Genomic DNA, 72,089 nt, shown 5'->3' on the forward strand with positions numbered 1-72,089 from the left:
TCGATCATGATTACAGATCTATAGCCGAGTTGTCGTCTACTGAGTTGTGGCATTTCCGGCTACGTCATATTAGCCAAAAAGGAATGAGAACTCTGACTTGTTTTGGCTACTTACCTGTCTTGTCTTATGTTGACTTTCCTGTTTGTGAGCATTGTATCTATGGCAAACAGATTAGGTCTGTGCACTTACCACCCGGTCAAAAGCGCGTTGAACCTCTAGATTTAGTACACAGTGATGTTTGTGGTCCTATGTCAACCAAATCTCTAAGGGGGGGGGGGGGGGGGGGGGGGGGGGGGTAGCTATTTTGTGACATTCATAGATGACTCTACTCAAAAGGTGTGGGCATATTGTTAAGGCGGTTACGCCGCTAGCGGAAGCTAAATAGCGAGAACTCAACCAACAACAGAATTTGTCAGACGAGGACGGAGCTTGACCCGCAGGCGCATGGAAACAACTAGGTGGGTGTCAAATCACCTACTCGACCTTCTAATGACAATCACTACTAAGGAAATCAAATCTAAGTTCTAAAATACGCAAGTGACTGAAATCCGTACTACGAACGAATGCTATACGAAACAGGATCTAGAATCATTGAATCGATCTCAAACTCAAGGGGAAGTCTATACACTAGGTAAGAACAACACCCTAAAGACTTAAACTGCAAAATCAACCTATAACCACTCCGTGCGGTAAACGCGTATGAAGACAGGCCGAAAAATACAGGTGACCGAAACTTGACCCCGATGGTACTAATGTGTAGCTCTACTCGTTGTGGTTCTATAGATATGCTGCACGCTCTATTCCGACACACGAGTTGGAAGAAAACTCACACCGAAGCTCGTAGGAACTTACCACACGTAGAAGCCGATAGCGCGCACTCTTGGTATCTGTGCGTAGCTCTCACCATTGCTAACACAATGGCGGTGTCGCTTCTCCAATGACGGCCCCGTAGCTCGCGTAGCAAGAAGATAAGACTCTCTCTCTCTCTCTCTCTCTCTCTCTCTCTCTCTCTCTCTCTCTCTCTCTCTCTCTCTCTCTCTCTCAGACACAGTCACGGCGCTCAAAAACTCACTTTGATTAATTGAATCCTCCTTAGGTTACAAAACTTTGGCTTATATACCTCAGCCTTGGAGATGAGAACATCTCTAATTATTTACATCAACAGGTGAAATTACTTCGGGATTACAAGCTGGAAACTCAATTGAGTCCCGTTACTTAATGAATGGCTCAAATCAAAATTAATGTCAAAAAGACATTTATTACAATCAATGGTTACAAAATGATGGGTGTGAGCAAAAATGTGGGTGTGATCCTCTGCTGGCTCAACACTTCCTCTGCTGGCTCAACACTCCCCCCCTCCGCGTTCATGTCGTCCCTGACATGACTTTTAGGCTTGGTCAATAGAGTCCTGTCGTCTTGAGCATCTGCAAATGTGATTCGTAGCGTAGGTTGCCGATGGTCAAGGTTGGGCCGAATATTTTGCTTTCGTGAGTGAAAAAGCCGGTGTAGAAAGCTTCTTCGAATGTTTGCATGTGGAAGCTAGGCAAAAACATAATTCTTTGGTATAAGAGATGTAACACCTTTGGTGATGGCTGCAATGAAAGATCATACATCATATCCGTCACTGTGTCGGCCGTCGATAGTAGACTCGAGGTCGTGGCTTTATCTGGCGCGAACACTTCAATGCATGCTAAGAGAGTCCTGCAGATTTTCTTTAGCATCTGACACGAAAGGTCAGGAGAGCCAGTAAAGAGTTTGATGGTGCCCGTTAGGGTTTTCACCATGTAGGCTTTACCTATTCTCTCTCCTGCCTTTGGTCCTGGCATCCTTGGGTAATTAAGCCAATTTGGCTTCTTTTCTGCAATCCTGCCATGCTCTTTCCAGCTTCTGACTCTTGGCACCGGGCAGAAGGTTGCATCCTCCCGAATCTCCTTTGGAGCCTCTACCAAGTAGATGAGGTAGGCTGGGTATTTGTTCAGCCAACCTTTCCTCCATCTAGGTTGAGAATCTACAATCTTCTTTGATTGTTCATCTTTTGTGATGTCGCCTTCGTAAAGAGCGACATACTGCTCCTCCTCTATTCTCTTTTTCGTCTTTATCACTTCAAATTTCATCAGAGGGAAAGGCAGGCTGGGTTGCATCCACTCTTCATGGAGCACTTTTGTGTCTAAACCTTGAAGTCTAATGGAGATGAGGAGTCTCCTTTCCCATTCCATTTCCGCCTTGGCACTTTCCTCTGTTGACTTTTCTATTTGGTCCTGGAGCCTTTGTTCTTCTTCTTCAGAGATTCCTGAAGTTGAGGCCACTTCTTGAACTGGGGCTGGATCTTCAATTGTGGTTGCCTCTCCAGTTTCTGGTAGCTCTATGGCTGCTCCCCCTGCTTCTTCTTGTGGTGTCTCTGTTTCTCTTCTTTGTTGCTCTTGGAGGTCTTGGAGCTGTTTGCGGAGGGCCTCATTTTCTGTCCTTAGTGTTTGGTTTTCTGTTGTGAGCCTCTCCTCTGCAGCCAATGATCCCTCCGCCATGTGCAATCTTTGCACTTGCTCTAACCTTAGCTCTCTTTGCAAACTTCTGACCTGATCTTCCAGAGCTGGTACGAGGGCTCCCTCTTGTTCTGTTCCTGCTCTGCTAGCTCTAGGGGTGGTCCTGAGTCTCGTGATTGTCCTTTCTTGAAGTTCGACTCTTTCCCTTAGCTCAATGAGCTCATCCTTGGCTGCCTCCAGCTCATCTTCTATTCACTCCTTTGCTTCCTGTGAACTTGTTACCTCTCTTGAAGCTTCGGCTAGTTGGAGTATCAAGCCGTCTCTCTCGTTTTCTGCGTCGTAGAGTGATGCTTTATGACTTTCAGATTCAGTCATAGCATTCTCTAACTTCTTCTGCAACTCTGCTTCCTTTTGTTTTGCTGTCTCAATTGCTACTTCCTTTGCTCTGGATCTTTCTTTAATCTTGCTGAGCAGTTCATGCACCATGTGCATGTCTTTTTCATCTTCATCTGTCAACTTGACAGCTCTTTCTGCCACCACCTCCAATGGCTTCGGCTCTTCTAGTATGTTCTGTTCGTCCATTTTCTCTTCACTCTCCATTGTACCCTTTGTCTTTTCCTTCGTCCCTTCCCGATCATCTTGTTTTCGTAGGGATATCCCATAAACTGCCTCCAGGTCCTCTTCTTCACTGTATCCGATCGCTACCAGATCCTCATAATCATCTTTCTTTTGCTGAACTGGATCTATCTCCTTTTCCTTGGTCCCGGCCTCCGGCTTTTCCATAACTTCTGTTTCTATTTCTATTGTGGTCTCCTCCACAATAATTTCCGTCTTCTTCGGGCTTGGTACATCAGTAAAGGGGGGCTGATTGTCCTCAGTCATCTTGGCTTTCCCTTTGTTTGCTTGCCCGTCTTTCTCTCGAAGTTCAGTAGACTCATCTACTTCCTTCTTCTCCTTGTCGTCCTTTTTCAGCTCACCTTTTAAAAGCTGTACTTCCTCTTCAGTATAAGGCTCGACAGGTTGCTGCTCCAGTATGGCCTCCGACTCCTCATAAGCTCTAATATATTGATCATATTGATCAACATGTGGCCTGGCTGAGCTGGTTCCGACTTTAGTGGGGTCTGGCACCCACATTTCTTCAAAGTCCCCCTTTAGAGCTCTTTCCGCTCTAAACTGCTCCACCAGCCTTTCCATTCTTGCGGCTTTTTGACTTTTGGTTTGCTTGGGATCAGCCTTCTTCTTCGCTTTCTTCTTGAGCGGCTCGTCCACAGCCTCTTCAAGTTCTGAAACTATTTCTAGTTTTCGGCGTGCTCTTGTGGACGCCCTCTTGGATACTTCTTGTTGTTCTTTCTCTTCATCGGCTTCTCTAAGCCACTCATTCTGCGAGGGAACCCGTGGCCCTTGATCCCTCGCTCCAATAGCTTCATAAGCTATTCTTGTTAGGATTTCTCCTCCTCCTATGTACTTTGGCTTTTGGTTGTGCATGGCGATTACTTGCTCGTGGATGTATTGAGCATAATTGACCTCTTTTGGCATGTTGCTCTTTAGTGCCCATGTGATGGTTGTCGCAATGGCATGGGGTGGTGTAGTATACTTCTGCGGTCTTTTACTGCACACATGGAGAAACTGGTTGTATAATCGGCAAAGGGTTGCCGCTCGTTGATCTGCCATATCTCCGTAGGTTGTATTTTGTTTCTTTGATCCATAGACCTCTATGGCCTCCCTTCTTTCTCTGACAAAACTCCCTTTGTTGTGCAGCTTCAATGCATCTGCAATGAGCTGTGGAGTGATCTGTACTTCAACTGTTTCTCCAGCCATGGCTGTCAACGTGGCTTTCCCATCCTTCTGAATGGATGTTGCCAACTCATACACTCTTCTTGTGTCTACACCTGATGGTATCGAGGTGAAGAACCTGTGTAAGTCAGCCTTTTCCAGGTATCTGCTGATGTTCTCTGATCTGCTATAATCCACTAATTCTCGTGGGATCATAGGTACATCGACCGATTGCCCTTGAGGATCTCTAAAAGTCCCCTGGTAGATCTTTATTCCCTCTTTTTCTAGTACTGCTTCCTCCACCCAAGTCTTGGTTGGCTTGAGGGTTTCTGTTGGAATATCAAAAGGTTCTGCTTCTGCAAGAGCATCCTTGATGGTTGGTCTTTTTCTCTTAGTTGCCGATGACTTAGCGGAATCCATGGATCCTGTAACTCCAATTACAGAAGTTAGCATCTTTTTAGTACTGAAAGCCGAAATGAAGCTTTTAACTATTCAAATGACTTGAAAATTGAAACATGAGCTATTCAGGGCCTAAGGATGCAATGTAGGTGAAAAAATATGCAAACTGGGCTCAAAAACATGCTTGAGACATCATACGCGTATGATGTCTTTTGTGTCAGAATGACTTCATATTGGTTGTGCTTGTAGCTGATAGTGTATACATGAGTATCATATGCTTGGATTTGAGTTTGGATCCCATTTGGTCAAGTTTTGGCCAGTTCAGTCCAGTTCAGGCTCTTGGCAAAATTTTGAAAGGGAAATGGATTTTATGATCCAAATTGGATAAAACTTGGTGGTTCACCTTCAAATGGCATGTAGATCACTTCTGTTTGGTGGTTGAAGCCCTGAGGTGCCAAAATCACATAGTGAGACATCATACGCGTATGATGTCTTTTAGTGCATTTTTGGACCAATTTTCTCTATAAGCTTGGTTTTGGCTTTAGATAGGCTTATTCAGTGGATTTATCAAGTTTGGATAGAATTTGGACTAAAAATGGCTCTGGAGACATCATACGCGTATGATGTCTTTTTCATCAATTTTTCATGGGATTGGTTCTGTGGACTCTCCATGTGCTAGTGAAGGACTGTTTATACTCAAATCTTGGTTTGGACTTGAATATGTTGGATTTGGGACAAAAATAGGCTTTGTATGAAGGATTTTCTCTTAATTGGGCTAATGGGGTGATCCACCTGACCAAATGGTTCCAAACTTCATATGTAGCATGTATTAGATATATATAGTGGATGTATGATGACAAATGAGCATTTTTTGCTCTGTAAGTGCAAATAGACATCATACGCGTACGATGTCTTTTGTGTCAAAATGGTGCTTTTTGGTTCCAGATAGCTTGTAGATGTGTTAATCAACAATCCTACAAAGTTTCAATGAGTTTGGAGTTATTTTGACAAAATTAGGACCAAAAATCAATTTTATGGCCTACTTTGCGTCTTTTTGGTTTTCCTTGGGTTTTCTAACTCCAATTCTCATGATACTTGGTTCATAGGATGTGATTAACATGTGGAATGAGGCTATGCACTCAAATGTTGAAATGGATGTGAAAATCATGCTGTGAGACATCATACGCGTATGATGTCTTTTCTTGAAATGTTGGTTTTTTTGTGCCAAGAATGCTTTGTGCTAGTGCCCTAAGCCCTACTAACTAGTTTTCAACTTAAAAAGTCATCAGTTTAGCTAAAAAGCCCCCTTATAGGCATTTCAGTCTCCGAAGTCGTCTTTTTGCCTTGGAGTTGAATTTCTTCAACTTTTCTTCTCGAGAGTTGCATTTCCAGCTCATTGGATATGTTGTGAAGCCACCTATTTGGTTGAACTTGACTTTGGCTCCCCGTTCTCCATCTTTCTCCATTTGGTTGCCCGAAAGCGTCTTTTTCACCATCGGTAAGTGAATCAGCTTTCTTTTGGGTTTTGCTTGCAAACATAAGTCATCCATGTATATTTGAAGCTGCTTGTGAAGTTTCATGTCATTTGGTCGTCAATTTTAGCCGTTATGCCAAAATGACGCTTTGTGTGTCCGCAGCCGAATCGGTTTTTCCGACCTACTTTTGGTGATCCAAACCCGGAGATACTCCATGGTTGCATTGCCCTCGATGTTGTTAAGCTTCCTGAGAAGTTTTGTGTCGTTCCGACAACTTTTTTCTGTTTGCCTCTTGCAGGCTCTGTTGACCTAGGGTTTTTTCAGTCGTTCTTTCTCGAGCTTTGAGTGTTAGAAACTCATCTCCTATACTAGGGTAACCCACCTCTAAGTTCTTGCAAGGTTTGGTTAGGCGGTTGTGCCCCTACCTAGCGTTCTTCCCCATTCCCCGTCTGCTCTTGTTTCTTGGTTTTGGTGAGTTTTCGCGACAAAAGTTAACGATAAGCATCAAAAGCTTATGGCAACGAGTCTACCTCTCATGTCTGGTGTCCTCTGAGCTCTCGTAGCAGTCGTAGAAGGCGGTAGAAGGTCGGATGCTCCTGTGTGCTCTTTGCTCTCTCCAAGAAGGTAATAGTGGAAATGAGCTTGATAGTGAAGTGAAAAATACTTAACTTCGGGCTTCCCGGATCACTTGTTACCAAATTTGACATGTGCTCCTATCTCGTCGTGAAATGCACTTTAGGATTTGAAATTTCTCAATTTGGACTCCTTTTGACCTGTTTCTGAGAAATCTGTCTACTTTGCCAAAATATTGTCATTTCGGGCTTTCCGCAACTTTTTCAGAATTGTACCCAATTTTTACCATGGGTTGCCCTTGTCATTAGGACCATCACCGTCTATTCTTTTCTTTTTTTCGATCTCATTCCACCTGCTTTTTTATTTTTCTTTTACTTTTATTAAGAAAATCATAAAAAATAAAGGAAAATAGCAAATTGAAGCCAAAAAATTCCAAACATACACGATAAATAGCTGGTAACCCTGTGTATATGAATATACACTTCTTTGTGATTTCTGGACGTGGATTACCACTTTTTTCCACTTTTTAGCTCCAAAAACACTCTTATTCTAGAGACCCAAATTCATCATTTGATCTCTTCTTGTTGCAAAACAAGGTATATAAGGGCATAAATATTATCAATAACCGCAATCAAACATAAAAAATTACAAAATCATGTAAGACACTGCCCTTGTAATATAATTTTTGTTTTTCTTTGTTTTTCCCGCTTGTAGCTGCTTTGTAGCTCCTGTATACCTCCCCCCCTCCTAGTCTGAGTCCTCCCGGACGACTATGAAGTGTCTGTGGGCGAAGCCTTGTAGTTGTTTTGGTCATAAATTCCCAATGTAATTGTAGAGCGACGATACAACATTCTTTCCAATAAAGCTGCTCTTTGTTTGATTGATGGATTGGTGGTCGGGTTTTGGGTTGGTTTTGGCAATTTGGTAGTAGAATCAGTAGATGCATTCTTCGTTACCTTGTTGTCTTTTTTCACAATCCAAATCTGCTTCCGCTTTGCTTGTGCTTGCCACAAACTCTTTGCGACCCAAACCTGCTTTGTTCTGTGTGTTGATTTCCTCGCCTTGAAATACCTAGGAGTTTCCGTGGCTTTACTACTACCGTGAAGTCGAATTCCAGTAAGATAATGAACCATCTCACTATTCTCCCAGTATTGCATGGTTTATTCACTAGGTAGAGCAAGGCTTGGTGATCCGTAAAAAACACAAACTTGTTGGCTAGAAGATAATGCCGAAATTTCTTCACAGCATAGATCATTCCTAATCCTTCTCGCTCTGTTGTGGTGTAATTCTTCTCTGCATGGTTGAGCTGTCGACTGGCGTAACAGATAGGAAAATCCATGTTTCCTTCTTCTGGATGAGCCAGAATACATCCTATTGCATATGCCGAAGCATCTATATGCACATGGAATATCTTCTCCCAATCTGGTGATTTCAAGACTGGAGCAGTAATGAGTGCCTCTTTCAATTTCTTGAACGATTCCTCACACTCCTCTGTCCATTCAAAGTTCACTATTAGCCTGTAAAGTGGTTGGCCTATTATAGCGTACATGTGAATGAATCGTCTATAATATCCACAATGTCCCATAAAGCTCTGTACTTGTTTCGCATTGGTTGGTCTAGGCATATCCACTATAACTTTTATCTTCTCAAAATCCGTGGATATTCCGTTTTGTGAGACAATATGTCCCAGAATTCTGCCCTGTCGGACCATAAACACACATTTCTCAGGATTGAGACAAATGCGATATGTCCTACATTTCTCAAATACTTTTCTTAGGTGTTCTAGATGCTCATCTCTCAGTAGAGAATGTACACATAAGTCATCCATGTATATTTCGAGAAACAACCTTAAGTATTCTTTGAAAGCATGCGTCATCAGCCTCTGGAAGGTTGCGGGAGCATTGGTTAGACCAAAAGGCATAACCCGATAAGCATAAATTCCCCACTCCGTTGCAAAAGCTGTTTTATGTTGATCTTCCAGTGCTATGGCTAGCTGGTTATATCCTGAAAAACCATCAAGAAAGGAGTATGTTGTTTTCCCTGATACACGCTCTAGAACATGATCAGTTATCGGCAGGGGATAATTGTCCCTGATTGTTGCAGCATTCACTTTCTTTAAGTTGACACACACTCGGAGTTTTCCGTTCTTCTTAGGTACTACCACAATCGGAGATACCCAATCAGTGTGTTCAATCTCGTATATGAATTCGGCTTCCATTAGCTTATCTATCTCTTCCTTGATTCGCTTAGCAAAAGTATCATTATATGTGTATGGTCTCTGTCTGCTAGGCTTTGCGTCTTGTTTCAGTGGGATTGAGTGTTGGCATATCGATGGGTCAACTCCCTTTAAGTCCTTATAAGACCATGCAAACACATCCTTGTACTCTCTGAGAAGACTCAAAAGTCTCTCTTCCTCGCTTGGAGACAAATATGTGGCTATGTACACCGGTCTAGGCGTCTCACCTGGAGCTGCTAAATCAACTTTTTTTGCATCCTCCGGTCCGTCATAAGATTCGTTCTTCTTCCTCTTTCTAATAGGTGGGGTTAATATCACCTTCCTATCCTCTATTGTGAATTTCCTATAGTGAGAGGGAACATCCATGTTTTCCTTGATTTTGACGTTTTCGTCCTCTCCACTCTCAATTTCTGTCGTCCAAACTTCCTTCAGAGTTTTCTTGAGCTCTCTGTACTTGTTTCTACGTTCTAACTTGGACTCCGTGTATTCTCTGTTGCGCTTGTTCTTTTCTGATTTTTCTGTTTCAGTTTTCGTTCCATTCTTTTGAACTTGATTTCTTGAGCCTCTTTTGTCTTTTCGTAAGCTCTTTTGATCACTGCCTCTCATTCTTCCAGAAATCTTATCCTTAACACAATCTTCAGCCTTTACTAGCATTAGGAATTGATTTTTTCCTCTTATTCTAGTCATCGGATTGGTTCTAACCCCTTTTGTTTTTTTCTTTGCTCTATAGTGTTTCTGGCGTTGTTTAGTTTGGTTCGGAAAATCATAAAATCGGACATCCGTTATAGTTTCTTCGTTTCCGCTTGAATTGTCCGTTGACTCGTTGTCTGCTTCATTTCCCCACTCTGGATGATTGGGAATGTCGTGAAACACCTCTTCTTCATCTTCCTTTTCCAGTGTATCGTTCTTTTCAGTTTCTTTTTCGAGCACAGTTCTCAACATGAAATACGGAACCACGTCGTACCCGTCCTTGTCGCAAAATTTTGTTGTGGGACCATCCGGAATTGCACAAACATCTAGGGTTGCTAGAATGTGTGTCCATTCTAATGGTTCAAACGTGTCCTCTGGAAAGGGTTCTCCTACATAAGTTTCGTCTTCGATAGCCCTTTCTAAAACACATTCTTCTCGTTTTAGACTTCCACATTTCGAAGCTCCACACATCCATAACTCCTTGGGTTTACCTAACCAAGCTGGAAATTCGGATCCCGCCAAAGTAGCTGAATCAAACTCCTCTACCGGTGTTCGGTTCACATCTTTGTAGCTATGGTCTTTCAGGTTCACACGTGTAGTGGTTTCCATATTTCTCAAGTATATGTGATCGTAGCCCCAATCTTGGACCATTTTCAACTGTCTCATGAATGGTCTTCCCAATATGATATCATAGTTATTCTCCTTGGCAAAATCGACAATAGCAAAAGTATGTTCGTATTCAATGCCGCAAGAAGTCACTACAACTTTCTCTAATAACCCCATAGGTTTCTCCATGTGTCCATCTGCTAATTGGAGTTTCAACCTAGTCTTCCTTATTGCTGGTTTCCCCCATTTTTTCCAGATTTCTTTTGTAGCAATGGCTACCCCAGCTCTGCTGTCTAGTATAGGCATCGTGTTTACTCCTTGGAATTCAACTGGTAAGGTTGTATTCCCCTCTTCACCTTCGCAATACTCTCCGACCTTGTTTAAGGGTACAAGCTTAGCGTTCTTTTGTGGTTTACTCAGATCTTGTATACCCTCTTTCAGTCTCGATGTTGGGTCTGTTATCCCGAATTTCTCCAAGCATTTTCCTACAGTTGTCCACATATGTGGTCTTAGCCTCAAAAGCTCAGCTAGAGTGATAGTGCATGTCACTGGTGTTGACAAGATCTCTATCAATCCTTGCGAGTCCATGACTTTTTCTGATGAAATTCTTCGTGAGGGAAGTGCTCTAATCTCGGATTTTGCTTCATACTCTCCTAAGTATGAAGGTAAGGTTTTCAGTGAATGAGGTTTGCTCTCCATTGTTCTAACAGAGCCCCCATCTCCCCAGTAAGATTGCAGATCCAAGTCCACTTGAGATCTTGCCTCAAATTCCACTATGGGAGGATTCCTGATGTCCTTTTCCCAATTTGTCTGATTAGCTTGGCAACTTAGCTCGTTTGCAAAGTTTGCCTCTCTCACTCGTTTCCAAAATTCATTGTAATCCTCATCTTTTCCGTAAATCCTCTGTATGACTGGATGAAAACTCTCTATCTCCTGATCGGTTGTGTTCAATACTATGCGGTCATCCTTTTGTGTATTTTCAGGCTTTTGTGCACTGGGAGTCTTTTCAGCTACCCTGAAACGATAGTCTCTTGCTGAATTGGGTTTTCCTTTCCACAATTCATTGTTTCTTTTGGTGGTTCTAATAAGGCTTGTGCAGTCTCGATCATTCTCTGGCACATTTCAAGTCTCTGCTTTTCCAATTCCGCGTTTGGGTATGTCATCCACCTATGTTCTTGTGTTTGGTTGTTCTTTAACCTAGCTTCGTAAGCTCTCATCAGTGCGTCCAGTGGTTCGTGTACTTTGTCGACTAGCACTGATCCCCCTGAGCTTAAGCTCGTTGTTTCTTTGATACTCTTTTGTTTCGTTCTTTCTGGGCTCATCTCTCGTTTCCCATTTTGACTCTCAAGTTTTTCTAATCTATCTTTAGTTCGCTTTAGTTCCTCAGCTAGAATACCGTCTTCACGTTCTTTTCTCAACTTCATGCGTGCTTTTCTAGCTTTCCATGTGTTTCTCTGACTCCGCGGTCCTTGACTAACCACTTCAGTCGCTAACTTTCCATTCTCAGGTTCTCTAGTGGTTTTCTTAGCTTGAGCTCTAGTAACAACTTGCGTTGGTATCAAAGTTTCATTTTCGGACCCACTGCTGGTAGGAATAGTTTCTAGCATATTCAATGTCGTCTTTTGCAGTTTGTTTGGATTCTTTGAACAATCCTCAATGAAGTGAGTAACCCCACACTCAGTGCAATAAGCGTTAATTCTAATGATTTCCGTATGTGGACAAACATTCATCAGATGGTCACCTCCACACTTGTAACAGGGTCCTAGTGCTGGTCTTGGTCCCATTTGATTCGTCCTTTGTAGATAGAATTGTCTTTGTCCTGTTAACCCTCCATGAGCTATGAACATCAATGTTCTTGCGTCCAAATTGTATCTCTCTTCATCAGAAGCACTTGTAACTGTTGGTGTTCCAACATTCCCAATCATGCCCCATGGTTATGGTTGTTTGGGTTCTTCTGGTGGGTAATACACAGTTGGAGACATGTGTGCACCAGATTCTTCATAATAGGCTTGAACAGGCACTAAGGCTTGTTCTTCCTGATTCTCTAAGGTTGGTGCATATCTAATGCCCACTGGTCTTGCTCCTGGTAAAGGTGGTTGTTGTCCCAATACCGGTTGCGGTCTTTCTATCCCCATAGGTCCTGGTACATTTCCCGTTGGGTATCGAGGTACTGGATGTATCTGAGGTGGTGCTAATTGAGCAGGAGGTGCATACTGGCGCTCCCTTACATACCCTTTGTTGTAATAACACTCCTCTGTTGGATGATTTGTCCATTTTTGTTCAATAGCACACCATTTCAGTGTTTTTGGCAATGGTTTTTGGTATGGTGCCATCCTTTTTAGAGCATCTTCTATCATTTGCTCTACATTTGGCATGGTTGTTGTTTGAACATTCTTTTTAGTGGTAGTCTCGCTCGCTACGGAGGAGGAGCTACTGGATGCAAAATCTGTATCCGCTGACACTTCTCCATAAACCGTACAGTTATCCACTAAGTACAATGCCTCTCTCATTACTTGCTCGAAACTTGTACAAGCTTTCAAGTGAAAGTCCTTCTTGAGAGTGTCGTTCCTCAGTCCCTCAATAAAGAGAACAGATAGTCTGTCATCTTGTGGTCGTTCACGTACTGGACATCTCTCAATGTATTGTTTGAAGCGAAGTGAAGCTTCCTTCACTTTTTCGTGTTCTCTCTGTTTAAAAGCATATATTTGTGAGACCGTATTGTGCTTAATCCCTCGTTTTGAGAATTCCTCAGCAAACTCTCTTAGCAAATGGTCAATGTCATGGAATCCCCCTATGTTCATTGGTTGAAACCATGTCAATGCAGTACCTTCTAGAGTAAGACCAAATCCCTCGTATTGTGTATGGAAATCTGTTATCTGCTCAGCTCTTAAGACTTGCTTAAAGAGTGACACATGTGCATACGGATCTCCTGAACCACCATACTTCTTTGGCATACACTTGGCTACTTGAGATGGTCTCATACGTCTATGATCTGCTACCAATCTCATTGCTCCTGTGTCTCGGCTAAAGCTTTCTCTAGCATCATGGACTTCATGGGTTACCCTTGTCAGTTCCTCTGCCCTGAATCTACTACTGGGAGGTAAATGTGATGGTTCCGCTTCAAACCTTGGACCTGGAGTGGTATAGGTGGGGATTGGAACTGCACTACCTCGATTCGTCTCCATTGACTCTCTGGAATGTAATGATCCCATTGGTCCGAGCTTCGAGTCCCAAGGTTGACTGAAAGAGTCAGCAACCTGAGTTCTTTGTCCTCCTGTTGTCATTGAGTTTTGCACTCCAGTTGTTGGTGCTGGTCTATGTGAGCTAGAAGTAACATAATACTGATGTAGTGGTCCCCCAAAGTATGTATATCCTTCTAATTCTTTCTTGCCCATTGTTGAGTATTGCCTGCCATACTTATCGTAAGCGGCAATTTTCACTTCCTATCCCTCTGTGTAGGTAAAGACATAGAGTCTTTTTTTGTCTGTCAACTCTCCGGTGTAGGGTTCTTCACATCTATAATAGAGATCTTTCTCCCCATTATTATATTTGTATAGCCCCACATAGATGTTATCAGTGTTGATCCTTGTAGTTTCATTCTCTCTTCTTAACCTCGCATTAGGGAAGTTCATTATTGGTGCTTTCTCCTCGAGTTCTTCATCTATTTTGGCTTTGGTGCCCATCAATCCCCACTTGTCCACAATGTTAGGGTTTAGGACTACCAAGTACATGGTACCCTCGTCATCTAGATATCTATCTCCGCTATAGCTCACAGGCACTAAGTCCTTGAACTCACTAGGTCTATCTTCTATCTTTACACAATAGCGGTCCATTCCATCTTTGTAGATCTTGGCACCTTGCTCATTGTCGTACTGGTATTTTATGAACAATAGCTTCATGGTGGCGGAAGGGTTTGATGATCCTGCTGCCATATTTTCTCTGTTGTTCAGGTTCAAGTGTTCCAAGTTTTCGGTGAAAATCTCGTAAGACCTCTCCGAAGAAGTATCAGAAACACTTCCTTCAAAGATCGGCTCTAATGGTTGCACCCAACTTTGGTTTACACTTCCCTCGGTTGATATGACACTTGCTGGTTCCCCTTGTTTTGGTTGATTATTCCAGAGATTCCTGCCCGATCTCAAATTCATCAATTCCCCTAAAGGACTGTAACTTTTCCGTCTCGGCAATTTGTTTTCCCCAAGTTTTTGTGGTCAGAATTGATCCAAACTGACTGATACTTGGTCAATTGTTTAATCTTGTCAGTTGGACAACTTCTGTTTCATCAAGTGAGAATTTTGTCGCACTTATGCTGAAAAAGACATTATACGCGTATGATGTCTTTTTTCACAGATTTTGACTATTTTGGTTATGCTCACTCTCAGTGGCCCCTTTATGCTCTGTTCACTCACAAAATTCAGTTTGAACTCTGTTTGAGCAAGTTATGGCTAGTTCAGGCTTTTCTTGGCAATTTTCTGCTTTTGACTTGTTTTTGGGTCAATTGTTATCCAAATGGGATGAAACTTGAAATATAACCTCTAGGCAGCTATTACAATGGATCTGTGTTAGCAAAGTATCAAAATATGTCCAAAATTAGGTCAAAGACATCATACGCGTATGATGTCTTTTTCATCAATTTGGGTCCAAACTTGATATTTATGCTTCCTACAGTGCCTGTAACAATCTTGTCAGGTCAGATATCAAAAATAAGCAGTGGATGTGCCAAAAGACATTATACGCGTATGATGTCTTTTGTCCCAGATTTTGACTATTTTTTGTTTTAAGCCTTCTCCAATGTTTATAATTGAGTTTCAAGTGTTTTTGTCAGGTTTGAATGTAAAAACAAGATCTGAATCCAAAATTTTCTATTCTTTGCGTTTCTTGGACTCCGACTTGTCTTTTCGGGTTTCTTTGAGTGTTAATGCTCTTGTTTTAAGTTGAAATTAGGGTATAACCCCCCTTTTGAACACTCTGGTAAAGTCAAAATTTCTGTTTTGGTCTCTGTTTGGTCATTTAGACATCATACGCGTATGATGTCTAAAGTTGCAGATTTCCAGTTTTTTGGCACAGAATCCTTCCTAAAGCTTTCTCAAGTGCTCAGCAACTCCCAGATACACAGAAAATTTCTCTGACTTTTGTTTATTGCAAGTTTCACTACTAACTCGACGGTTTAGTGATCTAACATGCAATCAACCATATCAAGCAAATACTCCAATGATTACTAGCTCTAGATCAGGATCAAATGAAGTCCTACCTAAGCTATTCCTAATCATAAAATGGGTTTGGTAATTGTGACTTTAAAGATATCCACTGTCACTCACGGACTAGCAAATTCTTCTTCTATCAACAACTATTCAACACCAACAAAACAACAAACAAATCTAAGCTAAACTAAAAATACTGGCAACACGGAAGACCCAGGAATACCCCACTTCTTAGTATCTCTCGAGATCTTCGGAGTCCACCACTCCTAGATCTTTTCTAACTAAAGTATACAAAGTAGTTTATACGACTCACCTCGTAGGATTAGTCTAAGGTCACCTACTTAGGGCTCTCGTCCCCGGCAGCGGCGCCAAATGTTAAGGCGGTTACGCCGCTAGCGGAAGCTAAATAGCGAGAACTCAACCAACAACAGAATTTGTCAGACGAGGACGGAGCTTGACCCGCAGGCGCATGGAAACAACTAGGTGGGTGTCAAATCACCTACTCGACCTTCTAATGACAATCACTACTAAGGAAATCAAATCTAAGTTCTAAAATACGCAAGTGACTGAAATCCGTACTACGAACGAATGCTATACGAAACAGGATCTAGAATCATTGAATCGATCTCAAACTCAAGGGGAAGTCTATACACTAGGTAAGAACAACACCCTAAAGACTTGAACTGCAAAATCAACCTATAACCACTCCGTGCGATAAACGCGTATGAAGACAGGCCGAAAAATACAGGTGACCGAAACTTGACCCCGATGGTACTAATGTGTAGCTCTACTCGTTGTGGTTCTATAGATATGCTGCACGCTCTATTCCGACACACGAGTTGGAAGAAAACTCACACCGAAGCTCGTAGGAACTTACCACACGTAGAAGCCGATAGCGCGCACTCTTGGTATCTGTGCGTAGCTCTCACCGTTGCTAACACAATGGCGGTGTCGCTTCTCCAATGGCGGCCCCGTAGCTCGCGTAGCAAGAAGATAAGACTCTCTCTCTCTCTCTCTCTCTCTCTCTCTCTCTCTCTCTCTCTCTCTCTCTCTGACACAGTCACGGCGCTCAAAAATTCACTTTGATTAATTGAATCCTCCTTAGGTTACAAAACTTTGGCTTATATACCTCAGCCTTGGAGGTGAGAACATCTCTAATTATTTACATCAACAGGTGAAATTACTTCGGGATTACAAGCTGGAAACTCAATTGAGTCCCGTTACTTAATGAATGGCTCAAATCAAAATTAATGTCGGAAAGACATTTATTACAATCAATGGTTACAAAATGATGGGTGTGAGCAAAAATGTGGGTGTGATCCTCTGCTGGCTCAACACTTCCTCTGCTGGCTCAACACATATCCTTTAAAACATAAGGATTAAGTTCTTCCTGTGTTCCAAAAATTCTTAGCACTCGTTGAGAATCAGTCTGGCAAGAAACTCAAGAGGTTGCGGACTGACAACGGTGGAGAGTATGTCTCCAAGGAGTTTGACAATTTTTGTGCTAAAAGGGGTATTAAAAGGCAGTTTACTGCACCATACACACCATCTCAGAATGGAGTTGTTGAGTGCATGAATCGTAGGATTTAGGAAGAGTCACAGCCATGCTTTCTAGGGAAAATCTCACACAAGGCTTTTGGGCAGAAGCCGTCTTGATCGCAGTGCACATTATAAATCATTCCCATAGTACGCCGTTGAATTAGATTCCAAAAGAGTTATGGTCTAAACATAAGTCCCACTATGACCATCTACGTGTTTTTGGTTGTGAAGCTTATGCTTACGTGCATAAACAACTTCGACAGAAGTTAGAGCCAAAGTCACACAAATGTATTTTCATTGGATATGGTGCAGATGGAGAGATGGGATATCGTCTCTGGCACCCGGAATCTCGTTGAGTCATCCGTAGTTCAGATGTGATCTTCAATGAGTCAAAGATGCATAAACAACCTATCAAGGAAATAGAGGTTCGGAGAGTCACTTTTGAGGATATTGTCTCAAAGATAGTGAAATCAACTCAATGGGCTAGTGATGTACCTTCCACTAGCAATGCTCCAGAGGGAGCGGATAGCAATGGTCAAGAAGTGAGACGGTCTACTAGAGTCTCTCGTCCACCTGCGGGTTTTGAGCCAAGCTGCTACCAAGAAGCCATGATGACGGATGATGTGGTGAAGTGGGAGCACGTTATGAAATTTGAGTATAACTCAATTCTGGCTAATGACACTTGGGACTTGGTAGAACTGCCAAATGATGCAAAAGCTTTACCTTGCAAATGGGTTTACAAGAAGAAATTTACCTCAGGTGATCCAAATCCAAAGTACAAGGCTAGACTTGTTGCCAAAAGGTTCAAACAACAAAAGGGAGTCGATTTTGATGTAATCTTCTCGCCTGTGGTCAAGGTGACAACCGTTAGAACTGTACTTGGTCTTGTAGCGATTGAGGACATGGAACTTGTCCAAATGGATGTGAAGACAATATTTCTTCACGGGGATCTTGATGAGGATGTTTACATGCAGCAACCTGAAGGGTTTGTTCAGGAGGAAGCAACTTGAAGAAAACACTAAGCAACAATTTTGCAATGAAAGATTTGGGGGGTGCTAGACACTTTCTTGGCATGCGAATCAAAAGAGATTGCAAACGTCGTATTCTTGAGTTATCTCAAGAAACATACATTGAGAAAGTTTTGCAGTGTTTCGATATGCAAGGGGGGAAAGCATTGAGTACCCCAATGCTGGCATTCTTGAAACTCAACAAGGAAGATGCACCCAAATCTGATGCTGAGAGAGCAAAAATGGCTAAGGTACCATATTCTTCGGCAGTGGGCAGCAGTTCATGTATGCTATGGTGGTCACAAGACCAGACATTGCTTTTGCAGTGGGAGTGGTGAGCGATATATGGAAAATCCTGGCAACAAGCATTGGAAAGCAGTGAAGCACATTCTTAGGTACCTCAAAGGTACGGAGGGCAGGTGTTTACGCTTCGCAAACAGTGATGCATCCATCGTGGGTTATGCAGATGCAGACTATGCGGGTTGTGTCGACAATAGGAGATTGACATCTGGCTATGGTTTCATATTTACTGGATAGCAGGTTTCATCTTCCACAACAAAAGCAGAGTACGTTGCATTGTCGGATGCAAGTAAAGAGGCTATATGGTTATCTCACTTGGTCAGAAATCTTGGCATTGATGAGACTCCAATAATATATTGTGATAGTCATAGTGCTCTTGCATTGGCAAGGAATCCCGTGTTTCACTCCAAATCAAAACACATTGAAGTCAGGTATCATCTCGTGAGAGATTTCTTGGCCAAAAAGCTCATTGATTTGGTCAAGGTACACACTGACGACAACCCAGCAGATTCTTTGACGAAAGGCTTAGCTTTGGAGCGGTTTACACATTGCAGTGAGTTGATGAGTATAGGTTGAAGCCACTATATTGCTTCACGGTTGTACATACCAGGTCATTTGGGCTGCGTTGGCCTTCAAGTGGGAGTTTGTTGGGATTCAGGCCAACTGGCTGAACATCCCACTTACTACTAACCCATCTACTAACTTAACCCATGTATACACTTATTCTTTAATACAACAGAATAAGGAGCTTCAACAGGATAATGTTAGTGTGCGCTCCACCCAATAACAGGTCTCTCTCTCTGCTCTCGCACTTTCACTCGCACACGCTTCCCACGGCACCTTCATTCTTCAAGTGTCCTACCTCATGGCCAGCTTGCCACGAAGGTTTGCAAATGGGTACGGAGGACTTGGAAGATCATCTTCTTTACTGATGACCTAATCTTGGGAGGGCGTGACTTCCAAAGCCATACCATTTTGGTGTGCACCCAAATTACTAGAGTTTGCTACCTAAACCAAGTATGGAAGTCTAGGAACCTTTGGGTATTTGAGGCCAAAAAGGTTGTAGCATGTTTTGATGATATTATGTGCATGAGCACTGATCTCATCCATGGTGTTGGAGCAAGAAGAGGGTCATCGGACAAGGATGAAGAATGGATTCATGCTTTGAACTGCTTAGCACACTCAAGAGGGTAGGTTTTTCACCGTTGGTTTTGTATCCTTTGTGTTTGTGTACAAGTCTTTGTTGGAACCCTAGTCTCCCCAAGGCACATGTAGTGCTTGAAGGCAATCGTAGTCTTTTTTAGCTAATATAATTTCTCTCAAGTCACCATGTGAGTATGGCCAAAAAAACAGTTTAGGGACTATGATCTCGCTAATGTGCAAAAAGTGAGTTGAAAAATGTGTGTACAAGACAACTGATGTGTGTACTCATATTGGAAACTAGGGTTTTGTGTTATTGATTTATGAATATGGGTAAGTGTTTCCTAAACCTGCACATATGCAGCATTAGTTTATGTGTGTGTCCATGTGTATGTGTGTGTAAAGCACTAGAGACAAATCATGACCCCAAGATATATGTGTGAAAAGCCATACATTAAAATCAAACTTCATAGTGAAGCAATCACCTATATTCTGTTCAAAAGTTGGGCACAGTAGGCCTCTTATTTAACCTCTAACAAATACATGGGGGGAGTGTGTGTTATAGCGGGCCACTCAAGAAAATGACTACAACTCAATAAGATATTGATGACCAAAACATTACCTCACAAAAAATCAATGCTATAGCCAAACACTTACTTGATCAAAAAATGTCCGTGTGTGTTGTATCACATGATGTCGTCTTCATCAAACCTTGTTGCATCATAAGTAAATGAGGGTGTCGATGTGTGTGTAGGAAAGTTAGTTCAAAAACAAACAACAATTAGTTTAGTTTTTCACTCTCTCTATTTCAAGCCAAGATATTCCACCATTTGTAAGTAGTACATCTAATGCATAAGCAGCATCTCGTATCAAATCTTTTGTGTGTGTGTGTGTGTGTGTGTGTGTGTGTGTGTGTGAGAGAGAGAGAGAGAGAGAGAGAGAGAGAGAGAGAGAGAGTGTGTGTGTGTGTGTGTGTGTGTGTGTGTGAGAGAGAGAGAGAGAGAGAGTGCACTACTGATTTTCGTTCTGAATGATATGAGAACAAGAAAGGAGGGTAGAGACGATATGATTTTGACTCCAATTAGTAATGATCATATTGTGTGTGTGTGTGTGTGTGTGTGTGTGTGTGTGTGTGTGTGTGAGAGAGAGAGAGAGAGAGAGAGAGAAGGTGAGAGGTAAAGTAGATACACATAATGAAATAAATCAGGGGATAAAGGTTGAAATTGAGTTGTTTTTGTTTAAATTTGAGAGTGTGCGCATGCATGTGGCTCATCATTTTTGTACTGGTGTACACCTACCTTCACGTACACCACCTTCACATTCACATGTGTTTCCTTTCTATTTAGACTATTAATTGGTATCCTTGGGCGACACCTCATAGAGATAAAATTCACCCTTCACTCAAAGGGATAATTTTAATTAAGCAGAAATATAAGATTAAGGACATCTCGTGGCCCACAAATATATTTTATCTTTCCCATGCTGCACTATCAACATCCTCCAAAATGTGAAGGTAAGGATATAAAGTAGGTTGGCACCCATGTCTCATTGAGGGGAATCTCACAAGATACCTCGATTTGGGTAAAGAAAAAAGAAAACCTCTCTCTCTTATTAACCTATGGGAAAATTACCAAAATACCCTCTAATTCATGGAAATTCCCAAAACACCCCTTTAATTTCAAAAATTCCCAAAATACTCTTGTATCTATTTTGGCTGGATTTGTTCAAGACTTTCTAATCTTAATTCCTTTTTGGCAATTGAGATCCTAATTCCTTTTTGGCAATTGAGATCCGCTTTTGCTTGCTTGGCATGTAATTTGTGACAGATTACCTCGCACTAAAGGCGATTATGTCCTTGTAGTAATTTGGTCTACCCTACTCGGTCGCCCTTTATTAAGGCGGATCTCTTCATATTCGCTATCCCCCCTTTTCAAAAAGGCAAAAACACCCCCTTGCGAATCACTCCGGCCTCCATTTTGGGTTGTTACAGTGCCAAGCACGAATAGAGAGATCCTCCTACGCCCTCCTTGTTCGGCCGATTTCCATCTCTTGCCAAAGGCTCCATGGATTGCAATTCTACATATCTTGGCCCTATACCCTTCGTGCTTGCAAGGAGGAGAGGGAGAGAGAGAGAGAGAGAGAGAGAGAGATTGAGAGATTCTAATGCCCTCCTGCATTCGCTTTATACCCTATGTGCTCGCAAGGGTAAAAACACACACACACACACACACACACACACACAGAGAGACAACGTTGTCTCTGAGCATGATGATCCTCCCCCTGATCATCGTAGCTGATTAGCCTGCACCTCAGCTCGCACGTACTGCTAATTTCGCATGTGGCCTTGATGAAGGAGATCCCCTCCTGGCCCTTGCAGTTCACGCACGGACACAGACTGGTCCATCACATTCACTGGCGCGTCTCCAACAGGCATTCGAAGTTCAGCATTAGCTTTTGGCGCACGAGAGAGAGAGAGAGAGAGAGAGAGAGAGAGGACATTCCTTCATCTGCACCAAACACTTGTCTATGACACGATTACGGAAGAGGAGGGATGTCCACACACATACAAATGGAAATATATCCTCCCAAGGCTCAAAATCCCAGCATAAATTCTCAAAATGCCCTTCATATTTTCCAAATTTTGCTTTAAGAGAAAAATCTATAATAGATCAACCATTGAATCTTACTTTTATTAGCATATGAAGGGTGAGTTCCCCCATTTCATGTTGTTGATTTTTTCAAACTAAGGAAGTAAAGATCACCCAATTTTAGGGTCCATGATAACATATCTTTTTTGGATGTGTGGCTCAGTTCTTCACTAGGATAATTATAATCTATTTGTGTGTTGCGGGTGGGATTTTGGGGTGGGGGGGAGAAGTCTGTGTTCGACCTTACACAAATTTTATGAGTTAGAAGAGAGTAAAATCCACATGAAGTGTGTGTGTGTGTGTGTGTGTGTGTGTGTGTGTGTGTTTAAATTCACCATTGAAGACGCTATCAGATTCCGAATCTTCACTTGTTGTTTGTGCTTCTACTTGCCAAATGGATTACTAGCCTCATGAAGCACTGATTGGAGTGGCAACCAAAGAATGAATTTTGAACGCTACTAAGCATTCAATTTTCTCTACGTTGATGATACAGTTGCTTCAATTCTTATAAGTCAGAGATTTGCACTTCAATTGTGAGCAAAATTAGTCAAAAAAATGGTTGTTCTTTGTTGCGCTCCTCTACCGACAATTGATTGTCGACGACCCAAAAGGATTAGACCCAAAAATCAAATTTTATGAGTTAGAAGAGAGTAAAATCCACATGAAATGTGTGTGTGTGTGTGTGTGTGTGTGTGTGTGTGTAGTTGTTTAAATCTTAACTAATAAGACATAATTGAATTTTTACATTCAAAAGACAGCTGGCCAAGGAACAATGAACAGATAAGTACAAAAATAACTCAGTATCAGAATTATTTAGGTACAATGATTGTAGGAAAGAGATCCTCTTTTAGTTAGACAAATAGTAAAAGAAATTCCCTGTTCTTCAGTGAGTGCTTCATTAAGTAAGGTTGCTTGCCAAAGAAAAGAAAACCCTCCAAGATACGATAGAGTCCTTACCTGCATCCATCCAAACAAGACAATAATTCAGTTAGCCTTGGATGTGTTTTACAGGTATCAATGGACCATATCAATTGTTATCCATGTCCATCTTATAGGTTTTAATTACTTTAGACAAGCTAGTGTTATTCATTAGAACTTGTATGTTTAGCAGTCTTTTCTTATTACTTCACAAATGAGTGGTACAATCTACTTTCTAATCTGAGTGGTGAAGTCCACCAAGAGTCCAACCATTTCAAGAGCCATAGCTCGGTAGCTATGCTTAAGCCCAAAAAAGCAACCATATACTTACCTTCAGAATTAGGAATCCCATGGTATCATTGGTATCCCTTTAGACAAAGAGAGGTCATGTCCGACCTTTTCTGTACAAGATGCCTAATCATTTAATGACTACTTTTTGACAACCAACTGTATCAGATGAGGGTGATGATTACCTCGTTTTCTAACCAATAAGACACTAGTATAACCAGTCAGCAGAGTAGCAAGACTCCCTCTTTTTAATGTGGAACCTCATTTTACGAGCCATAGCTTGGAAGCTATACCAAAGCCAAAAATACCAGCCATATACTTACCTTCATAATCCCAAGATATCCACAAGTCATTAGCAACCTTTAAAGAACGGTAGTGTCCGGCCCTGCTTGAGTAAGATACCTTACTTATCCCACAACCAAAGGTACTAGATGAATGCAATAACACCCCAACCAGTTGCTTCATATGAAATCTCAAGGGCGAAACTGGACTTAAGCCCAGTTGTGATAGCAGTTTTATCAAGTTAAACTAACAAAGATCATTTTTTTTTTTAACAAATAACTTCCAACCCTACAAATCATGCAACATGTCATACTAATAAAAAGAGAGTAAATTAACATGCTACAGCGTCTAAGAACAGAGCCGATGTAACAACCAGTATGCGCACAGGCAACGTGTTTTAAAAAATCGATAGATTAACGTTCTGTAGCAGTTACAACAGAGCCAATATGTCAACCATTAGTGCAAAAACCTGCAAGCGGCAAAAACCAGAGCCCATAAAACAACCCTTAGCGGCTGAACCAAAGCCCATCCCGCAACTCATAGCGGCTAGAGCCAACCCAACATCCTGTAGCGAAAAAAAACCAGTCCATGCATGTGCTTGACAGAGACACCACTGCATTTTGTGCAAACGAGGTCTCAAGACCCAAAAAACCCCAGCGCAGCATTTTGTGATCAAGACTGTATAACAACCAGTATAGTATCATAATCATGCATAGTACCACAACGAAAACAAACTGGAACTGATAGTAAGGTAGAACAAACACAGCACCTGTGATGTTTGAGCAGCCAGCTCCATTGCTCAGCAAGTTTAGACAGTAACGACACACAACAGAGAGAAAAAATCCCAATCCAAGGCTAAGTGAGGGCCAAGGTGTGCCCTCACCTCTATTTTAATAGGTTGGCCTACACGCTTCCAGAGTGGGTGAGGTGAATGCGCCCGACCGCCCTCTACTGTGAGAGCCCCGTTCTCGGCCTGCGAGTGTCATCGCCTAGGGAGGTCTATAGCCAGTGAGTAGCAAGGGCCGCCTTCCCCGTATAATGATGGCATGGTCTTATTTTCACGCTTCGGTTAAGCAAGGGCATTGCCCCATTATAGTGTAAGTGGTATAGCAATAAAGCTCTATAATGCCTATTTGGGGGGGGGGGGGGGGGGGGGGGGGGGGGACAACCTGAAGGGGGTGAGAGATACGGTTGCAACAAGCAATCACCAGTAGTTTAGTGTGTGTGTGTGTGTGTGTGTGTGTGTGTGTGTGTTTAAATTCACCATTGACGACGCTACCAGATTCCGAATCTTCACTTGTTGTTCGTGCTTCTACTTGCCAAATGGCTTACTAGCCTCGTGAAGCACTGACTGGAGTGGCAACTAAAGACTGAATTTTAAATGCTACTAAGCATTCAATTTTCTCTATGTTGATGATACAGTTACCTCAATTCTTATAACTCAAAGATTTGCACTTCAACTGTGAGCAAAATTAGTCAAAAAAATGGTTGTTCTTTGTTGCGCTCCTCTACTGACGATTGATTGTCGACGACCCAAAAGGATTAGACCCAAAAATCAATATAAGTGTCAATCAACTAGAGATGGATTGATTAAAAGTTTCTCTTATTAGCTTTGCACACAAACTACACCTGAGATTTGCAAGTATGACTTGTAACTATGGAAAGTAGAGAGATTAACTTGGCCAAACTAAGGGCTACTTAAATGCAAATAACATGAGCACAAACAGAATAGGAAACTATTATTGATGTTATTGCAATTTGATAATGCTCAACCAAAGAGCTTATTGAATGATTCTTGAGTGCAAAATGAGTGGCTCTAGTACCACTTGTAAGGAGCTTAAGGAGGCTTGAAGGAGAAGACATCCATAGCTACATAGTTAGAGAGAGAGGAGGGGGGGGATTACACAGCTTTAATAAAGTAGACTCAATGTACAAAGTGCAATAAATACATTGGCTTAGGATATGTATAGCATCGACTTTATTTATAAGGCTTGGAATAGATATCCAGATGGGGTCCTTGACTTACACATAGAAATATAACAAATATAGGATAATATCTAGGATAGCCTGCCATGAAAATCCAAGATGTAAAGAGATACTCAAGTAGAGAAAGATCCTTTTAACAGCCTGTCAATGCTTAGACCTTAGGCTATGCATAAATCTGCTAACTTGTGAGACTGTAAAATAAGCATTCATCCTCATATTGCGTACATAAATAAGGTATCCAATAGCAGCCTCTTAAAGAGTGACATCATCAAGATCTCTAGCATCATCATCAAGACTCAATTTCAAACATAAGAATAGGTTTTTAGTCCTCAAGTCCAAACTTACATAGTAATGTCTCTATTTATCTTGCTTGACACAAAGCAATACCTCCATCACCTTGATTTAATTATATGCCCAAGTGATGATAATAAAAAACCCGTCTTTCATCTTGAAAGTAGCATTCAATTCAACCTTGAATTAGCCAATGCACGTCTCATTCAAGCAGGTAATCAACAAATCGTCTATATATAAAACAACAATAAGATATACATCGCCCTCACATTTGACATACAAAGTGCTTTTAGTTGGCTATTATGAAAGCCTTGTTTGACCAAATGAGTGCCAGCTTTCTCATACCAAGCACCATATAAAACTTTTTTACATTTGCGCACTTTTTTTTCTCGTCCTTTCTTGACAAAGTTGGGAGGTCGTATTACATACACTTCCTCAATTATATCACCGTCTAAGAAAGCAGTAACAATGTTTGATTGATGTATATTCCATCCAAAATGAGTTGCCAATGCACATAAAAAAACAAACAGTAGTCATACGAAAGCCTCTTCATAATCAATGCCTTTTTGTTGTGCATAACCTTTTGCAACAAGTTTCATCTTGTAGCGATCAATCTCACCATCCAGTTGCAGATCACATAGTCATCTTTCATTCTTTGTAAGTGCATCATATTCTAATTGTATTGCAGCCATTTAATTTTTTGAATTATGAGGTTCATAAAAAGAAACAGATTCCTTGTACATTTGCCTCATTAGAACTTACATTCAAGTTTCAACCATTAAAAAAAGGCAATAATGTGTGATAAATGTCCTATGAGTTTATATTACTATATGTAGTATATGATAACAAAGGATGAACAAAATCTTCCACATATACAACAATTGTGAAACCGAGATACGTTTTGTTTGCGGATGGTATAACCTAAATATAACCTTGGCTTTCAGAACTGTAACCAACAAAAGCATTTGATAGCCTTATAATCATTCAAATTTTTTGCATTGTGTCTATGGCACCAAAGCATAAGCTATGGTGATCAAAATTGCGCATGTGATAAATAGATAGCTTATTATCATTTCATACTTCGTAAGGAGTCATAGACTACAAGGCTTAAGTAGGACACAGGTTAAGTACATACGTAGCACACATGATAGCCTCAAGCCAAAATGAATGTGGTAAATCTTGACTCTTGACCATACATCGTGCCATCTCCATAAGAAAACTATTTTTTCTTTCAGAAACACCATTTTGTTGCGGATATCCCGTTGGATCTGAACAGAGGGTGCCCTCAGCACATTTAGAGACATTTTCAACCATAGTTAAAAGATACTAGAAACACATTAACACTTCAGACTTAGTTTTAAGCGGATACAACCATGCATGCCTAGAGTAATCATCAATGAAATTCATGAAGTACAGGCAATTACCCAAGGGTAGAGTTTGCATACTCCCACAAACATCAATTGTGCACATTGCAACCTACATGTAGCCCTTCTTTGGAAACTTTGAACACTACATTTTACTTAAAATGCAACCTTCACAAACATGCTTAGAAGGTGCTTCAAGAGGTGGCAAATAAGCGACCATATCAGATTTCTACAAACGCAGCAAATTAAAAAAATCAGATACCCGAAACATGCATGCCAAAGTTTGACATTTGAAACAGCTTCTGATTCCACAACTCCATTTGTAAAATTTTGCCCACACTTTTCATACAAAGTGAGCTTATACAACCCAAGACACACAATTCCATATGCAATAATTTCATCGCTGGAAGTGAGATCATGAAATGTACATCTGCCATCCACAAATTGGACAACAAGAACAAATCTCGTGAGTGTAGATACAGGCAAAAGGTTCTACATTTTACCCAAAATACAACCTTCACAAACATGCTTAGAAGGTGCTTCAAGAGGTGGCAAAGAAGCGACCATATCAAACTTATGCAAATGCAGCAAATTGAAAAAATCAATGCCCAAAACATACATGCCAAAGTTTGACATTTGAAACAGCTTCTGAATCCACAACTCCATTTGTAAAATTTTTGCCCACACTTTTCATACAAAGTGAGCTTATACAACCCACGGCACACAATTCTAGATGCAATAATTTCATCGCCAAAACTGAGATCATGAAATGTACATCTGTCATCCACAAATTGGACATCTTGTGAGTGCCGATACAGGTAAAAGGTTCTTTTTAATCCCTGGTATATAAAGTCCATCAAAAACTGTAAAAGAATTATCATTCACACTAGTTAGCATAATCTTTCCAACTCCCTTGATCAGATAAGAGGCATTGTTGGCACAATTGACCATATTCCCATGAGAGACAGTCTCAAGAGAGGCAAACAAATCACGATATGACATAATGTGCTTTGCAGAATCACTATCAAAGTACCAAACATGTGATTCTACACCAACCGACGTACATGGAGAGAAGGATCAGAAGTATACTCTGCACTAAATGCCCACTCTACATCTACATCAACATCACAATATCCATTTAAGAAGATCCTATAATAGCTAAACTAGTAGTAGATCTAGCCTCTTTCTTATTGGCTTCTTTTGCCTTCAACTTAGGTCATTGCTTTATCAAGTGATCATTAGCCTTGCAATAATGGCAACGCATCTTCTTCTTGTCTTTTTCGCTCGAACTCTCCGACGAGTTAGTGCCAACAAAATCACTAGACACATGTGATCTGCTACTCACAAAAAAAACACGAGAAGTGGCTGCATTGTTATTACCTCCTCCGCTTTGAGGAGCAACAATAGCATGTTTAATTGGACGTTATTTAGCCTTGTTCTTTCTTGAAAATGACTTTATTTGCAGAAATGAGTTGCTCATTGATATCCTTAATATCAACAAGAAAAGTGTTCATGTCATCTTCCTCTTGCATAATCCTCAACTACAACTCTCAACAATGCAATTTCAGCCTCATTGCAACTTGCATAAAGACCAGCCAAAGTATCACAAACCTGTTTTGCTTTTTTTTTTAGTGAATGTGAGGAGTAATAGTGTGCTTCACAGATAATGCAATCAATGCATGAGCCTACATATTTCCAACATCCCAACAATATTGCTCAATTGTAGGCAAAACAACTCTAGTAGGAACAGACATGTTAGAACCCACAAGATCCTCAACAAAACTTGTATCCACAAGAGGCGGACTTACATCAATGCCCTGAACAACATTCTAAATGCCCTTTGAGACAAGAACATGTGTCATCATGTAAGCCCACATTAGTAGTTATCCCCATCGCATTTGTCCTCAGCAACACAAAAATTTAGCACAAAAGGGTGGAATTACTTATGTAATACTTCCTGTAGTGGAAACGGAAGCCAAAATAAGCCTGAATCAAAATTCTAAACACGAGCTATACAAAGGTAAAATTGTGGCACCACATTGCAAATTTGCATTGTAAAATTTAACCTATTATCCTGATAATTGGCTTCCTCTTTGTGACCATTTGCACTCCATAGAGACACATGGGAACATTGTATACACATTGGCCTAATAGGCATTTTGGCCTTTAGTGCTCTCTCTCTCTCTCTCTCTCTCTCTCTCTCTCTCTCTCTCTCTCTATATATATATATATATATATATATATATATACACACACACACACACACACACACACACACACAAAAGAAAACATTGATAACTTTTCTTGGAATTCACTCAAGATGCTCAAAATTAGCTTATCCCAAGAGTAGTAGAGAGCTTAATACAATTGAGCTATAGATCATGGACATGCATAAAGGCCATACAAACCAGAAAGCTAGAAATTGGAAAAAGGCGAGCAGGGGAAAGCCTTGGCCACTTGCAATGGGAAATAAGGACACCATCTATGTTCAAAAGATCTCAGGACGTCGCCACAATACCGCCAATGAAAACTAATGACCAAGTAGGCCAATGGCAAATCTCATGAGCCACCACACATAATACAATGTACATGTAAGGAATACAATAATGTAGGGATGTTTAGGGAAAAAGACGAGGAATTCAAGAACTTTGTAGAAGATGTCAAACAAGGGGGAAACTAAGCCAAAACCAAGCACAAAAGCTAGAGAGCCGTTGCTACAATTAAGCAGAGATGGGTGAAACAAATTATCTGCCGAGGAGAGGTCCCAAAAGTATTGAATGTGTAGTCTATTACTAAATACACCAGTCAAACCATTTAATAGACAACTAGCACATCACCAATGTGGCACTTCCACAACCTCCATACAATGCCTCTAATGAGAAAGTTGCTAATTTTGCTTACTCTTTGTAATGTCTTTATTTCTCTTTGCTTCAAGCTTCTTCATCGTAGCAAAGACTCATTTGAGACTCATTTTCTTGCCAGAAAGAATCCCGTACAATTAGTGACAATCATTTGAGACTCATTTTCTAGCCAGAAAGAATCCCTTGCCAGACAACTCACTTTCAAAATTTAGGTACAATATGTTCAACAGCAAAGGGCATCATTAAATATTGACCGGCTTCAAGGCTTCTCTCAAGTTTTCAACTTACACAGCCGTGGCAGTGGCAGTGGCAGGGGTTGGGGTATACCACCCCTGCTCCACTTCCAAAACCTTTTTTGCGCGTGACAATCTAGACTTCCTGCGGGCTCCAGTATTCCTATGAAGTGTTCCAATTTTCACTGCTTTGTCAATAGTCGAGAAAGCCTCACCAATAAGAGTTTCAATGGGGGATAGCATCTCTTCAGAAGCACTTGCATCCTTCTTCAGGCCCTCTATCGCAACAAAAACCTGTGTCAAAAACAAAAACGATATTAATTGCTATCATGGCGTGTGAGGCCCAAAGAAGAGAGATGTAAAATTTAACAAGAATGAATCAAGCTATCCACAAAGGCCAGAATCTATCTGGAGAAACTTGATCCTCAAGTGTGCTTGCTTGAAGGTAAGGCAGACGATACATGCTTGGAAGAAAAAAAAATATGGAAAGAAGAATCTCTCAATGTAATAAAGAGATTCTGCCATATTCAAGGAAAATTAAATTACCCTAGTTATCATAACCAAAGAGTTTCAACTTGCAAATTTTAGGATCAAATCTCCCCTTAACTAGCTTTCCAACGTGGGTGCAAAATCTGAAAAATCTGAAAGTTAATACCCGTCGTGCTTCACAGGTACTTAAGGTAAATTCTCGATTGATCATGGCTTGGCAGATATATATAGAGTTTTAGATTATTTACTTAGCATAATGTTGGACAGTGGTAGACCTTGAGTTAAAAATTCTATATAAGAACGCCTAACGGCATTACTCTTAGCACAAGTAGCAGCAGAAGGCAAAAGGCTCTCTCAAGATTGGGGCACATCAGTACAGCATTTTGTAGCAGCACTCAGTCAACCTTATCTCTTGCGGGGCGATCATTCTTAGCCAGATTCACAGTAGACCTACCTGCCAGCCCATCGTCACACAATTTAAGTTGTTGAAAGAAGGCTCACAGCTGCAATTTTGTTGCCAGTTTGCAACCGCAGCTTTCAGCCTCCTTGTGTCACATTTCATCGCTAAGGAAGGCCCCCAATTCAGCCGTCCCAACTACTCTTTTAGTAGTCAGCACTCAGCCCTCTAGATCATCCCCTACACTTTGTAGATTGGAGGGAAGGAAGCTAGAAGTGGTTGCATTTCAGGGCTCTCTCTATCTCTCTGGCAGATGAACTTGGGAGCCCTGCAGAGAGGAGAGACCCACAGCAGTTGTACTTTGTGAACCATCAATCAAGAAATAAATACCAGAAGGGGCGCTAGTCTTTGGGGCGAGTGCTTTTGGAAGCAGAACTCCGCCGCTTCGTGTCGTCTCTCTCTCTCTCTCTCTCTCTCTCTCTCTCTCTCGACATACAAGACGCCCAACCAGAGTTCTGACCATGGAGGAAGTCGATGAGATCCGACAGCGACCGATGAGAGATTTCATATGAACCCACAAACCCCCCTTCCCTCCCCCCTTATTCCCTTTCTCCTTAGTGCCTTAGTGTTTTAGTGTTAGTTCTTTGTAACTTGGTAATTTCCGCACTCATACATGGTATCAGATTCACCAATTGTAACTTTTTGGTCTCATAGGTCATTTTGGCCTTTTGAAGACGTTAATATAACATTTCATTTCATTTCTCTCTCTCTCTCCATTCAAGTTCAGATGTTGCAATTCTGCTCGTGTGTTGATATTGATTTCTTGCTTGGGTGTCCAAATCCGTTACAGCCTAGATCAAGCAACAGTATGGTGTAACTCTTAACACCCCCTCTCAGCACCTTATGCTGAACAAACCACCAGGAGCCGAAGATGTGAGGCCTCGAACAAAGATATCTACTGCAATGTCCACAAGAGGACAATACTTCAAAAGCGTAGCAGTAATCAGGGGAACTCCAACCGCCAAGGAAGCTTTAAGAAGATGCCGTCATGAACAGTGTAGAGAGTTGTTGTACTCCGTTCTACTAAGTAAGGTGGAACCATACGTACTGTACGGCCACATACGTATTGTCACCAAGAGGTGTATTTTTCCTGTTGCCTTCCGTAAATAAGTATTAGATATATTTATTTTATTTTTTTACTTGTTTGTCCCGGAACCCTTGAAAAGGTGCAAGTGGACATTGCATGGCCAGTGTGAAACAGCTGCAGCCAAATGGGTTTCTCACATCGGGGATCTAGGCCGGTCAGACAGGGACTGCCCGGGCCAGTTAGCATTGAATTCTGATGAGTATGGAAACTCGTGTGCGCCAAACTGGAATTTGGGCCACTCGTCAAGTCACTGCAACTTTATAAGTTGAAAGGGGCCAGTAAATTAACCCACATTGTAGATGTTGGTCAAACGGTAGTCTTCAATGATGGTCATGAGACCGATAGGGACGCCATGGAAGCATCTCCTAAAATTTAGGGAACTGCTATTTTTGACCGAAAAATGTGTTCGCGCCATTAGCTCTGGAATGACAAGGGGAACATTTTATTGCTCTGCTGCCAAGTCAACTGACGCACCAGTTGAGATATTTTTAGCAGGGAAAGCCCAACTCGGAAACTGGGCGACGTGTCAGCCTGTGAGCGATTCTGCCACTCTGGGAGGCAAAAACGAGCTGCATATCAACAAAGGGGGCGCCATTTTCAGCCTCAGGTGGATTGTAGCAGGTACAGAAGCTATGGAATGCTTACCTTGCCCTCTATGCACAGTATGGTGACGGGAGTGATGCCCCGCACGCTACATACTGCTCTCTTTCTCCCCTACGTACAGTATGTTATGCCCCACTAGTGGACTTCTCATTTGATCTATGTACAGTTCTGGGGGTTTATGCACGTTTGCCAAGGCAAGAGCCTTCTGAACAGGAACCGGATTAGCTAATTGCTAATCCCCCACAGGTACGCACAGTTCCATCACGAAAGATTGCGAGTTTGGAGAGTTTTCTCGCGTGAAAACTCGTCCAATTCATAGGGGAACTGTCCCATTGCGTGCGGGAGCCCTTGGGACACGCGTAGGCGTGTTCGCTCCGCTAAAAATGATCCGAGACAGGGAATTACAGCCTGCTGTGTTTTTCTGCAGGTTTAGGGTTTCGCACCTAAACTGCAAGGGAACATCGGGGGAGCCTCGTGAGAGCCTTGGGATGCGTGTACAGGCTTTTGGGCTCCTGGCAGTGAAAAACAGAGAATTACAGCCCGCTGAATTTCTGTGACAGCTCACCAGAAAGCTTCCAGATAGCGAGGGAATCCGCCCTAGACAGGTGTTTTTGACCTACAGGGGTTTTTGCGCCGTTATGCTGCCAAAATCAGGTCGAAAACCTGCGTTTTCAGCCCTCGCCAGGTTTGGACAGCTTTGTGAAAGCTTGTGCGAAGTGGTCGGATCGTCTACTTTAATTTGAATAAAGAGATACCGAAAGGGGCGCCAGTCTTTGGGGCCTACAGGGTGTCAGTCTCGTGTGCACAGTGACATTCTAGTCGCTGGACGCAACTGTGTTCTCTTCCCTTCTCAGTGCTCTGTGTAAAGTTAACAGGTAATTGAAATAGTACCGCCCTCTACGTTGTATAGGCCGGTTATATATCCCGGCAATGGAACCATATAACCGGCCTATACAACGTAGAGGGCGGTACTATTTCAATTACCTGTTAACTTTACACAGAGCACTAAGAAGGGAAGAGAACACAGTTGTGTCCAGCGACTAGAATGTCACTGCGCACACGAGGCCGACACCCAAGGGTGGGGTGTGTCACCAGGAGGTGTATTTTTCCTGTTGCCTTCCGTAAATAAGTATTAAATATATTTGTTTTATTTTTTTACTTGTTTGTCCCGGAACCCTTGAAAAGGTGCAAGTGGACATTGCATGGCCAGTGTGAAACGGCTGCAGCCAAATGGGTTTCTCACATCGGGGATCTATGCCGATCAGACAGGGACTGCCCTGGCCAATTAGCACTGAATTCTGATGAGTATGGAAGCTCGTGTGCGCCAAACTGGAATTTGGGTCACTCGTCAAGTCACTGCAACTTTATAAGTTGAAAGGGGCCAGTAAATAAACCCACATTGTAGATGTTGGTCAAATGGTAGTCTTCAATGATGGTCAGGAGACCGATAGGGACGCCATGGAAGCATCTCCTAAAATTTAGGGAACTGCTATTTTTGACCGAAAAATGTGTTCGCGCCATTAGCTCTGGAATGACAAGGGGAACATTTTATTGCTCTACTGCCAAGTCAACTGACGCACCAGTTGAGATATTTTTAGCAGGGAAAGCCCAACTCGGAAACTGGGCAACGTGTCAGCCTGTGAGCGATTCTGCCACTCTGGGAGGCAAAAACGAGCTGCATATCAACAAAGGGGGCGCCATTTTCAGCCTCAGGTGGATTGTAGCAGGTACAGAAGCTATGGAATGCTTACCTTGCCCTCTATGCACAGTATGGTGACGGGAGTGATGCCCCGCACGCTACATACTGCTCTCTTTCTCCCCTACGTACAGTATGTTATGCCCCACTAGTGGACTTCTCATTTGATCTATGTACAGTTCTGGGGGTTTATGCACGTTTGCCAAGGCAAGAGCCTTCTGAACAGGAACCGGATTAGCTAATTGCTAATCCCCCACAGGTACGCACAGTTCCATCACGAAAGATTGCGAGTTTGGAGAGTTTTCTCGCGTGAAAACTCGTCCAATTCATAGGGGAACTGTCCCATTGCGTGCGGGAGCCCTTGGGACACGCGTAGGCGTGTTCGCTCCGCTAAAAATGATCCGAGACAGGGAATTACAGCCTGCTGTGTTTTTCTGCAGGTTTAGGGTTTCGCACCTAAACTGCAAGGGAACATCGGGGGAGCCTCGTGAGAGCCTTGGGATGCGTGTACAGGCTTTTGGGCTCCTGGCAGTGAAAAACAGAGAATTACAGCCCGCTGAATTTCTGTGACAGCTCACCAGAAAGCTTCCAGATAGCGAGGGAATCCGTCCTAGACAGGTGTTTTTGACCTACAGGGGGTTTTGCGCCGTTATGCTGCCAAAATCAGGTCGAAAACCTGCGTTTTCAGCCCTCGCCAGGTTTGGACAGCTTTGTGAAAGCTTGTGCGAAGCGGTCGGATCGTCTACTTTAATTTGAATAAAGAAATACCGAAAGGGGCGCCAGTCTTTGGGGCCTACAGGGTGTCGGTCTCGTGTGCGCAGTGACATTCTAGTCGCTGGACGCAACTGTGTTCTCTTCCCTTCTCAGTGCTCTGTGTAAAGTTAACAGGTAATTGAAATAGTACCGCCCTCTACGTTGTATAGGCCGGTTATACGTACGTACGTAGTGAACACTGTTCGAATAGGAAAAGTTTTTGTGCACGTAAAAAAATATACATACCACTGTAAAATAACCTAAACTATCTAGGGTTTTTAATATATTTCTAAAAGATTTTAAGGCACAAGTTGCCTATTGAATAACCAGTAGCTAAAATCCACAAAGTGTGTGTGTGTGTGTGTGTGTGACCTGTGACTTCCTCTGCTGCCTGCTTGCCCTTACAAAGACTAGGGATGACTTTCTCAAAGTGCAAAGTTTTGATAATGCTACAGGTTGTGTTTCCAAAGGCTTATACAATCTGCAGTTCATATTAGAAGGCTAAAAAACCCTCGCAAATCCAGGGCGTCCACATTGGCCACGATGTTTCTTTTCACTAGGAAATTTTTTTTTTAAATGCATATAGATCTTTTCCATACGTACAAAACTGTATAGATCGTACATACATTACAAGATCCATACATACGTACTGATCCAACCTTGCTGCTAGGTGTGTATACTGCTCCAAGAAAGATGTCTTAAGCAATGTGCACAAACAATCTCCTGTAGTAGACTCAACATCATAAAGCCTAGAAAAGTCCGATAGGCCAAGAAATGTCCAATCCTGTCGAAGGAGATCTGTGGTCTCTCACCTGAAGGAAAGCGGAAGAAGCCATAACCCATCATGGCAAAACAGCTTAACCAAAAAAACTCTAGAAAGGTCAAACTGAGAAGTTTGCACCGCATTCTCTTTGCTGCGTACTACAGTAACCAGTGATAAACCTCATGGACCACCACTAGGGGGTGACTAAGAGCGCCTTCCCATAGGTGCCCTTGTTAGAGTTCAGCCATCTCTCCGGATTCGTCCAATCGATCCCACTTTCTCCCAGGGACATGTGCTAGGGAGTGAGGGTTGTTTTGTGGTTGTGCCCCGCCAGTCTGAGGTAGGTTTCTCATGTCGGATGTGTCTAGCCATGTTTTGCCTTCGGTTTGGCTTGGTTCCATGGTCACATAGGCTCCTAGAGGCATGGGATATTCTATCCCAACCTCCCCTATTCTTTCCCAAGTGTCCCATGGGCATCTAATGCCCTTTCCCATTTTCCTCACATTATTTCTCCTATTTATAAGTCGTGGGGGCTTAGGGCTGGGTCGGGCAGCTGATGGATCTCCCTATATATGGACTTTTTTTTTTTTTTTTTTGGGGGGGGGGGGGGGGGGGGGGGGGGGAGGAGGGAACTGCTATAAGATATAGCAGACCAGCCCCATAGGGGGCGCCCTCCCTTGGGTGCTTCAATGGGTAGCAGATGGAGCTCGGCAGCTGGCAGCCCTGGAGTTTTCTCTGCAGGCAGCCCAGTGTTTTTCCTTGCCCCCTAGCATTTTTCCTCAGGGCATACAAGATTTTGCCTAATGAAATTAGAAATGAGCCAGCAGTAGGGTGGCACAACACAATTCTGAGAGGATTTTTTTAGCACGATTCTGAGCTGATTTGTTTAAGTGGAACCAACAAAGATCCTTTTGAATAGTATGTGAATGAGTAGGGAAAGAAGGTGAGGAGGGGGGCAAGTGAAAGTCTAGCAAAATTGGAGACAATAGAGAGCACGGAAGGCGGTAGGGCGAGGCAGATGACGTGGGCATACAAGTACGTGTGGAGGGGGCAACTGGCAAGCAAAAAGAGTGACGCTAGTGAGAGGTGGCAAGGGGGTCAGATTTGCCTTCCAGCCAGGAGGAGTTGCAAATGGCTTTGTTCTCAGTACTTCTTGGGGTGTTGGCCATTGTGATGGTCGAGTCAGTGGTCTCATGTGCAAAAGCAATTGGCAATGTCGGTAGTAGTCACAGTTGTGCGCACCTCGGGTCTATCCCATTGGCATGACAGCTCTATGTCGAGGGAGAGAGAGAGATGTGTGGCATTGCAAGTGTTCTAGATCGGAGTCGAGGTGTCCACCAGATCATGAGCCAGTTCATGTCTTCATTGCGCTTCCGTTGCCACCTTTGACATGGTATCAGAGCCTATGGTGATACGACCATCTTGGACGCTCGGATTTGGCTGATCCGGTGTGGCTTTGGACATGATTGAGAGAGAAGAAGCTTGTTGTTTTTCTCCTGATTTTCTCCAAGTTTGGGGTAGATTTGGGTATGTGGAAGCCGACTCTCAAAGGAGGTGATTTGATTTTTGGCATTAAGTGGTTTAAAGGTTATAATCCACGCATTGATTGGAAAGGAAATACTCTCTTTCTCATAGTTGAAGGAGCACCTCCTGTGGTCCTTCGTTGTGACAAGAACATTCCTTCTTTGCCATTAGTCTCTCACTCTCATGATTCAAAAGAGGTTAAAACACGTAGTATGATTGTTTCTCTCAGTACACAGTCCCACAGTTTAGAAAAGCACGAGTCATTGCATGAAAAGAACTCTCTTGTTGTCATGTCTTCTTCGAAGCACGACATGCACTTTTTGCATGATAGAGATGTGATTGTTCGCAAGGATGATAGTTTGGATGGTGATGTTTCTCGTGAAGCTAACCTCATCGCAGATACGATCAGTCACGCAAGACCGATCTTGGCTCTCGAGTCAAAATCCAAGGAACCCATTTAGGAAGTATTTCGCCTTCGCATGATTGATGAGCATGCATTGTTCAAGCTTCTCATTCGTGATGGTTTCTTGTATTTTCATCACCGTCCTTATGTGTTCCCTTTTCATAGGCATGCCGTATTGCTGTTAGAGTTCATATTCTTGTCCGATGGTAGCTCCGGTATCTCTCAGGAGCAGATTAGGGAGTGAGGGCTGTTGTGTGGTTATGCCCGGCCAGTGTGAGGTTGTTCTCTCATGTCAGGTCATGTCTAGCCATGTTTAGCTCGGGTTTTTGGCTTGGTTCCATGGTCACCAGTTGTCCTGCAGGCTGGGAATAGCATTCCCCAACCCGGCATATTTTTCCCCTTGAGGCTATGTGCATCCAATGCACTTTCCACTTATTCCCTATTTTCCTCCATTTACCAAGGTCGTGGGGCTAGGAGTTTGGGTCGGACAGCTTCTTGGGAGAGCTATAGAGGTGTAAGGTGCAACAGAATGAATGTTGAACTTTGCTCAAGATGAGTGCTCCGAACTGTGCTCAAGGTTCCTTTTACTTATGGAAGGGAGAGCCTTCCGTTCTTAATGAGAGAGTGCAATGGACACAAACAAAGTGAATGGACACTGTGAGTGAAGGTGCTGAGACTGAGAGATAGAGAGAGAAGAGAATACGACACCAAAATGTTGTCAAACCCTCCTCTGAAGGCCCCATTCTCTATGGCGAGAGCGGTCTACTTATGATTGCACAAATCTCTACAATGCTTGGACTTGCCGACGATGAGGACGACGACGAGACGGGCTGAAATCTGAGAATGCTAAGGGCTGAAATCTGCAAATCCTTATCTACTGAATTCTCACTCTATGTCGATGACGAGGTCGATGACGACGGTGCAACAAAGACGCGCTGAAAACGCAGATGCTGAAATCTGCGTTTTCCGGGCTGAAACTGCAAACTTTGCGCGTTTTGACCGTGCGGCGAGAATCTACTGCGGGAAGGTGAGATCTGTGAGGTTGGTTCTACTGTGGAGTCTGACTACTGAAAACTGAAAACGCTGATGCTTGTGAGGATTCCGTCGCGAAGATCTGCAAAAACGCTGAAGTGCCTTGCAGATGCAAAAACGCTAGGGCTGATCTTTGTCCTTGCGGTGGCAATCTGCTAACGCTTGGGAGTTCTACTGCTTCTTGCTCTCGCCAGGCTGTTGCCAATGCAAAAACGCTAGCTGATCTGGTCCAAAAACGCTAGCCTTCTGCTGTGATGCAAAAACGCTAGGCCTCTTGGGGATTCTACTCAGAAGTTGCCTGTTGAGCGAGTGCTCCTGCTGCCTCTTCTGCCAAAAAGTGCTAGCGCTAGGTTTGCTTATATACAAACTTAGCAAAATTGCCCTACCTACTTTCCAACAAAAGTCACTTAAAAATAATAAGTGAAAAATGTCAAAAATAGGGAAATAGATCTACGCACTGTAAAAATGCTACTAATGGGATCTGATGGATTCTGATGGGAATACTGGTGATCATGTTCTGTGCAACCGGAGGATATGCATCTACTCTAAGTGTCAAGGCATGCACGATCTACGAACACTCACAAAAGTGCCAGATCACTTCCTATTCTAGACTGACTTAACTGACCTGAACCTTGGTCATGCTGTAGCTTGTCCACGGACACATAGGGTTGGATGTGTCACATGACATCCCCTCCTTTTCAAAGTGAGGTGTTGGTACCAAACTGTATGGCGTCGAGGGAGATCGCCAACAACATCCGGAATCCTCAAAAGGACTCTTCGCCAGCCCACTCTGAGGTGTGGGTCGTGCAATACTTGAACTTCATAAAGGTCTGTAAAGTCTTCTTCTTTGGGCCGCACCGAAAGCGACACAAAGTCATATGAGTCTCCTTCAATGCTTCCACTTCTTCTATGGACGTAGATCCACCTTCAAGAATCTCCGAGGCTGAAAATTCCTGAAACCACTTCCAACACAAAAACATGAACATACCCATTGCATGTAAAGTGACTGGAGAAAATCTTGTCTTCTCTAAAGATTGTGCATGCAATGTAGATGAACAAATAGACGGAGTGCCAACCCGTTCACCACACACACGCTAACAATGAGATCGAATCTTGTGTTTCTAATCTAAAGCAATTAACTGTGGCAAAACACAATGGAAATGCATGTACTTGATGCTCAATCTTTCTTGTGCTCTTTCGGAAACTGTCATGCCAAGGAAGAGACATGGAATGTGACTTCCTTAAATGCATACTTTTCATCTTTTCATGAATAATCGGCATACATCCATGCTCATTCATGAGTGAATCGTGCTCAACGTACAATATGGCATGCCTATGAAAAGTGATCACATAAAGAAGCTCACTAAAATACAGAAAACGACCACGAATGAAACATTCGAACAATGCGTGCTGACGAATCATTCGAACACATAGTACTTCCTGTAAGGGTTCGTTGAACCTAGGCTAGAGAGCATAGTCACAAGGGACGCATTCCGGGACGGGGGACGGGGCTGAAATGGATTTTTAGTGTAAAAAAGAGAGCGGGACGGCAAGTGGGGACGGAAAAGTGGGGACAGGAAGCCCGAAAAAGGGCGTCCCCTGTTACTATGCTAGAGAGCCAAGATCTGTTCGTCGTGTTTGATCGAATCTTCCTGTGGGGGTTCTGTGGACCTCGACTCAAGAGCCAAGATCAGTTCTTCGTAATTGATCGAATCTGCAATGATGTTAGCTTTCCTAGAGAAAGTATCAACTAACACATCATCCTTGTGAACAATCACATCGTGATCATACAAATCATCATGCTCGTGAGAAATCACATCTTGATCATGCAAATCATCATGCTTGTCAGTGTCATCCAAATCATCATGCTCATCATTATCATTCAAATTATCATGCTTATCTTAATCATGCAATTCCTGTGTATCATGCTTTGGAGAAGACGAGACCGAGAGAGTCTCCTTCTCCTGGATCCGTTCAATCTTCGCCTGCACATTAGAAATGAGAGATGGAGAATAAACAACTTGCTCTCCATGAATGACAATGGGAGAGTCACTTTTGGCATTGAAAGTGAACGTATTTTCCGCCCAATCAACGAGAGGGTTATGCTCATGAAACCATCGAATGCCCAAAATCATATCACATCCTGAAAGAGGGAAGACTAAAAAATTTCTACGAAAAGCAGCTTAGTCAACTGTAAACAACACATCGAGGCACTCTTTCGTGATGAGAGAATCCATACCGGGAGCGAAGCCAGAGACCTCGAGAGGAGATTTCTGACTAACCTCTAGGCGGGCTCTCTCAACAAGAGAGGGACTGATCACATCATGCATACTGCCTGGGTTAAACAATATGACAAAACGTTGCCCTCTCATACGACCATAACATTTAATGAGAGACTCATCAATGGGAGGGTCATGAGAAACTTGGGGCACAGTCATGTTGTCGTTGATTGCATTGACAAAGGAAGGGGGTTCTATGAAATCTTTAGATTCATTCGATTCAAGCTTAGGACATTTCTTTTTATGTGACCGTTAATGTGACAATGAAAACAACGACCTTCCTTAGAATAAGTGCTTTGCTCTTCCCACGTGATGTATCCTCCTAGAATTCCTTGTGCTACCTTTTCATCTGGAGTGAGCTTAGATAGCAATTGTGTTAGCCTTACCCTTAGGTTCACTTTGAGAGTTATTTCCTGAGAGACTATTGGAAGATTTGTTAGAAGAGTTACCGTTCTTACCATTCTTACCGTTCTGAAGGTTCTGAGAGGTACTTGTGGAAGTCTTGTTTTCCTTAGGCTTTCCCTTGTTGTGCTTCATCTCATGTGCGAGAGCAATCGATACCGCCTTATTGAGATCGATTGGATCGAGCACCTCGACATCATACTTGATATACTCGTCCAATCCATAAAAGAATGTCTCTTTGCGCTCATCATCCGACTTGCGTAATTGGGTACCTAGCTGCAGAACACGAATAGCGGAACACATAACTGGCATATCATTTTGCTTGAGACCGCGCCAATTGTCCTTCAATCGTGCGAGGTACTGAGGTGGCATAAACCGCGCCTCGAGCTTGTCTTGGAAATCGGCCCAACTGAAGGAGAGGCGTGAATTCGTCGGCTTCCTCTAGGTGCGCGGCTAACTGTGCCTCTTGCCATGCGTGGTACCAATTTATGGCATCACCGGCAAGGTACATAGCTGCCGTCAAAACCTTGCTATTTTTTGTCTTCTTAGTTGTCTCAAAATAAGCATTAAATTGATGCAACCAAAAATGAATAACCGTGGCATCCATCTTACCATCATACTTACTGAACTGGATCTTCTCTGTGACTGGGTTGTTAGAGTCTGAATCTCGGCTTGCGCCACTTGATGAACTACCAACATCTTTGGCTGGCTCGGACTTCGAGGCAAAAACCTGTCGAACCAATCCTTGAGTGCGGAGGTCCCTTTGAACCTTCGATCGGCCTTGAAGGCCGCTCGTCTTGCTGCGGCTTCCAAGCGCATTTGCTCACGCTCACGCTCCATAGTCGCTTTTCTGTCTGCTTTTCTTTCTTTGCGTTCATCGCGCTCGCGTTCCCTATCAATGCGAGTTGCATCTTGTCGTGACATCATGTCCATCATTGATTTTACCAAGGCCTCCATAGGATTTGGTGCAATCCCTAGCGTAGATGGCGAAAGGGAAGGGTCAAGAAAACCTCCACGGTAAGGAAATTCTTCTTCACTACTTTCATATCCATCACCTCCATGCGAAGTATCCATTCCGCTTCGGGTGATGACCATGCATTGTGATCTTTGGTTCTTAAGTTCACGAGGAACTTGGGTTCTAGTGTGTTCTTGGGTTCTTGGGGGTCTTGAGTTCTTGGGGTTCTTGAGGGTCTTGAGGTTCTTGAGGTTCTTCTTTCACTTGCAATCTGTGTTAGAGAAGGATCTTCTGAAACCGGCCTGTTCAATCCAAAAAGGGCGGTAGACTTTACTTTAAACCTTGATTTAGCTTTCACCCATTATTAGTCGTCTATTTTACCTGTACTTTCAAGACACAACAAAGGGGAGAGGGATACAGGCTGCTAGATTGCACCTGTATGAGTAGACGGACACCAGATTGGCCCCTAACTTAGGCGCCCCTTTCGGTATTTCTTTATTGTTCAAAAGAGGGAATAAACGCTGTGGTTCCCTACAAGCTGCCCCGCACAAACTCGGCTGAATTTCCACTGTTCCAGCCTGATTTCGGCAGCATAACTGTACTAGAACCCTTCACGGTCAGTATTCCCACGCATTGACCGACTTTCCCGAAGCATACGGGCACTTTGCAAAACCTGGCGAGAATCTGCAGCACGCTGAATTCTCTGTTTTCAGCCCTGAAAATGCGCCAGATCGCCTGTACAGCGGTTCCCTTGCGTCCCCGAACCTCCTGGAGGTATTAGGGTCCGTTTAGGGCCAAAACCCTAAACCTGCAAAAATACACAGCAGGCTGTAATTCACTGTTTCGGGCTCCGTTTTGCGTGCCGGTCGCATCCCTAGCAAGTCCTCGAGCTCCCGCACCTGTAGGGCTACTTGCCCTTTGAATCGGACGAGATTTCTGGCGTGAAACCTCTCCGAATTCACCTGTACCTGCGGGGGGATTAGCCGCTAGCTAATCCAGTACCTGTGCAAGAGGCTCTTGCCTCGGCAATCGCGCATGAACCCACACAACTGTACATTGGTCAAATGAAGAGCCCACTAGAGGGGCATAACATACTGCCAAAGGGGAGAGAGAGGGCAGTGCGTAGCGTGCAGGGCATCACTCCTGGCACCGCACTGTGCATAAGAGGGAAAGCAAGCACTCCATAGCTCTTAACCTGTGACAGAGACTTGCAAAATGAGCCTCCCAACTATAAATCACGTTTTTGCCTTCTCTATAAGTAGTAAACTGGCCTCAAAGTGCCAAGTGTCACTCATTTGTGCATTTTCCCGCTTTAGACCCTCGGGTCTAAAAATATCTCACCTGCAGCCTCTGTTGACTTGGCCACAGAGTAACAAAATGATCCCCATGTCAAACTGCACGTAATGACGCGAAGACATTTTCAGGTCCCAAAATAGCAGTTCCCTAAATTTTAGGAGATGCTGCCATTGTATCTTTCTAGGTCATCCGACCCTCTTTGTACACTGCGGCCACATCCAGAACTGAAATGTAGCCTCTGTAGCAAAGGATTCCACTTTGGCTAGTCAATGACCCCACTTGGCTAACCATAGTCCTTGTCCAACCTTAGTGCTCTCTTGCCCTCAGGCCTGGACTCCCTCTGGACAGTTCCACACTAGCTATGCAATGCAGGGCAGTTAGATTTCCCGAGGGGTGTTTCCAAAAAGTGAAAGTAAATAGATAATAAGAAAGAAATCAACAAAAAGGATAGATAGTAGTCACACACTGGTGACATACCCCCCTCTTGAAATCTCAAACGTCCTCGTTTGCATCTATGTCGTACAAGCTCCTAGTCAACATTGATGTATTCAACACCTGTCGACACATGTACGACACATACATGCTCATTGTCAACCCTGGTGTATTCAACACCTCGTCGACTCATGTATTGCCTGCGTGTGAACCCTGTCCCAATGACATAGTGGTAGCTTCACACTCTGCCATTGCTTTGAGTCACTAACTTTCCAATGACAAAATGGTAGCTGCACATTTTGCCACTGTCTTATAGTACACGTTGGATCCCGTAACACTTTCGAGCATACCCAAACCGACAGTTTAAGAATGCAGTTACACATGTACTCTTCAATAGAAGCAATCACTGTATCCTTGACAAACTGACAAGAAATACTCACTTCTATAGCACTAATCAAACTTTTGGACATTCCATAAGAGCAATTGCCAAACTGACAATCTGTACAGCTCTAACATTCATGTAACAGGTATTTAATTTGAGCTCACTTTAAATACCATGTACATCATTTGTTTCAGAAGCCATTGTCACACTGACAATCCATTTAGCTTTGAAACTCAAGGGGTCAAGGTAGGTTGCAAATCGAAGGCTTCCAAGTAAAGTGATAACACAGTTGGTGACTCTGCAAGTTCACCTTCTTCCATCCACTTAGCATCCATTGGTGGATAGTTTCTGAACTTTACCAAGTATCGCCTAGCAACCTTGCCTTTCACTTTCCTTTCTTTGTGTGCCAAAATCTGTTCCGGGACCAAGATCTCGTCAAGTTCCTCGACTTCCGGCTGATCTTCAGCTGGCATATCTTCTGGCACATCACCCACATAGGGTCTGAGAAGACTCACATGAAATGCATTGTGAATCTTCCAACTGTCAGGCAATTTCAGCCTATATGCAACATCACTGATTATGTCGCATACTTGAAAAGGCCCATAGTAACGCATGCTGAGCTTTGGAAATAGTCTTTCCTTGCCCTTCATCTTCTTTAACCTTGCCTTTTCAAAGCGTAAAAGCACCCAATCACCAAGTGAATATACCACTTCACGGCGGTGACGATCAGCTGCTTTCTTTTGCTTTGCCTGAGTCCTTTCTAAGGCCACTTTGACCTTCTTGTACATTTCATCCATGTCCTGAACATACTTATCTGCTTCAAATATCTTGTCCTTTGTATGCAGTATGGGAGGAACTTTCTTGCCACCTTCAACTATCTCAAAAGGTGCCTTGCCAGTTGATGAATGCACTGTATTATTGTATGCATACTCCACCAATGGCAAATACTGCTCCCACTTTCCTTTATGCTCTGACACATAGCACTTCAGCAGATCTAGGACAGTAGAATTTGCCTCTTCTGACTGCCCATCTGTTTGAGGATGAAATGACGAAGAGAATTTGAGCGTGGTACCCATATTCTCAAACAAGCCTCTCCAGAACAAACTAGTCATGCGTGGATCACGGTCGCTAATAATCGACTGTGGCATGCCATGATACTTGAAAATATTGCTCATAAACAAGCGTGCCATCTGATCTGGCTTTATCTTCTTCCTGACAGGAATAAAATGAGCCTGTTTGCTGAATCTGCAAATAATGGTCCAAATACCATCATTTCCTGTCTGCGTTCTCGGAAGATCAAAGATAAAATCCATAGCAATACTTTCCCATGGTTTATCTGGAATAGGTAGTGGTTGCAATAACCCTGGTGCCTTTTGCCTGTCAAACTTGACCTTTTGGCATATTAGGCATTCTCGCACAAAGGCATCCACATCTCTTCTCAATGTAGGCCAATAGAAGAATGTCTCAACCGCTTTAACTGTAGCATCGATACCACGATGCCCTGCATACGGTGGGACATGACTCTCTTCCATAACTTTGCGTCGCAATGGCTTTGTGACACACAATCTGCCATGCATCATCATGAACCCATCTTTAAGAAGATAGTGTTCATGACGTTGTCCATCCATTAGTTGCTCGAAGACCCTTGCAAAATCTTCATCATTTGCATACTGTTCTCTCATATCATCAAGTTCATGATGATAAGGAATCGACACAGCTGAAATTTGTGGCTTCCTTGACAAGGCATCAGCCACAACGTTCTTCTTGCCTTCCACATGCACAATCTGAAAATGGAACATGGACAAGATATTTGCCCATCGCATATGCTTCTCAGATAACTTTGTTTGTGTCAAGAAGTATCGCAAGGTCTGATGGTCCGTTTGGACAACGAAATCTGCACCTAGCAGGTAGTGTTTCCAACTTAAGAGCGCATGAATCACAGCCAGTAACTCTTTCTCATAGACCTGCATGGTCATCTCTGGCCCTTGCAAAATTCTGCTCTCATAGGCTACTACCCTGCCATCTTGCATTAGTACTGCACCAATGCTACTACCGCAGGCGTCGCACTGGACCACAAATGACTTCCTAAGATCTGGCAACACAATGACTGGATCTGAAGTCATCTTTTCCTTTAAGAGATTAAAAGCTGAAATCTCTTTCTGTGTCCATCTAAAGGTGACTGCCTTCTTTTGAAGAGCATGTAAAGGTGAAGCAATCTCAGCGAAATTTCGGATAAACCTTCTGTAATAGGAGCATAGTCCCAAAAAGCTTCGGACATCATGCACCGTCTTCAAATTTGGCCATGACTTGATCGCTTCAACTTTTGCAGGATCCATTCTGACACCATCCTTTGAGACAATGTGTCCCAGAAAGTGAATCTCTTCCAGAAAAAACTCACTTTTCTTTGCATTGATGAGCAACCTATGACTGCGTAGTTCTTTGAATACAATGGCCAAGTGATGCCTATGCTCCTCTTCATTCTTTGAGTAGACTATCATGTCATCAAAGAATGTACCAACAAACTGCTGGTGTGGACGGAAAATTATGTCCATCATCCTATTGAACGTAGCAGGAGCATTTGTGAGACCAAAGGGCATCACTAAAAATTCGTAAAGGCCAAACGTTGTTCTAAAAGCAGTCTTGTGCACATCCTCTGATCTAATGCGGATCTGATGATACCCACTCTTTAGATCTATCCTGCTAAACATAGCTGCTCCTTCTAATTTGTCCATAATATCATCAATTCTAGGTATAGGAAACCTATTCTTGATGGTATTCTTGTTCAGTGCACGGTAGTCGATGCACATACGCCATGAGCCATCCTTTTTCTGCACCAACAACACTGGAGAACAGAATGGAGATGAACTGGGCTGAATCAGCCCCTTTTCTAACAGCTCCTGTACTTGGCCCATTATCTCTTTCTGCTGAGCCGCACTAACCCTGTACGGAGGCTTATTTGGTGGGCTACAGCCTGGCACCAAATCTATCGCATGGTCCTCGGGTCTCTCTGGCGGTAATTGAGACGGTAATGAATCGGAAAAACAGTCACTATACTGTTGTAAAAACATTGACCTTTCTTTATCTAGCACAGATAAATTTGATTCATCACAATCTGACACTTCACGTGCAAAAACCAAGTACGCAGAAAGATGCTTTTTCATTACAGAAGTAATAGCAGAAGCTGATATAGTAGGAATAGACTCCCCTTTAAGCTTTACATCCAGAATGTGAGTCTTTCCCCTGCTCTGTACAGTGATCTTTTTGTTGTAGGCATCCATGATTCCCTGTACACGAAACAACCAAGGAATACCTAACAACACATCACATCCGTCCAGTGGCATGATGTAAAATTCTTCAGCATCTACATAGGACTGGATATGTAGACGCAACTTTCCAATGATGGGTGTGACAGCCTCTGTATGGCCAGGACATGCCAAACCTGCCTCTGCTGTATACCCCATCTCTTCAGGTCTGATTCCCAACTTTGAAGCCAATTCTGGGGAAATGAAGTTGGCTTTGGCACCTGGATCAAAGAAGATAAGCACTGTTTGATCCCTAACCTTTCCCCATGCTCTGCAAAGCTCACTTGCATCTGAATTTGGCTTGTCGCCCACCATATCTGGCACTAGACCAGCCATGGGCTTCTTTCCTTTCCTGTCCTCCTTGTCTTGAGAATCAGCTGGCCTTTTCTTTGTAGGACAGTTGTAAGCAATGTGGCCAGGCTGCTCACATATAAAGCATTTGTTCTCTGTCCTTAGGACCTTCTTTTGCTCTTCTGACTTGCGAGGAAAACGTCTTTTCCATTTCTTTGCTGGTCCTTTTTCTGATTCAGCCGTAGCTTTGTCTTTCCCTGCATTGGCCAACTCCTGAGTCCCTTTAGGAGCCTCATTGGGAACGTGCTTCTTGGCTGAATTTTTCTTGCCTGATCCTGCCTTGACGCCAGTGTTAAATTCACAATCTTCTCCCTTGAGCAAACCATTGCCAGTGTTTGCTACCTCGATGAGCTGCGTCAAAGTAGTGACTTTTGTCTTCGTGCAGTATTTTCTCAATCCTTTGGGTAGGCCACAACAGTATTTTTCAATCTGTTCTGTCAATGGCACAAACCTATAGGGAGTTACTGGAAGTAGAGCTTTCCAAAACTTCCGATTGTAATCATCCAGATTTCTGCAAGTGGCAGCATTAAGCTGGTGCCATTCTGTCATGACATTTGCTTCAAAATCATCAGATAACCATGCTGCTGCAAAAATCTGCTTGAAGTAAATCCATGTGGACGGAGCTTGCCCTTGAAGCAATAAAGTTGTCCACCATTGTCCCGCATTCCCTGTCAAGAAAGTGGCTACCTTGCGGACCTTTGAAGCCTCGGTAAAGTTTCCCCCTGCATAGGCCTTGTCAAACTGCTGGAGGAATGAAAGAGCCTTCTTCCTGTCATCAAACCCTGTAAAGGTCGTGAATGACACTCCTTTGCCACCTTCTTTGTACGGAGTTGGCCTCTCCAGCGGCGTTAAATTGTCATATGGAAGTGACTGAAACATGGGAACACTATTAGGGTTCATCTGTGTTCCTTGGCCGCTATTAACTTGACCTGGAAATGCCATATTTGGCTGCTGATTTGTAATTCCAGCCATACCAAAATTTGCTTGTGGCATCCCAAATTGTCCCTGAGTGCTTTGAAACCCTGGTTGCATACCCATGACACTGTACATGGGGTTAGGCATCATCGTTTGAGCACCCGCAAACACTGTTCCTGGCGTATAAAACTGATTTCCAGGTGCATGACCAGCCATGCTCTGAAATACCGATCCACCTCCAAAATAGCCAGGGTGTACTGAAGGTGGTGGGAAGACCTGTTGCATAGCCTGTAAGTTGCTTCCCTGCCCATTAGAACCAGCTATAGGCTGCTGAAAGGTGGCGGGCTGAATTGGTACAGCTTGAAAGACTGGCATCTCAGCCACCTGTTCTTGCACCTTAGGCATACGTTGTGGAGACTGCATGTTCTCCGTCAAGTGTACAGGTGTTTCCATTGACTGTGCGGTATGAATCACCTGTGTTCGAGCCTTAACAGGCTTTTGAATATGATCCAGTGACCCAACTTGCTGAGACGGAACAGGAGGTTGCAGAAAGGCTAAAAACCTTGGGTTCTGCATTACTTGTGTGAACATAGCCACAGCAGTAGCCAACTGGGTCCTGAATATATCATCATCAGTCTGTGGTGGTCTTGAGGACTCACCCACTTCATGTGTCTGTTGACCCTGTGAAGAGGAAACCTCTTCAGTCACATCATCTGGTCTGTCAGCCATAATTGCAATTCCTTGTGTCTGGTCTATGATCCCCTGTGTCTTCAAGTCCAAAACTGACCAAGGCTCACTTCTATGGGAAAAAGTGATTTAATCCCGTCGATGGAACCATGTAACCGGCCTGTTCAATCCAAAAAGGGCGGTAGACTTTACTTTAAACCTTGATTTAGCTTTCACCCATTATTAGTCGTCTATTTTACCTGTACTTTCAAGACACAACAAAGGGGAGAGGGATACAGGCTGCTAGATTGCACCTGTATGAGTAGACGGACACCAGATTGGCCCCTAACTTAGGCGCCCCTTTCGGTATTTCTTTATTGTTCAAAAGAGGGAATAAACGCTGTGGTTCCCTACAAGCTGCCCCGCACAAACTCGGCTGAATTTCCACTGTTCCAGCCTGATTTCGGCAGCATAACTGTACTAGAACCCTTCACGGTCAGTATTCCCACGCATTGACCGACTTTCCCGAAGCATACGGGCACTTTGCAAAACCTGGCGAGAATCTGCAGCACGCTGAATTCTCTGTTTTCAGCCCTGAAAATGCGCCAGATCGCCTGTACAGCGGTTCCCTTGCGTCCCCGAACCTCCTGGGGGTATTAGGGTCCGTTTAGGGCCAAAACCCTAAACCTGCAAAAATACACAGCAGGCTGTAATTCACTGTTTCGGGCTCCGTTTTGCGTGCCGGTCGCATCCCTAGCAAGTCCTCGAGCTCCCGCACCTGTAGGGCTACTTGCCCTTTGAATCGGACGAGATTTCTGGCGTGAAACCTCTCCGAATTCACCTGTACCTGCGGGGGGATTAGCCGCTAGCTAATCCAGTACCTGTGCAAGAGGCTCTTGCCTCGGCAATCGCGCATGAACCCACACAACTGTACATTGGTCAAATGAAGAGCCCACTAGAGGGGCATAACATACTGCCAAAGGGGAGAGAGAGGGCAGTGCGTAGCGTGCAGGGCATCACTCCTGGCACCGCACTGTGCATAAGAGGGAAAGCAAGCACTCCATAGCTCTTAACCTGTGACAGAGACTTGCAAAATGAGCCTCCCAACTATAAATCACGTTTTTGCCTTCTCTATAAGTAGTAAACTGGCCTCAAAGTGCCAAGTGTCACTCATTTGTGCATTTTCCCGCTTTAGACCCTCGGGTCTAAAAATATCTCACCTGCAGCCTCTGTTGACTTGGCCACAGAGTAACAAAATGATCCCCATGTCAAACTGCACGTAATGACGCGAAGACATTTTCAGGTCCCAAAATAGCAGTTCCCTAAATTTTAGGAGATGCTGCCATTGTATCTTTCTAGGTCATCCGACCCTCTTTGTACACTGCGGCCACATCCAGAACTGAAATGTAGCCTCTGTAGCAAAGGATTCCACTTTGGCTAGTCAATGACCCCACTTGGCTAACCATAGTCCTTGTCCAACCTTAGTGCTCTCTTGCCCTCAGGCCTGGACTCCCTCTGGACAGTTCCACACTAGCTATGCAATGCAGGGCAGTTAGATTTCCCGAGGGGTGTTTCCAAAAAGTGAAAGTAAATAGATAATAAGAAAGAAATCAACAAAAAGGATAGATAGTAGTCACACACTGGTGACATCTTCTCTTCACCCGAGTTCTGCGCTTTTCCGCGGGCGCACCCCTTGGCGGCCTTGCGCTCACACGGTACACCAAGGTTGCTGTTTTCCACCTCACGTCGATTGGCCCGCCACTAAGTGCACAGTCCGCTCTCAATGAGTGAAAAGAGGCACAAGGGGAGACTGGACAAGCCCTTGTTTCTTGGGTTTCCTGTCACTCTTCAAAAACACGATTAGCAATCGACACGCCCAAGTGGACTTGGGTTACGTGCGACCGCAACAAGCAAAAAAAATTATGTGGTTCTAGTGGTTACAGAACACTGCCAAAGCTCTGATACCGATGTAAGGTGCAGCGGAATGAATGTTGAACTTTGCTCAAGATGAGTGCTCCGAACTGTTCTCAAGGTTCCTTTTACTCTTGGAAGGGAGAGCCTTCCGTTCTTAATGAGAGAGTGCAATGGACACAAACAAAGTGAATGGACACTGTGAGTGAAGGTGAGAGATAGAGAGAGAAGAGAATACAACACCAAAATGTTGTCAAACCCTCCTCCGAAGGCCCCATTCTCTGTGGCGAGAGTGGTCTACTTATGATAGCACAAATCTCTACAATGCTTGGACTTGCCAACGATGTCGACGACGATGAGGACGACGACGAGACGGGCTGAAATCTGAGAATGCTAAGGGCTGAAATCTGCAAATCCTTATCTGCTGAATTTTGACTCTATGTCGATGACGATGTCGATGATGACAATGCAACGACGACGCGCTGAAACCGCAGATGCTGAAATCTGCGTTTTCCGGGCTGAAACTGCAAACTTTGCGGGATCTAACCGTGCGGCGAGAATCTACTGCGGGAAGGTGAGATCTGTGAGGTTCGGGGGTTCTACTGTGGAGTCTGACAACTGAAAACTGAAAACGCTGATGCTTGTGGGGATTCCGTGGCGAAGATCTGCAAAAACGCTGAAGTGCCTTGCAAATGCAAAAACACTAGGGCTGATCTTTGTCCTTGCGGTGGAAATCTACTAACGCTTGGGAATCTGCTGCTTCTTGCTGTCACCAGTGTTGCCAATGCAAAAACACTGGCTGATCTGGTGCAAAAACGCTAGCCTTTTGCTGTGATGCAAAAACGCTAGGCCTCTTGGGGGTTCTACTAAGAAGTTGCCTGTTGAGCGAGTGCTCCTGCTGCCTCTTCTCCCAGAAAGTGCTAGCGCTAGGTTTGCTTATATACAAACTTAGCAAAATTGCCCTACCTACTTTCCAACAAAAGTCACTTAAAAATAATAAGTGAAAAATGTCAAAAATAGGGAAATAGGTCTATGCATTGTAAAAATGGTACTGACGGGATCTGATGGATTCTGATGGGCATACTGATGATCATGTTGTGTGCAACCGGAGGATATGCATCTACTCTAAGTGTCTGGGCATGCACGGTCTGCGAACAGACTCACAAAAGTGCCAGATCACTTTCTATTCTAGACTGACTTAACTGAACTGAACCTTGGTCATGTTGTAGCTTGTCCACGGACACATAGGGTTGGATGTGTCACGTGACAAGAGGCAAGCGGAGGGGATCACTTCCTGGCATTGCAGATCAGCCCCAGTCAAGGGCACCCTCCCTTGGGCACCCTAGGGGGCAGCCCTTTGAGCCAGGCAACCAGCGGGCAGAGGAGGGGCAGCCCTGCGTTTTTGGGCAACACCCTCACCAGCGATTTTGGTGCAGCCGATAGTCAACAGAATGAGCAGTAGCCCAGCGTTTTCCTTAGGCAGAGAGCAGTGCTCAGAGTTCATCTCTACGATGCATTACCACCTCAAGGCAGCCCTTCACTAGATTTGTGCCCATGCTATAGTCAGTTTCCTCGACCGAGATCTAGATCCACATCTAGATCTAACCAAGAGGAGATGCACCAGATCTATGCTCTTAGAGCATGTTGGAGGTTATGTACATGTCGAGGCCGTGTCAGTGGTCTCGTGAACAGGAGCAGCTGGCAGTGTCAGTAGCAGTCGCAGATGTGTGTGTCTTCGATTCTATCCATTGGCATGTCAGTTCTATGTTGGACCACCCTTGGTCACTTGTATGAGCAAATTGTTATCAGCATGGAGAGCCTTTGTCACAAGACGGGCCCCACGTGCCAATAGAAAAGAATAGACTGAACAAACTTTTAGCACTTCAATAACAACTGAACTAAGAGAGAGAGACGACACACGACACGGATTGGCAGAATTCCACTCCAAAGAGTATTCGCCCCAAACCTTGGCGCCTCTTTCGGTATTTCTTTAAATTGCATCAACAGAGTACAAGCCGGTACTCTGACTCTGCACGTTCTCTAGGAAGCATGCTAGAGAATGAGCCCTAACCTCATATTTAAAGGCCATTGGCCTGAAAAACAGTGACAATAAAAAGCCTTCAAAACTCAAAAGCTTCTGGTCCAAAAGCAATGCCAAAAAGCTACCAGCGCATTTTGCGGAATTCCGTACAACTGCCACGTCAACAGTCAGCGCAAAATGCGGAGCGTCCGTATAGCTGCCACGTCATCATTTTTTTTATTTTATTTTTTTGTGGTCTTGATTATTTTACTTCCTTTATGTCATCGGGACCCCATCGAACGGGGTCACCATAAGTTGGTAGGACTTCTTCTTCTGTTACTTGTTCTTCTTGGGGTTTAGGCCCCTCGGCCAAGATCTGCAAGTTGGCTCCATTCTTCAGGGCTTTGACACGTCAGCAGTTTGTGACATCCCCCCTTCTTGAAAGAAAGTAATCATCCGCGATTACAGCATATCTGCAAAACAACTCAAGTTAGCTCAAAAAATTTCCAAGGGACAATCTGTTTGCTCTTTTTTTTTGGTTTAAGGAGTTGGCTTCTCCTTTCGGCTCTTTTGATCAAGGAGTTGGCTTCTCCTTTCGTCCAGATCGGAACTCTTGATATTCCGGCGTAGTAAAACTAGCCATCACACCTAGACCGCAAAGATCTTCCACGCATGTCTTGATGCACTAAAATTACATACCCAAGCAATCTCATCCAATTAGGAATATTCACTGGTTGGCACATCACAATGCAACACAAATGTTCACATATGCATGTTACAAGACAAAATAAATAGCGCCGTTGAGCACTTCCCCGATACAAACGGTCTGCGGTATGAAGCTACTCAACAACTACCTCGTCACTCCCCCCACAAATAATCTAAAAAGGTCCGGGCCATGAGCTCAAAAGACTGTACAACCAAACGCTCCCCGCAGCAGATCCCCGCCGCACGGTCAAATCAGCCAGCGTTTTCAGTCTCAGCCCACTGTTCGCGGATTTCAGCATCTGCGTTTTCAACCCATCGCCGTCGCCATCCTCACCGACATAGTGTCAGACTTCAGCAGTTAGCAGGTTTTCAGACTTCAACCCCTAGCGTTTTCAGACTTCAGCCTGTCTTGTCGTCATCATCATTGTCGTCGACATCGTCGGCAAGTCCATTGTACCAAATTGTGCAATCAATAGCATATACCTCTCTCGCCATAGAGAGGGGGGCCTTTGGAGAAGGGTTTGACAACCGTCTGGTGTCGTACTCTCTCTCTCTCTCTCTCTCTCTCTCTCTCTCTCTCTCTCTCTCTCTCTCTCTCTCTCTCTCAACACCTTCATTCACAGTGTCATTCACTTTGTTTGTGATCATTTGCACTCTCTCTCACTAAAGGAACGGAAGGTTATCCCTTCCGTAAGTAAAAGGAATCCTTGAGCACAGTTCGGAGCACTCATCTTGAGCAAAGTTCAACATTCACTTCCACTACACCTTACAGTTCATTGTGTGTTTGAAATCTAGTCAATTTCCATTGAGCAATTAGCATGCTATTAGTACGAATACAACTCTCTTTCATCCACCTTAATCCTAATAGAGGTTCAACATGGGTAGATCTCCATGTGCACGATCGTCGGAAGCTGAAACCAGAGAAAAAAAGCATATAGCACAAAAGGGATCACTGTATCACAGTCGTTGTCAAACCGTTCATAGAACCAGTGTAGACAGATGTTCAATGGTAAGATCCTAAACTGACCTACATTGTAAAACCGTCTCCACTCACGATGAAACCCTCGTAGGAGATCTCGAATCCACTACCAAGTATGAGTCATTGACCTTCCACTCACACAAGAGGGAAGTTGCAATCTCTTTATTTTATCGATCAATTATCGAGGATACAATTATTCTATGTAACCACACTCAATTCATTATAGCTCAGACCCTTGACCATTATTTGAAAGTTACTTGAATAGAAAGCAAGTTAAAAGTCGTCTGCTAAAACAACTAAGCATGAAAGCACCTAAAATTTATCTATTTTATCATCAGCACCCCATTAATAAACTCCATCAAAAAATAAGCCACATCATCAAAAAAAAAGAATCGGCCATTTGTACACTCCAGACATCGCTACGTGCTAATTAGGCCAAGTTATTTCGGCTATGGCCTCTATCCATTGAGTACTACCTTGTCACCAAGGTGGGGCTGTCTTCTTGGTCCAATGCGTATCACCACATCAAGTTGTGGCAAGAACGCATTGGAAGTCTTCTCAAGCAAATGCAACTTGACTGCGTAAACTAGCAATATAAGAGCTCTCCCTCTGCCCATGGGTTCCTTCACACCCTTCACCAATATGCTCTTTCAATGGATTCACTTTGGAGATCCAAAGAGGACCCTAGGATTTCGCCTACGAGACTGTCTTCTTACTTGAATGTTTTCTATGCACTAGGATCACATTCCTGCACTCATATTTTTTGCGTTGATGTACTCTCCCTTTCATGTGCAGTCTCAGCCTATGCCTTTTGTTACGCTTTGACGAAAAGCCCTCGTAATGGATATTCAAACAATACAAAATGAGATGAAATTGTAATTTTCCCAAGCACTATATCTATCCACCAATCAACCATACGAGCATACCAATAACTCGTAGATTGTAGAGTGCAAGCCCTTGGTATATATGCTAACATATAAACTATGAGGGAATCTATGAGTGCAAGTGGGATCCTAAAGACAATTAGTGCCTTATAAGACCATACTTTATGAGCCATCAAACAAAGTTTGTATAAGACTCCGGTGATGATGGATAAAGTTTGCCATGATAAAGGTATGGGCTTGAATTGTAAGAGCATTTCTACGAGCACAAGAAAGGAGTCAAAATAAATTCAACAAGACCCTAAGATAAATCATAAAAAGGCTGTTATCAATTGTGTTCCCCATTCTTATCATATTATTCCTGTTGTATGTATTGCATCATTCCATAAGAAGCAGTGCAAAAGAGTAGAACTATTTTCTTTAACATTTTTTCCCAAAAACTTTCAGCATTCTCTTGAAGGTGTACCCCTTTTTTAGAATGTATAGAATAAAAACAGATTTCTATAACGTAAGTCACAAATTTTGGATTTCAAGAAACAAAAAAGGCAGAATTCAGAAAGAGGAACATTGAAAATGTATAGGACATATGAGACATATCGATCTACGTTTACTCTGGCTCAAGGCTTTAACTATAAATATCTACTTCTCAACGCAAAGGAACTTGGAAATCTTAAAATCTTAAATGTCCAGATGTAAGTAGTACACGGGGTCCCCAAAGAGTCGGTCTAACGGTAAGGCTTTGGCCTCTCAACCTACGGGTTGTCGGTTCAAATCCCCTGTTGGGCCACACTCTAGAGGGACACCTTGTGCTCACCTGGTGTTCACGTTGCTAGGGCCATTGCTCTTGCCCTTGGACACTCCAGTGCATCCTCCTCCTGGGGTGGGTCACCCGTGGAGGAGGTTCCTAGCTGGTTGCTACGAATTCTCTCCGTCGTTCCCAGCTAAGTGGTGAATCAATTAGGTGGCCATGGTGATGCCTACGCATGGCTCTTGCCCGATGGTAACATGGGTAATATTTGGAAGGGATAAGCGCCTCCCCCTGTGGGCCCTCTGGCGTGTGGAGGATTTGCAATTAAAATGTAGTATTGATTTGCAATTAGTGGGCACCTTCTCCTGCTTTTGATTTGCAATTAGTATTACTGTTGAAAAGACTGTGATGCCAAGCATTCATAGACCAGAAAAATATTTTTACACGCACAGGATACTAAGAAGTGAGCCTCCCTCTCTCTACCTTCTTCATGCGAGTGCGAATCTCTGATTTACGAGCCTTGTTACGCACGCGCCGTTTCTCTGCTTGACGAGCTCTCTTGACAGCAGAATCAGCCTTCGTTTTCTGGGTTGGAGCAGCTGCGGCAACTATAATAGATGAACGCCGTCTGACGTTGGAGATGGAGAATCCCCTAAAGGCCACTGCGGCAACCCAGGCATGTAAGCAAGATATATGCGAAACACATGAACGGGGCAAAGAGGGGCATACCGTGAGCTAGTGGAGTAATGGCGAAACTGTGCGAGGAGGCGAGACGCAGATTTCCAGATTTGGGAGGAGAGATGGAGGCGGAGGAGGAGGTCGAGGAGTGGAGAAGGGAGAGGCGCGAAAAAGGAAGCGTTGCCACTGCCATGGCTACCCACAGTGCTGCCTTATCCCCTAGCTACCAGTCGCATCAAAATGGGGCTGAGCTTATTAAGATTAAGAGCACCATTTTGACGTTGCTGTATAACATCCAGGGAAGAGGATATCTATACTTAGGCGCGTGTCACATTGGGACGGGCGCCCATGGGGATTTGCAGGCAGTGGCAACCTTTTCATGTCACATTGGGTCAATACTGAAATGTTGGCAATAAATAGGCTTCAGCGAGCAGGCATTGGCCAAGTGGTTTGACGAGTGCGTTTCATGTTACAGGACAAGGCTCAAGGCCTCTATCGCGCTCTCCCGCCCTCACTTTTTCAGTTGTCCACCACTTTGAGAAGATGGTCGGGCAAGCGAGGCCGCCCCTCTGACAATACCTCGCGGCCAACTTCGCTTTTTTTCACCGACGAATAACGGTGCGCCATCTCAGCTTGGACCGCATTTGCCTGCCCCAATGTGACACGGGCCTTATAGTATAGCCGGCCGCCTCTTTCGAAGCCCGCCTCTCTCTCTCTCTCTCTCTCTCTCTCTCTCTCTCTCTCTCCCGCCCCCCCCCCCTCCTCGAGCATCAAACCCTGTGCTCCGGTCTTCAAGGCGACATCACCTTCTCTCTCTCTCTCTCTCTCTCTCTCTCTCTCTCTCTCTCTCTCCGCTTGCTGTCTCACTTTTGCTCAAAGGTCACTGTCGCGAGGGCGCCGGAGTCAGGAGACGCAGGTGGGGGGGGGGGGCGGAATTCCCTCCCCCTTTATCTATTAGTATAGATATAATGGACCTTAAAAATCTATATCTATACTTATATAATGTCTATATACTTATATAATGGACCTTAAAAGTTTCAAGCCCAAAGAGCCCATCCACGTGTCGAACATTGGAAGCCTTTCAAGTTTGAATCTTTTAAACTTTTTGAAAAAAAAAGGAGTTAACGTCTCCAGCAATTCAGGCGTTGACCTTGCCTTGGAAATAAAAACGGCTGTAAGCTGCACGGTTGCACCCAAAGCCTCGATGACTTTGCCTTGGACCTTAAAATTGCCTTGAATGCTTGCTCAGAGAGAGAGAGAGAGAGAGAGAGAGAGAGAGAGGGTGCAGCTTTGAAAATATTAAAGTCGATGACGGCTATGTACTATGAGAGAGAGAGAGAGCATATCGTTGACAGCTGAATGCAGGGTGTTGTTGCAGGTAGGCATGTGTGTGTGTGTGTGTGTGTGTGTGTGTGTGTGTGAGAGAGAGAGAGAGGGAGGGAGAGAGCCGTCGAAAAATTGCTTCACCTACCTCCGAGAGACACTAAGAGAGAGAAGCCAGTGAGGAGTTGTTCTCTGCGTGTTTGAGAGAGAGAAAAAGAAGTTTCTGTTTGTACCTATGCCTACGCTCGCAAGAGAGAGCTCTCTGCATGCGAGAGAGAGAGAGAGAGAGAGAGAGAGAGAGAGAGAGAGAGAGAACAACAACTCGACAAACAGTTGCTATGTGCGTGTGTATTTGAGTGAAGAGAACGCGGCAATCGACAGTGACGATCAGCTCTCGCCAACGACGTGTGCAGGTGGCTATGAGAGAGAGAGAGAGAGAGAGAGAGAGAGAGAGAGAGAGAGAGAGAACTGCCTTGCTTGCACTGTGCAGCCACTGGAGGTAACGTGTGTGTGAGTATGTGAGAGGGAAATATGAAGCGGCGTGTGTGTGTGTGTGTGTGTGTGTGTGTGTGTGTGTGTGTGTGTGTGTGTGTGTGTGAGAGAGAGAGAGAGAGAGAGAGAGAGGAGAGAGAGGGTCGGGATGGGTTAGGTGGAGGCAGAGGCAAGGGGTTTGTGCATGACACCTCATATTGTGGGTTGGCGAGCTCACAAGCAGGCAACCAACGGTCTGTGTGTGTGTGTGTGTGTGTGTGTGTGTGTAGCTGTTTAAATCTTAACTAATAAGACATAATTGAATTTTTACATTCAAAAGACAGCTGGCCAAGGAACAATGAACAAATAAGTACAAAAATAACTCGGTATCAGAATTATTTAGGTACAATGATTGTAGGAAAGAGATCCTCTTTCAGTTAGACCAGTAGTAAAAGAACTTCCCCATTCTTCAGTGAGTGCTTCATCAAGTAAGGTTGCTTGCCAAAGAAAAGAAAACCCTCCAAGATAGGATAGAGTCCTTACCTGCATCCATCCAAACAAGACAACAATTCAGTTAGCCTTGGATGTGTTTTACAGGTATCAATGGATCCTATCAATTGTTATCCATGTCCATCTTACAAATTTTATTTACTTTAGACAAGCTAGGTTATTAATTAGAACTTGTATGATAGCAGTCTTTTACTTATTATATCAAAAGATGAGTGTTACCTTCTACCTTTTATACTGAGCTGTGAAGCCCACCAAGAATCCATATATCAATTTAATCATAGTGAGATCTATTTTTTAAACCATAGCTTGGTAGCTATGCTTTGCAGTAGTAGCCATATACTTACCTTCCTGAGTAACAATTTCAAGGTGTCATTGGTATTCCATTACACACCGAGAGGTCAAGAACGACTTAAACTGTGTAAGATGCCCAATGGTATCAAAAAAGAGGTTAATGTATCATCTCTCTTTTTGCAACAAAAAATGACAGTATAACCAATCAACAGAGTATCAAAAACTCCATCTATACTAAGTAGACTCATGGATTACCAACCATAGCTTTTTCCCAAAAGCCAAAAGTAACAGTTGTATACTTACCTTCAGAATGCCAAGTTATCACGGACTGTAGTATCCGGCATGATTAGAGCATGATGCCTTAAAGTTTCAACTGTCATGGGTACTTAAAAAACACCCCATCCCCTTATCTGCTATGAAATCCCAACGGTGATAAGCCCAAGTGTGGCAACCAGTTTTATAAAAAAAAACCAACAGTTTCCGAATCCTGCCAGTCAAGCTCCCTCCCCCCTTGAATATTGAATATCCAAGAGAAAGGTTACGACCAGGGCAACCCATAAGCTAACACATCAGTATCGACATTTTACTAGGTAGGTAAGATAACCGGTTATTGAAAAAAAAAACCCTTAGCTGCTAGCACAGAGCCTGCTAGAAACTTTCAATCCTTGCCAGTGTTTGATAGAGGTCATTTACCAAATGCAAAACAAGGTCAAGACCCAAGCCAACTATGCAATGGCTCAACACAGTTTTAAAAAAACACAGCCCTTATCGGCAAGTTCAGAGCAACTTCTGCAGCGGCAAACTACCAGGTGGTTATGATAACAATTAGCGAAATCAACAACCCTTAGCTGCAAGCATAGAGCCCATACCTACTTGCAAGAGGAACCTCAATCCACTCCAGTGTTTCAACAGAAACAGCTACCAACACGAGGTCTCAAGACCCCAGCCAGTCATGCACAGCAGTTTGTTTAAAGAAGATCATTTTCAAATAAATGTAACAAGCAACCCTCAGTGGTTTAAGTACGACCACCTGCAACAAACTTATGCTTAGCCCCAATATTACAACCGGTTATTACAAGCGCCAATCTTACAGCTAGTAGTGCTCAACCTGCAGAGGCTGAAAAGAGAGCCATAACAACCAATAGCTATAAACTTGCCATGGCTTGAAATAGAGCTAGTACAACAACCAATATTAAACCACAATCCGCCCACGTTTTCTACAGCAACTCAGCCCCCCCTTTTTTTATGCATAAGAGGTCTCAAGGTACAAGCTGAACATGTCCCGGCACAGTATTTTAATTTCAAGATCAATTAATAGTATTTACACCAACCAGCTCTCACTCGGAGCCAACCATGCATAGTACCATAACTGAAAAAGCTAAAGTAGGTAAAACAAGGCACCTGAGATGTTTGAGCAGCAAGCTCCATCGCTCAACAAGTTCAGACAGTAACGATACAGAGCAAAGAGAAAAAAACATAATCCAAGGCTAAGTGAGGGCCAAGGTGTGCCCTCACCTCTGTTTAAATATGTAGGTGTGCACGTTTCCAGAGAGGTGGGGATGAATGCGCCTGGCTGCCCCTTACTGTGCAAATCCCACGTTCGGCCCGCGATTGCCATTGCCTGGGAAGTCCATACTCAGAGAGTAGAAGAGTGTAGACAGGGCCGCCTACCCTTTATAATGATATCAAAATTTTCACGCTTCGATTATGCAAGGGCCTAGCCCCACTACAAGGAAAGTATGGCAGAGCAAAGAAAACTCTAGCACACAGAGGAGGGGTTATCCAAGGACGTTGTTGGCGAGCAAATCTAAGGCGAAGAGGGTGAATTTAAGGTAGTGCAAGTGAATCTGAGTCGCTAAGGCGGAAGGCAAATGTGAATCTTGACTAAATTTGAAGGTTTTCTCTAACTATGTGGCATTTTCAGCTTCAAGTTAGAACTTATATGTGAATTTCAAATCTCAAATTTTGTGAATGAGATTACGCTGAACCTAGGTTTTTTTTTAGCACTTGGATGAGCTTTAACTTTGGAAAACCGTCAAATAAGAAATCTCAGAGACAAATTTATGATATTAGCACGTTTTTACACAAAATTTCTCTAAAGTTTGTGGAATTTAGAGGTAAATCTCAAAATTGCAATAGGTGGATTACACTAAACTTAGGTTTTCTTCAAGCATTAGCCGATAGCTTTGATAACCTACACATGATAAATTTTAGAGACAAATTTGATCTATTTTAAGGTTTTTACACTAAAGGTAAATCTCAAAATTTATAGGTAGAATTATACTAAACCTAACTTTTCTTCAAGCGTTTGTATATAGCAAAATGCTTTTTTGGAAAAAGCATTATAAACCTAAATATGATAAATTTTTGCGGCAAATTTGCTATGTTTGAATGTTTTTCCCCTGGACTTTGTAGGTTTTCTCACCTTCAAAAGTAGAATTTAAAGATGGATTTTGAGAGAGAGAGAGAGAGAGAGAGAGAGAGAGAGAGAGAGAGAGAGAGAGAGAGAGAGAGAGAGAGGAAGAAGGGACTTGCAAGCGGTATCGTCAATGCACACAATGTGTGTGACACTAGAGAGAGAGAGAGAGAGAGAGAGAGAGAGAGAGAGAGAATGATCCACAGCAGTGATGCAACCTGCGTGTGAGTTTGTGTGGATGAGAGAGAGAGAAAGAATCATCCACAAAACAACTCATTGTAGCTATGTGTGAGTTCGTGTGTATGAGAGAGAGAGAATTGTCCAAGTGACTCAACATCACCTAAAGTTGTTGAGTGAGTGCATTTGTGTATGTGTGTGTCGAACAATGCACATCACACATTGACAATAAGGACTCTCCCTCTTAACCGTGGGCAACATAGTTGTCAAAAATGGAGAGGGAACTAGGAGAGCCAGTCTATCGCAATGGGGACGCCAACTATGATAGCCAGTCTACGACATGTGAGTGATAGACATGTTCTTCAAGCTTCATCTCCTTCTTTATGGATGTAGCCATGATAAGCGCATTTTCTAGCACCATAGGGAGACCCCATGACACGGGAGGTTTTGAAAGTCTTAAGGACAATGCTAATAGAGTCTTGAACTCTCAGTGTACATATGAGAAGTTTTAGCAAAAAATTTAGTATATTTTAAGGTTTTTACACTAAATTTTCCGAGGTTTTGTAGGTTTTGACCTCACCTTCAAACCAAAGCATTTGAGGTTTCTCTAAACCGTGTGCACGCAATTTGTGTGAGACGAGAGAGAGAGAGAGAGAGAGAGAGAGAGAGAGAGAGAGAGAGAGAGAGAGAGAGAGAGAGAGAGAGAGAGCCATTCTTCATATAGCCACCCATGAAAGACCCATTCTCGGCGTCATAGAGAGAACTTATGAGAGGAGTGCTAAGAGACCTTCAAGAAATTTGATAAGAGTCATGAACTCCAATGGTCTCGTTCTATAATTAATTCATCCAATGGCTTTCAGACTTAATATATATTGCTCAAAGAAGAAATCGTATGATGTATGAAAGGAGAGGTTTGTTAAAGCTATAGAAAGGATCTATCTGACAAGCCTTGAGTTCATGTGCACTCTATCTTCCTTTGTTGGGGTGCACTACTCAAATCAATATTGTGATGTATAGAGTGTATTTTATGTTTGCAATTGGAAGTAAATAAAACGAAAAACTTCCCTATATTGGGTGCACTACTCCAATCACTACGTTGAGGGTATTTCACACTTACACTTGGGAGTAAACAAAACAAAAAAACTTATGCACTGATTATGAGATCGATGTTTTCTATGTTGCTTGGCAGGAGCATTAATGAGGATAAGGGACACATACCTTTGTCTTCCTGAATCTCCAAGTCATTCCTCGCATGTGGATGCATGTCGAAAGGTTGCATGAAATTATCATCGCCAACGTGCTATACAACGTAGGCATACTTACCATCCTCTACAAATGACCATGATCATGGTACAAGCCTCTTTGCATTTATGGAGGATTGTGTTCATGGCGATGTTACTATCCCAGAAATCCCTTTACAAACTGTCATGCAAGGACAGGGACGAAGACAACACATTCTATCATATTTGGATACAACAAGAAAAAGTCGTTGACAACAGGCAAGGCAACGCACCTCCAACATAAGAGAGCAATGCCATCAACATGATGACCGCTTTTGTCCTCTCATAGACACTCAAAGTGAGGTGCTTGCCCCATATGTTCATGACACATCTCTTGGAGGCATTGCTTGCATTCTACATGCCTATCCATGTGTACGAGGGGTTCACCCTTCCATGCTGCCACTAACACATCATGTACCATTACCTACAAATTATACAGGAACCATGACCTCCTCCTGCGAGTATTGTGGTGCACGTCTTTGGCTGTGTGAAATGAAGAATGAGCATACACCATCTGCAGGAAGATATTGTTGCAAAGGTGGAAAAGTATCCCTCTTTCCTCTTGCCCGACCACCGTGTGTATTGAAGAGGTTACTCAATAATAGATTAGGTCTTTCAGAAAAAACATCAGGAGTTACAACAATGTGATGGCATTTGCATCTCTTGAAGCTAGCATTGATAAACATTGATGGGTAGGTCTGGTGCATATTGCCTTCGTGTACATGGTGTTGTGTACCATCGAATTAGTTCTTTGCTACCACATGAAGCAGGGTACCCAACTTTGCACAGATGTATGTTTATGATACCGAGCATGAGATTCAAAATCGTATGAGTGCCTTGGATGGTTTGGATTTGTCCACTCTTGAAGCATTGTCAATGATGATGCGATCATGTAATCCATATGCAAATGCATTCTACAATGTTGGTAGAATGGTGTGTGACAACCCTGGTGTGGATATCAAAATGACAATTTGTGAGGATAGAAATACTTTCAGGCAGTATTTGATACCTGTTGGCAACTAGGTTGCTGCAATTATACCAAGTCAATGGGATGTACAAACAAGTGGCCACATTGTCAAGATGGAAGGTTGAAGATGATTTCAAATCTACATAGGTCGTGCATGCCACTATTGTATGTTCTTTTGTTTCCACAAGGAGAAGATGGATGGCATGTCAAGCTTCCTTACGCAAATGTGCATGGCCCTTTGGATGCATTGGTTGGTGGTCGACAGTGTGTCACTCAAAGAGAGTACTATGCATATCAACTACAGGTTCGTGTTGATACAGAACCATGCTTGCTTCGCGGGGGGCGTTTACTTCATCAATTTATGGTTGATGCATATTGTGCCATTGAGGAGTGTCGTCTTGCATGGGCTTGTGCAGATCAAAATACATTGAGGGCATAATTGTATGCAGGGTTGGTTGACATGGTGCATTTGTCTGAGAGTGATGTTGTCCTTGGATGGTCTACGGGTCGAAGAATTGTCTTGCCCTCATCTTTTACAGGTGGCCCTCGGCACATATACCAATTATATCAAGATGCAATGGCAATTGTCCGTGCAAAGGGAAAGCCATACCTAATCATCACATTCACATGTAACCCTAAATGGCAAGAAATAAATGAGGCATTGCTTCCAGGGCAAGTTTCCTCCGATTGACCAGACATAACAACAAGGGTTTTTTCCTGAAATACTCAAGCATGATGAAGTACATCTTAAAGAAAGATATTTTTGGGAAAGTGGTGGCTTACATGTCTGTAGTGGAGTTCCAAAAGAGAGGTTTGCCACATTCTCATACATTATTGATTCTAGATCCTCGATGTAAGCCTCAATCAACATTTGACTATACAAGACGGTTTGTGCAGAGTTGCCAGGTAAAAATCAATTTCCAATGATCCATGACATCATTGTTAGTTGTAACATTCATGGCCCATGTGGTCGGTTTAATACTTCCTCTCCTTGCATAGTTGATGGGCAGTGTATCAAAAATATCCACGTCCATTTTGTGAGCAAACAAGCATGGATAATAATGGCTACCCCATATATTCACTACGAAACAATGGCTTCACTGCCAAGGTCAGGGGTTTTACTATTGATAATCGATGGGTTGTGCCATGCAATCCTGTTTTGTCGATACAATTTAATGCACACATCAATGTCGAGATATGTTCTACAATTTTAGGTGTCAAGTATGTCTACAAGTACATCTACAAGGGGCATGATAACTATAAGATTCCATACGTCAGTAAAGGATTTTGAAAGGGAGATCATTGATGAGATAGACATGTATACAGATGGACGCTATGTATCTGCATCTAAGGCTTGCTGGAGAATTTTTAAATTTCCTTTGCACAATTATGCACCAATTGACCAGAGATTGAGTGTGTGTGTTCCAGTTGGTCAAATTGTGACATTTTGAGATAATGACAACATTAATGATGTCTTGCAAAGGGAGGGTGCAGAAAAGACCACTTTGATAGAGTGGTTCACATGCAACTTGGAGAGTCCTAATGCAAATGATACTTTGTACATTGATTTTCCTCAAAAGTGGGTTTGAATTCAGGTTCCAAAAAATGGACGAAGAGACGTCGTGGGAACACTATTGGGTGGATGTATTTTGTGTAGCCCTCTGGAGGTGAACGATATTATGTTCGTTTTCTTTTGACTATTTGTAAATGATGTAAATCATTTGAGGATCTGTGTTTCGTAAATGGTGTATTGTTCCCAACATTCAAGGCTGCATGCATTGCAAGAGGTTTCTTGGAGGATGACGAGGAATGGTTTGGTTGCATAGAGGAAGCTTGCAGTACACATACACGCTTACAATTGAGACATTTTCTTGTGACCATTCTATTGTTTTGTGAGCCCTCCTCCCCTCACCTCTTATGGCAAAGATGTCGACATGTTTTGTCTGATTGACACATGTTGGAGTCGAGATATGAGTGCTTAGATGGATGTGCACATGTTGCTCTCGACACATGTTGGAGTCGAGATATGAGTGCTTAGATGGATGTGCACAGGTTCCTAAAGAGTATGCATTGAGAGATCTGCATAAAATTCTTGGTACATTTGGACGAAGTTTAACTAAATATCCTGGAATTGAATTGCCTAGCGCTTTGTGACACATGATGAAAATACATTGCTTTTCCAAGAGCAATGTCTTGATAGAACGCAAGAGTTATCCGCGTCACATGCAATAAAGCAGACTCTGAATGAAGATCAAAGGATTACTTTTGAGACAGTTTTGCATGCATTGGTTGTTGATGAGGGGGCTTTTTTTTTGGATGGGCATGTAGGGACTGGGAAAACTTATTTGTACAATTGTTTATTATCACGTGTGCGTGGAGAAGGGGAAGTTGCATTGGCCACATCATCTTCTGGGATTTCAACATTGCTGCTACAAAATGGACGCACTGCACATTCCAGGTTCAAGATACCCTTGGAGATCGATAGCTACAGCACATGCAATATCCCTGTTCAGGGTCAACTTGTTGAATTGCTTAGACTATGCAAGTTAATTGTGTGGGATGAGGCTCCTATGATGCATCAATATGCCTTTGAGGCTTTGGATGGGACTTTGCAAGATATCATGTGCTCAAGAAAGCCATTTGGTGGAAAAATGTTGCTTCTTGGCGGAGATTTCAAACAAATCTTGCCAATGGTGTTCAAGGGAGCACGTGCCGACATTGTTGATGCTACACTTTGTCGATCACACTTATGGAATCATGTGAATATCCTTAGATTGACACATAACATGCGTGTGGAAGATGGTGATCTTCCAAATTCTGCCTATAGAGAATGCCTATGGATGTAGGAAATGGGACTTTGACAAGTGGGGATGAGCAAAATATGGAGATCCCCCACCACATGGTGCTTTCTTCATCTTCATTGGATGAATTGATAGATTGCATCTATTCTGAAATGGATAAAGATGTGGACCATGCAGAATACTTCAAAGAGCGGGGCATCCTTGTTCCCAAAAACTCTGAAGTTGATATTCTCAATGCTAAGGCCCTCTACGCAATGAAAGGTGATGTTGTGCAATACTTTAGTGCTGACTCCGTGGTGGAAAACTCGATGCAAGATTTATTCTTATACTCTTTGGAGTTTTTAAATGGTTTGAACTTGGGTGGTGGATTTCCAGCACATTGCTTGGAGTTGAAGATGAACGCCCCAATAATTCTATTGCGGAACCTTGATCCAAGTCGAGGTTTGTGCAATGGGACACGCTTGGTGTGCAAGGCATTTCACCCAAGAGTTTTGGAGGTAGAAGTTATTACACGTACACGGGTTGGCATGGAGTTGCCATTTGTTCTTAGGTGGAGACAGTTTCTAGTCAGATTGGCTTTTTGCATGACCATAAACAAGTCACAAGGCCAAAGCATTGCCGTGTTGGGCCTATACTTGGTGACACCGGTCTTCACTCATGGATAGTTGTATGTTCTGGGGTGAAGATTCTCCTACGTGACGTTGATGTAAACGAAGCAACTGCACTAACAACATACCATGAGATATTGAACAATGCCATATGAAGGCTCTGTTCCTTCTTATCATTGTCTTCTTTTTTGTGTACATTTCAACTTATAAAATATAACATGAATACGTTTTTCTACCTCTCTTCATAACATATACTAAACTATGTCATTCCTTTCTCTCATTGTCTATTTTTTGGTTTCTATTTGGCTATATAGGTCATGGATCAAATTTCTTACATCTCTGAGGTGTCTTTTGTATTAAACTTAGAAAATCATCTGCATCCTGGTATGTTCCGTACCATTACATTTTTATGTGGATGCTTATTGTGCTCCTTTTGAGACCTTGATTTTTTTCTCCATTATTTTAAGCAGAGCCACGTTTTTGGTGCTCACCTTTGTCACACAAGAAAATTGTTAGGACCATCCACAAACACTAGAAGACCAAATGTGTGTGTTTGTATTTATGAAATCAGGAATTGACTTGGTATAAAGTGATATTCATGGCATTTATTATTTCTTTTTGTGTTATGGACCTTAGGAAGTTGCCATCTATCGATATTTTTGTGCTGCGATTTTGGCATACTCATCAGACATTGAGTACGGTGTTTACTCAGCTAGGAATGAGTGTGTGTCTTCCAAAGAAGAAGACGATACCCAGTGGTTTGTTAGATATGAAGGATACTCCGTTCCTGATGATTGGGAGTACCTCCAAAGTTCTAGGTTCTCTGAGCTGATCTACCAAATCTACTTGCCTAAACAACTTGCATATTTGGCAGTTCCATATGTAGCTACAATAACTAGTACATGTAAAGTGTTGGGGTTTGGTGCTTTGATTGCATTATTTCAAGAAAACTCTTCCTTTTTCACTACTTTTGTTTGTTAATTTAGAAGATAATCAGCCTTGGGATGGAAAAACGGTCCTTAATTTAGGAATGGAGAAGCTCCAAGCCAACTATCAATTGCATGATGAAGCGAGCTACATTGATTTTGCCCCTTAGATAATTTTTGGCACAATAGTGTTCTTGATTGTATACGTTTTTATGACAGACATATCAACAACTCTTTTGGATACAATGTTGAATGTATTGATGTTTATTTTACAGCTTTTGTAATTTCATGCAATAGAGTTTTTGACTTGCGATTTGAGTTTGTGGGATTCAAAATATTATATTCATATTTTAGAGATTGTTGTTTAAACACGTCATTCTACGCCTTGACCCTCACATTTGTGAGAGGGTAGGTTACTATGGATGGAGAGAGAGAGAGAGAGAGAGAGAGAGAGAGAGAGAGAGAGAGATGTAATAAGGAAGGGAGAAAATAATGCATGTTGCTAAGACTTGTGAGATAAAATCTAAAGTCTATGTGTCTTTTTTTTACGACTTACACACCTCATGCTCTTTGTAGATAATGTTTTCTTTTGTATGATAAGATGTTAAGTTTGTAGTATATACTGGACAAGGGACTGCTTCCTTTGTGGTAATTAACTTAGAGTTCATCTTTAAAAGCATTGTAATGTACTTTTTAATGGTACATCTATGGAAAACACTAATAACAATGCCATCATTGAGAGCGAGTCTGACGGTATTGAGTCCACTCCTCCAAGGTTTGCCAATGTTCGAGCGGCAAAGAGAAGGGCTCGATGTGTGGGATCCTCTTCTGCTCATCCTATGGTACATGATGGAAATGACCAAGTTCTGGTTGCATTGCAGGACTTCTTTGCCCGTACTGAGTCTAGGCAGTTGGACTTTGAAAGACACTTAGAAGCACTCTTGGATGTGACTCAGCAAGCCAATGGCCAACAAATTGTAGACCTTCGCAATGAGGTGTGTTCATATGCACAGCTCTTCAATGGCGGAATGAGCCCTGCTCTCTCTCTCTCTCTCTCTCTCTCTCTCTCTTCCTTCCTCTCTTCCTCACTTCCTCACTTCTTTTGTAGTAAAAAAACTCTTTCTCAAAGGGTGTGTGTCGACGCGTGCGTAGACCTTTTGAGGGAGATTTAAAAAAAAAAAACACATTGAAGAGATTTAAAAAACAAAAGTATATTCACTTTTACAGTTAGGAGAGAGAGAGAGAGAGAGAGAGAGAGAGAGAGAGAGAGAGAGAGAGAGAGAAAAGAAGACTATATTCACTAAAACTCCATCCTACCAATCTCTCTCAATCTACGAGGTAGAATCTCACAAGATCCCACCTCCTCACATTAGTTGGGAACGTCGTCTGTTGTCTGTCACCTAAAGCTCGAGCTCGCGACCTACAAGGAACGAAACATGCATTGAGCTATGCTAGATCACTGCATGCGGTTTCATGCTTCGCGAACTCCTCACAAAGAATTAAAAAAAAAACAGACTTGACTCTGTTGCTACCTTGTGCATGCTGCTCCACATGCATGCACCACCTCTGACATGTGTCCCACCACCTGTATCTCCCTCCACCCTCGTCGTCACGCGTCCCAACTCAACTTGGCCGCCACCTTCTCTTTTCATTTGAAGCACCTTTCAGGTAAAATAAATGGGGCCTTGTCTTTTCATTTAAATTACCTTCCATGTAAAACTAAAGTAAAACTAAAGGGGAATCACTCTTAATTCTCTTGAAAAAGACATTTGTGCATAGTACGTACTGGCTCCACAATATATATTATTTTCTAGAGTTCAAAATTTTAACTTGCTAGCCCCTCCCCCCAATGAGCCTATTTCTCTCCAGTGCTTCCCCTTCTGTTGTTCCCCCTTCTGTTGGGTGATGCGCCATATTGCCTTCTACCCCAGCTCATCGGGTGACTATTACATAAGGGAGTGCGGCAAGAAAGAGATAGGGGGAGATAGTGCAAAACATGGCAAAGGGCCGGACAAAGAAGAGGGCTGCCTTGCTTGTTTTCATGAGCCTGAGAGACAAGGGCTCTCTGCATGCATAGCCACGTGCATATCCATCTAGCGCAACCTCCCTCTCTTCCCCTCCAATTCCTCCAGCTCATTGCACGGCTTCCAACCTCCCTCATGCCTTTTGCCCCACCACCCTCCTTGCTCGATCCAGAACGAATATACCTTTTGATAGCACTATCCCCCCAGCTTTGTCTTTGTCATTTTCTTAAGCAAAAACGTTCTTACAACCGTTGTGAGCACCCCTCCCTCTTGTTCGATGGCCCGTTCCAGGAGCGCCA

General features: G+C 43.1%; 2 protein-coding genes across 2 annotated transcripts; one reads left to right on the forward strand and one right to left on the reverse strand.

The window, feature by feature from the left end:
- Positions 1-29,964: 29,964 nt before the first annotated feature.
- PRPS20 (chloroplast 30S ribosomal protein S20) lies at positions 29,965-58,264 on the reverse strand. The gene is made up of 3 exons (XM_086523581.1): positions 58,048-58,264; positions 57,802-57,980; positions 29,965-30,581 (listed from the first exon to the last, which is right to left on the reverse strand). The coding sequence occupies exons 1-3, from the start codon at positions 58,187-58,189 to the stop codon at positions 30,339-30,341; spliced, it is 564 nt and encodes a 187-aa protein (XP_086379707.1). The 5' UTR covers positions 58,190-58,264; the 3' UTR covers positions 29,965-30,338.
- A 9,177-nt stretch (positions 58,265-67,441) lies between these two features.
- LOC147466051 (uncharacterized) lies at positions 67,442-68,897 on the forward strand. Its single transcript, XM_086505224.1, has 3 exons — positions 67,442-67,483; positions 67,576-68,233; positions 68,278-68,897. The coding sequence occupies exons 1-3, from the start codon at positions 67,442-67,444 to the stop codon at positions 68,895-68,897; spliced, it is 1,320 nt and encodes a 439-aa protein (XP_086361350.1).
- The last annotated feature ends 3,192 nt before the right edge of the window (positions 68,898-72,089 follow it).

This window comes from Adiantum capillus-veneris, chromosome 1 (genome assembly GCF_014529385.1).
Source record: "Adiantum capillus-veneris isolate H3 chromosome 1, ASM1452938v2, whole genome shotgun sequence".
Taxonomy (NCBI): domain Eukaryota; kingdom Viridiplantae; phylum Streptophyta; class Polypodiopsida; order Polypodiales; family Pteridaceae; genus Adiantum; species Adiantum capillus-veneris.

Coding starts and splice junctions, on each gene's coding strand:
- PRPS20 (XM_086523581.1), bottom strand. CDS start 58,189: ATGGCAGTGGCAACGCTTCCTTTTTCGCGCCTCTCCCTTCTCCACTCC. Junction 57,981..58,047: donor CATTACTCCACTAGCTCACG/GTATGCCCCTCT, acceptor GGGTTGCCGCAG/TGGCCTTTAGGGGATTCTCC. Junction 30,582..57,801: donor TTCGCACTCGCATGAAGAAG/GTAGAGAGAGGG, acceptor TTTTTGACACAG/GTTTTTGTTGCGATAGAGGG.
- LOC147466051 (XM_086505224.1), top strand. CDS start 67,442: ATGTTGGAGTCGAGATATGAGTGCTTAGATGGATGTGCACAG. Junction 67,484..67,575: donor GCTTAGATGGATGTGCACAG/GTTCCTAAAGAG, acceptor TGAATTGCCTAG/CGCTTTGTGACACATGATGA. Junction 68,234..68,277: donor TAACATGCGTGTGGAAGATG/GTGATCTTCCAA, acceptor CTATGGATGTAG/GAAATGGGACTTTGACAAGT.